Source organism: Genypterus blacodes, unplaced genomic scaffold (assembly GCF_046128005.1).
Source record: "Genypterus blacodes isolate CSIRO-AG114 ecotype Tasmania unplaced genomic scaffold, CSIRO-AGI_Gbla_v1 ptg000067l_1, whole genome shotgun sequence".
Taxonomy (NCBI): Eukaryota; Metazoa; Chordata; class Actinopteri; order Ophidiiformes; family Ophidiidae; genus Genypterus; species Genypterus blacodes.
The window spans coordinates 12,610,794-12,671,741 of record NW_027466879.1 but is presented as its reverse complement, the minus strand read 5'-3'; the positions used below and the strand labels follow the sequence as shown (position 1 = coordinate 12,671,741).

General features: G+C 42.8%; 1 protein-coding gene across 1 annotated transcript; it reads right to left on the bottom strand.

Moving 5' to 3' along the window:
* Positions 1–4,098: 4,098 nt before the first annotated feature.
* nkd1 (NKD inhibitor of WNT signaling pathway 1) lies at positions 4,099–31,462 on the bottom strand. Its single transcript, XM_076156354.1, has 10 exons — positions 31,308–31,462; positions 31,174–31,206; positions 30,881–31,008; positions 14,603–14,660; positions 11,466–11,569; positions 11,239–11,334; positions 10,090–10,237; positions 9,119–9,200; positions 8,585–8,712; positions 4,099–7,990 (listed from the first exon to the last, which is right to left on the bottom strand). Exons 1-10 carry the CDS (start codon positions 31,330–31,332, stop codon positions 7,458–7,460), a joined length of 1,335 nt encoding a protein of 444 aa, XP_076012469.1. The 5' UTR covers positions 31,333–31,462; the 3' UTR covers positions 4,099–7,457.
* Between the last annotated feature and the right edge of the window lie 29,486 nt (positions 31,463–60,948).

Below are 60,948 nucleotides of genomic sequence, written 5' to 3'. Positions count from 1 at the left end.
GATCCACTTATCCTGCATGAAAAAATGTTCAAAGCTCATAAATTCACTGGAACAGCTGTACATTATCATTGGATTTGCTTTTTTTCTCCCTCTCTCTCTTTGCCCCTGTATTGATAATAGACTACCTCATGTCCTTCTCATCCTAAGCATTTAGCATCTTGCATGTTCAGAAGCTTGCACCCTGCTGTGCCAATCCACACTTCAAAGCTCTCTGTCTATCTACGGGAAACAAAGCACAGAGGACATATTATGGCAGCTTCTCATTTTCTCATATTTAAGTCATATCATTGCTTATTTTGCCAGTGGCAACAGAGACTCAGGTTTATTTCTACCCAACCAAACCATTCTCTGTAACCCTTGTCTGCCAACAACACCACTGCAACACGATACACCAGCAGGGCAAAGGTTCACTCGCTTACAGTCCCTGTTTTATGTTAAATTTTTTCCAAAACTGTTACCAGGGAGTTGTTGTTTTTCCATGGGACGTTGAATTAAGGCAGCTAAAATATCTTCTTTGAGAGTTCTGCTCATTATCTCTGCCAAAGAGGTTTTGTTTTTAGTCGTGTTTAGCAGGAAACTGTAAGTCGTAGACGCAAAGTTATTTTTCTTGAGCCTTTGTGACTAACTATATTTTCTGCCATTCAAATTTCTTTCCAGAACTGTTTTTTTATATCTTGTCCTACAATCTTCAGTCAATTATCATCAGATTTCACGTCTAAAATATCTGGATAGGGCCAAACTAAAGTTAAGTCTTTATTTTTACTGTCTCTTAACGTTTTGCTACAATTGGTTGCAGAAGTTGAGTGGGCATGGCTCATTCTTCAATTTAACTGTAACCAAACTTGGTTGAAGTGTGCACTTATTATTTCACACACATCAATTGACCTGATGGTGGCGCTAAAACTGAAACACTTTGACAACTTTGGAACTTGACATGGTAGAATCAAAAGATTGTTGATTTGTCAGTTGGGGGTGTGACCTAATTAATAATGTGTTAAATTGTATCACTGATCATAATTGCAGGAGTACTCTTCCTTGGCAGGGGTATGTGCTCTCTGATTGCCTTCTAGTTTTATGTTTAGAAGATGTTCAGCAACATCTGGTAATCTTGGATGTACTGTGTTTGTACTCCCATTTCTGTTCATATGCTGATTAATTTCATTTGTAAGACACGTATAATTAGAGCCCTTATTTCTGCCTAGCAAACACTCATAATAAAGGAATATCCCCTCGGGCACTGGTAGCGGTATTAGAGTAAGTGTATGAAAATGTTCCGATTGTAGCCTCAAACACTTCTGTGCAGTACGCAGAGAGAAGCTGTCTGGCTGGGGGTCTCTGGTGGACGATTCAGAGTAATTGCTCCCCATCATTTTGTGGAAAGTGCTCATCTATAAATGATCAAATGATGATGAATTAATAGATGAGTTCAGGTTGGTACCCGCTGACCAGAAGTGAAGACGGCACACAGCTAATAATGAAGGAATCTATATCATGTCTAGATTCCTTGTCTTTTATCCTCTTTTATATTGAGAGGTGTGGGTATTTCACATCAGTAGGTATTTAAGCTGCACGGTTTAACACAGAGAGGGAGAGTGGAACCTCAGAGACAAGACTCTGACTTGATGGGAACTGATCAAGTGATACATATTGCAATGCAATGTTTGCAAGCAAGAAATTACCAGTGGTGTTGGTTGCATTCAAGCGCTTATTGGTGCCTGAATACAAATTGCCAAGTTTGGATTTCAGTTCAGCACTCATTGGAAATTACTGGATACATTATGATAGCAAATATCCTGAAATGATGCTAGTAATTCTTTTAATGATTTAGCAGATGTTTTCTCGGTTCATTTTCAATCTGTTTTTCAAACAGGATCAATACTAATTTGTCTTAAATGAGTAGAGTAATAGTGGAGAAGTAGAAGTTTGAGTAATGTTACCTGTAGTAAAGAAGTGCAGGTGATGCTTTTTTTTTTAGCAGCAAAGAGAACTTTTGCTTTGCTGTGCCAATTCTGACAGTTGAATAAAGATTAAAGTGAAGGCAGAGGGAGCAGAGTGGACTGCTTATTCCTTCACCTGACACACTTTTCAAAAGTCCCGAGCCTGAGAAATTGTGGAGCTGAAGCAGGTTTTACGGATAACAGGGAGGACACTATTCCCAATGCTGTCATTTCAAAAGGTGCCAATGCATTATCCAAGCATTACTTTGCATGGGAGAAGGAATTCACCATGAACATCGAGGCTCTTACCGACATAAATGAAGAGCTGAAAGGAGTGCAGATCAAAGTCAAAGTAAAGAAAAGTCTCACGCCGGGCGACAGAGACGTGAGGATGCAGGATGACACAGCAGGAAATGGACCCTTCACCTATGAGGCATACAAACTTTAAAAGGGAGTGAGGAGAGAAGTTTTGACTTTTTTGGGAACATAATTGTAAAGAATAGAGGAAAACCTGGGTTGCAGGTGGATTTAGTGGTCTACATTTTACGTGACTGCAAAAAGAAGTGTTGAAGTTTTCAGACCGTTTTGGCTGAGTCACTATATCCCTAAACTAATCACCACCAACCATTATAGTCATGATGTTATTTTACACCTGATGACTTCAAAAGCTTAATATGAATAAGGCTAAATAATGGCCAAACGTGTTGTTGTAGGATAGAAAACATTTGGGATGATGATACAAGTAGAGAGGCCGCATTGCCTGGCTTACACAAATAGCCGTATTGGTGACAGGAAGGCGTATCACATTGCCAAGAGGGCTGACGCTCTGCGGTCGCCCCTGAACCAGAGATAAGCTGTAAAGCTACAGATGAAAGTGTGTGTGCGTGTAGAGAGCATGTCATGGAGAGCAGCTGCGGTCAGCCACATTTGGGATCTCTTGTGACTTCATGCGGAAGATACAGCGGAAGGCATAACACACAAACACCTATCACCATGTTCACTTACATCCATCCAGATCACTGTTTTAAAGTTTAGAAGTAACCAAATGTAACATGTGAAAAGCATTAAGTACGCTATGAAATAGTGGAAAAGGTGTGAGGAACTTAATCTTGTTTCAAACTTAAGGCCTCACATCAGCATTTATAATCAGTGACTATACATAATATACCACATCTGTGCATAAATGTGAATTTTGGGGGAGAATCCATGAGCCAATAACGTGTACAGACTGTGCTGTTTCCTTACGGCTCATTAATTAAGATTACAGAAAGAATTTATTACCAACAACGAACATGTAGTGCTTCTAATGCTGTGATTTAGCATAATAACGTTCCAATGCTGGGCTTTTCTGAAACAGATCATCAAACTATAACAGTCTTATGCCAGTCTATACCTTCTGCCCTGCATATAGAAATACTTATCAAGCCAAATATTACATTTCAATATTCATAAACAATGTGCAACATAAAGAGTCCAGAAGCCAGTCTGTTTATAAGGAACAGGTTCATACTTTAATAAAGGGTATTTTCCCTTGGCACAGTTCTGCTATCAAATAAATAAAGCAATTAATCAAATACAATCTATATAAACTAAACAAAGTCATGGAAAACATTAGGAAGGAGGGGAGAAGGGGTCAAACAGCTAGTGCTACACTTTTTTCCTTTACAACACCACATGAAAGTGTCTGTGTGAGTGAGGAGGAACAACTTCTCGGCTGGCACAGCTGACAGTAGGCAAGTGTATTACGTCATCATAAATAAGCCTTATATTCTTTCTACACGATACTGGTATATTCTTTGTGCAGTCCACTATGTACATCAGATTTAGAAATGTTGATAAATGGATCTTACAAAGCAATTTAGTGGTACATTACATATTCAAATGGAGCAGTGGCTCTGAACACTGAAAGTCCTATATAACAGGAAAGAAGACAGTGAATCTAGAGAGAATTATATTACATGAAAGAATTGAAAACATTCACAATTTGAAATAAAATGTTACGCCCACTCTTACATCATAACCGGCAGGACAAAAGGATAGCAGATGAGTGAATTTTGTTTATTTTAGAAACGTAAGCCAATTTCATATATTGTTTAGCAAATTAATGCGTGTACATTTCCCCGGATTTTTCTCAACCGCAGCCATGTTTTGACAGCGCAAATCCTTAACATTTGATGTGGTGACACATGAAATGATGATGAAACAAAGGAGGGATTGTGGAGACAGTGGTAGACTAAATGTTAGAGGAAAATCATTTTGTGAACACAAAGACTCAAAAGAGAACAGTTTCACTTCCAGGAAAATCTGAGGAGACTAAATCCCAAAACAACTACTGCCGAGCTGCCCCTGAGCAAGGCAAATCAAACTCAGTTGCTCCACTGATGCGTGAATGTGTTTGTTTTGAGCAGCTTTCTGCTTTGAGCTTATGCATTTAATGAATGTAAAGCAGAATATTTAAGGAAAATAAATGGGAGACCAAAATCTGGAAACACCGATTCCTTCACCGAGTTTACACACACACACACGCCCACACACACACAGACACATGCTCACACACACTGTGTCGAATTGGACCACCCTGCAGGATGAACATTCACCTGCCTGTTGTCTTTTAAAACAACCAGAGGACCGTGTCCACACTGCTTATATCTGGAGTCATAAACTGGAACATCCTCACTGAGGGCGAGTAAAAAGACTGACAAATGAGTTACAGTTGTTGGTGGGGGGGCAGCAGAATGGACTTGTTGTCCCAGAAAAGCAGTGTGAGGTGAGGAAACTGAGGTATGGAGTGCAGCTGTGATCCCCCTGGGGAATGACGCCGTTCCACCGTGTCCCATGAGACGGCCCGTCTGACTGGTGCCTTTCCTAATGGACAGCCTGCAGCTGTGGGAGGACACCGCCAGGCTGAGGACAGGACTGGCACACAGCATTCTTGCTCATCCAAAACATACACACACCCACACTTCTGGCAGCCTAACATAACTTAACACAGGGGATAGCTGAAACACTTGTGAGGCCAGAGGCCTCCGAATGCTAATCCGTGTTAATAACTGTCATCCTCTCCGCATAAACAAGGCACTAAACCCTCACTGATCTTAAGGACATGGACAGGCTTGGTTACCCGTTGTATCAGACTGTCCCCTGTGTCGGTAAATGTGAAGAAGGGCAGTATGTTTTCTAAAATGTGAGCAACAAACTCTGGGAACTTTCATTTTGGCACTTGTAACTTTCACAGATTTTGATTTCCTCTGTAAAACCACAGGAGCCACAGGAACGGATTGAAAAGACAACAGAAAAGTCTTCCACATCTGTATCTTATGCCTACTGGGTAGAGAATTGTGGGGACAAATTACATCTGGCCATTGCAAAACCCCTTATTTTAAAAGATTTGTTAACATGATTGTTAACTGCTTATATTGATAAGCAGGAGAGTTTCATGTGCATACAAATCTTTGAAGTACTTAAACTTCCTGAGCCCTGGTTGCCTAAAATATTCCCTTCCACTGGGGTCCTCTGTACAGCTTCATGGGCAGACAGGTTTGTGTGGTGCTGGCAGGAGGGCAGCAGTAGTGAGTTATGGGTCTAGTGGAGCCTGCAAGCCGGGCCCAGTGTTATCCAGCACCAGAGGAATGAGACAGCTGAAAGAGCCCTCACCCCACCGTGCCACAAACAGAGCCTTGTTGGCTGAGCACTGAGGACACATGGCGGCACGGTGAAAGACCTGCTGACAGCTGAGGGACAGGAAGATGCCAAGGAAACAGAGGGGGCGATCATGTGACTCCGGCCAGGCCAAGGGCTGGACAACAGAGCGGCTAGTCGCTAGAAAAAGCAGCCAGAAAGTCAGAGGAAGTGTCTCATCCTCTACCAAACAACAGCCTGCATGCCTCTTACCAAGACGCCTGCTCAGTGGAAACACAAAGTCATTCTGTGGGGGAACCTTCTAGGTGTGCTCTAAAGAAAAGTGATCCATGCTGACAAACACATTCACCAGCTTCTGCCTAAAGTCCAGGACTCTTCATTTGGTTTCAATCTCAAACACTATCTAATGTTGTTTGGATGCGGGCATTAGACATTCAAATGACAGGGCTGATCTCTTCACACAAGTTCACAAAAGTTCAGAGCTTTACAAGCGCTTGTATATGTCTTACACAGTGTTAGAGTGTCTGCACAAAGCACAGGCATTGTAACACTGGGATATATGGACTGGCACTTTAAATATGTGGGGAGTTTTAAAGCTCAAGTCTTTTTGCTTAATAGACTAATTAAAAAATCTATGCCAATGAAAAGGATGAAGATATTAATGTTTAATAAATACCCACGTAACACTACATAAGAGTTAAATTACAGCCAAGTGTACCTGAAGTTGATCTCAACAAACGTGCAGTGGTCAAATATCAGCTGAGACAGTGAATGAGTGTGTGAGAACATACTGTATACTGTACTGTTGTACATGTTGTAGTCAAAATGAGGCTCCTAGTGGTCTTGAAAAGTGTGACGTCACAAACAAAAGCTTGAAATTGGGAATACAAAGATATCACATTATCAATAAAGCTTATAAAAAAAAGGATAATAATATATACCTTATGTACAGTAAATGTTAGTTATTAAAAGGAACTTTTCAACACTCAGTACTGCAAAGTGTGATTTGATTTCTTCAAAAACTTTAAGCAATTTGAGACTGAATTTTTTTTAGCTAAAGTCACCATTATATTAACAATTCAGATAAAACTGGAGGTAGCAGCAAATTAAGGATTTCTGTTCTTTTACCTTAACATTTCAACATTTTTATTTCCTGTGTTTGCCTCAGGGGTAACGCGTGCTTAAATCAGAATCTTCATTTTCTTCTTCAAAACCTGCCTGACAGCCTGCTTTAAAAACTCACATACCCACGAGTGCGCTTCAAGTGGTTTTCAATGACACCCGTGCTGAAACATTCACACACACACACACACACACAAAGACTCACGCACACACTCACACACACACACACACACACACACACACACACACACACACACACTTGACTTTGCCCTGCTCCCTATTCTCCTATCACCTACAGCATAATCCTTCATATATTCTCATCTATACATCACAGTCTTTCTGCCTCTAGTCCCACCTCTTGCCTTAGTGGTCTCAATCAGGGCTTGCTGTGCTGGTTTGGAGCCACAAAGTTCATCAGCTAGTGGGATTCAGGAGCAGACGACAGGAACTTTTGTATTGTCTGCGGCTTCCTTTCCTTAATCCATCCGTCTGTGCTTCCTGGCCATGCTGTAGCCCTGATTCATGATCCTGTTACCTACCAAGGTTTCTATATTTCTGAAGCACCTCTTCATAATACTGGTTAATAACATATCTACACTTCATCTGCACCTCCCATGATCCTCCTCTGTCGTCCCTGTGTCCTCTGTCCAATACAAACAGCCGCTGCAGTCCGTGTCTGCTGGCCTCGGAGGGCAGGGAGGGGGGCGGTGGGTGGTTGGGGGGGGGGAAATGGCGGGAGTACTGAGCTGTGCCAGGAGTTCAAGACTGGTAAAAGTGGTGGTAGTGGTGGTGGTGTTCATGGTGGTGGTGATGCTCATGCCGCTGCACCATCTGTGCCAGCCCCCCCTCGTAGAGCAGCACGCTGGGCAGGTCCCTCACCTGCTCCTTCTCCATCACCGGCCCTGCAGCTGCCAGAGAGCCCAACGCTCTGTAGCCCTGGCTTTCCTTGGACCGTTGCTTGTGCTTGCGGTAGGGGGCCGTGGACTGGTGAGGGGGAGTCTGAGTCGGTACGGCCGGGGGAGGAGGAGCCCCTCTGCTCCTCATCACCCTGCCACTGATCTGTGTGGGAGGTATGCGGTTGTGGGTCTTAGGAGAGCGGAGGGCATGTTTCCCTGAGTCTTGGCCACGCGGCCGGGCGGGACAGAGGCTGTCTGGAGCAACAGCATCCACCAAAGTGTGAAGGCGGCGGTGGTGGGGATAGGAGTGGCCATTTTCTGGCTCGTGGGAACGAGAACGAGTCTGGTTGGATGGCCGGGTCTGAGGCTCGGCCTTCGTTGGCTCTGCTGTGGCGGCTGTGATAGAGACAGAAAACGATTCATGTTTAACTGAGAGGGTCAGGGTCAAGCATTTAGAAGATACAGACAAACACAATAACACTGATGTGAATAATGATTTTTGAGGACTCTCAAATGTAGAACAATAGCAGGGGAGTAAACATCCTGAAAATATCAATTGGGTGCAAATTACTGCCAAAATGTGAGGAATAAAGCTTCACTCAAATGTTATATGATTGTGTTGCCAGCGTCACGTCAGGTTCCCTCTTTATGCAGATAACCCTGACACAATGTGACAGAGAGTACATCCCTGTAAGCACTGCACTTTTCCAACATTTAAATAATCACATGTCATCACTGGCTGTCAGATCAAGGGTGCAGCTTATTAGACCAAATTTCTCACTTCACAACAGGCCCTGCTGTTGATGGATTTCAGCCTCGAACACTTGATGTATTGTGTTTGCCTGAGCCCAGATGTTTATACTGGCGAGCGCTGCAGTGGGCTGGTAGATCAACCTACTGGTTTCAAGCAGGTGCCACAGTAATGAGGGCCCCTGGATGCAGCTTCAAAGCCCCCCCTCCCCGCTACACCCCTGGCCACGCTCCACTCACCAGCTCCAAAGCGGGACGTGTAGTTCTCAATCCCTGCCAGGTCCAAATAGTGGTTCCTGCGTTCCAGGTTCTCATCCACACAGTGGCGCTGGCAGCCCGGCTGGGTGTGGTGGTCACTGTGGTGGCGCCTGCGGACACAAGCGGCACCTTTCATTAGTGAGCAGTTCTCAGCGCGGTTCCGTATAATAGTGGTTTGAAAAAGTAAATCAAGTCCTCCGGATGACAGAGCTGAGGACTCTTTACAGGGCCGGAGCTGGGACCAGGTTTAAGTCTCAAAACATTACGTGAACGGGGCGGGAATGAGGTAACCTCTCTGCCAAGTGTGCATGAGGCACGTACGGGTGAGCCAAACCAAGCAGTAGATCCCTGCACAGGGTCCTAAGCTCCTAAGCACAAATGTGTGTGACCCTTGTGACTCATACGATTACCACAATCCTTTCTCAATGAAAATCTTTCAGCTGTACGTAGCAAGGATTGTGACACATCATTGGCTTTAACAACAGACACTTAAATGTAGGATGGATGTGGGCATACCTAAGGAGTGCTCTGCTCTTCTTTTCTGCAGTCTTGTGGTCTTCTATGCACTTGTCATTTTTCTCCTTGGAGTGGGACATGTCTGTGTGCGAGGGAAAAACAGGAGGGCATTATCAAAGAGCAGCCACACACACAAACACACACACACAGACACAGACACAAACAGGCGTTACAGTCACACAAGCCTCAGAAGAAAGCAACCTTTGTTTTGGGGAAATTACTTTGAAGATCTATAGAAGAGGAAAGACAACAACACTTTGTTTATTCTATTTTCAACTCCGCGAATCTATAAAGCACGGAGTGAAATGAAAAAAGCGCGCAGACATCACAAACGGTTTATTAAGGGCGCGAGATCTGATACGGATTGAAATTAGCATGAAGGCAACCAAGCAGTACTTTCAAAGCTCGCTCTGTTTGAATCTCATGAAGGATATTTATAGCCAGCAACAACAGGACGTGAACACACAGGAATCTATATTTTCCCTGACTACTTGTTTACCGAATCGTCACTAAGAAAAGTTAAGTTGAATGTAGCTATATTTTCCCGACAGCTCTGAGCGGAGGGTGGAGGGGCAAAGGGCGGAGAAGATGGAAGGAACAGGGAAATTTGGAGAAGAGAAAATTGCTTTGGTTATCAAAAGGACTAAATCTCTTAAGGTTAGGAGTATTTGAAGGTGTGTGTGTGTGTGTGTGTGTGTGTGTGTGTGTGTGTGTGTGTGTGTGGGGGGGGGGGGGGTCCTCTCTTGGCTCTCCCCCCATCATTAAAAATGAACCCCATTGAGTGAGAGAGATAGAGCTACAACAGAGGCGAAGAGGTACAAAGCTGTGACAGGCCTGAAGCAGCCACCTTTCTGCATGAAACACACACACACACACACACACACGCAGTCTCACACAAACACACACGCAGTCTCACACACATATCTCTGGGTGATTTGACTCCTCATCCAACCACAACCCTCCGTGACTACCTGCTGCCCCCTGCGTACAGCTCCTCCACCGCTGGCTGGAGTCGGGAGCCACTGAGAGCTTGACCCGTAGTGTCTTGCTGCTGCTGGGCGAGTGGTTGACGGAGGCGTCGACTACTTCATAGATGGTGTGGAGCAAACTGGTGATATCCTGCAGGAAGAGAAGAATACAGAGCGTCACCACCAAAGATCGAAGCTTTTCCTGAGCTCATCTCACATTTCATCCCTTGACCACCAAGTACAGAATTGTACAAGTAACATGACCTCGCCATTATCTTAACAGAGACATAGTAAATAATAATAATAATAACTTATTGCGTGATGTGTGAATATGTTGCGAGTGTTTTCCCTCAGAAAGCAAAATAAGCACATGAGCTCTACATGAACTGTTCAGGATTTAGCCTGTGCAAACAAAACTCTGAATAGTATTATTTTTGCTCACCACTACACTTTTCCAACACATAACATAAAAGACTATTATGAATCCTTCAGGGACTGGTTCCACATACTGCTTTCGCACACAGACATAATGTAAAAAAAAAAAATAATGAAATAAAAGTTTCCTGTCATTTTTGGTTTCCTTCTCTCTCTCTTTTTTTATTCTCGTGAAGGGGTAGAAAAAAAAAAGTTGGAGAAGAAAGCGTTTCGTTCCCCCTCCAAGTTGCCGCCTGCCGCCTCATGAGCCGCACAGCCGCAGGCAGAGCCAAAAATCTGCACAGCCAACCACACAGAGGACAGCTCCGCTCTCTTTGTGCCGTTTCAAGTTGTTCTCAGAAAATGCAGGTCTTTCTGGATGTTCCCTCAGATCTATACCAGTACTAGGCACCTTGTCGGAGAGGAACCACACAAGCCTGGATTAAATATGGTTTCTCAGAGTGAGATTGAGGAACGTTACGCTAACTTCCACAGCGTGAAAAGGTTCAAATGCAAGTTGATGATTTTATTTCACAGCTGGCGAAAGTAGCGAAAAGAATGTTATGCTTTCAATGGATTCAATATTGAAAGAAATATAGAAGTTTAATTTTTGTGCAAATAAAATCCACTGCCACTGTTTGTAGCCTTTAAACAGAAGGATATTGTATTTTTATGATATAAACATTGGCCTGGTGTGATGCGGAACAGGAGTTATTGGTCAACTAAAAGGATGCTTACCTCTCTGGTGACTTTGCCATTGTTATCAAAGTCATACAAGGTGAAGGTCCACTCCTGCCTGTTATCCTCCTCCACAGACACGGCACACTCCAACTCCTGAAATAGCACAGCATGGAACTATCAATAACATACTGTATGTGTGTGTCTGCATGTGTATGTGTGTTGCCATTGGCCTAGTTTCATCCTGAGGGGAAGTAATAAACGTCCTGGTCGATGTTGACGCTCACTTCAAACTGGAGCTGTTTCTGTGGCCCTGCGGGGGACTGGCTGTCCCTCTCCTGCATCTTCTCCTCCACACAGCAGCTGTCTGTCTTCTCCGGGGGTAAAGCCACTGCACACACACACACGCACACACAGATACACACACACACACACACAAAGATAAAAGAGGGAGCCTGAGGATGGAAATGCTGGGTGCAGTCATAACCTCAGGATATGTTGCCTTCAAGTGTTCTTTGTAAGCTCCTACTTCCAAGTCTGGCAGTCGCAATTAAGATGTGTCACACACTCAAGGGATGTTGGTTGGAAATAAAAGCAAAACGGATGCCACAGCAAAATTCCTCATAGTTTTCTCTGTGGGTGTATTCATTCATATTTATTAGTAATGTATGACTACTGAACACAGCGCTGATGTGTTTTTATTAAGCGAAGTAGCAGAATAATGAGTAGAATCACAAGTTAGCTTTGCAATTTGCAATCTAAATGAACATTTTGCTGATGTCCTGCCTTTGTGACATAATCCACAGAAGAAGTAGTTTGGCTCAGTCGTCCGAAACATGGAGGAATTTGAGGAAAACAAATGAATGAAACAAATCTGTGTGTTACCGCTACAGAGAGAGTGTGTATTTTGTGGTGTTTCATCTCAGGTATTACATTTCTGTACTGTGACATTTGAGAAATCACTGATGCAAATCCAAACTGTCAACCCGATCCAAAAGGCAAAAAGTTCGAAGCACAACAAAGCTTATTCTCAAATGGGCTGCCATCATTATTTCAAACTTTTAACTAGTGTGTTTGTTCCAGTGGGGGAGCTGGGTGTCAAACATGAAAGTGAATAACGTTCCGTGATTCAAACACGATTGAATATTAGCGGCGTTCAAACGTGGATACTGCAATGGGAGCAACACATGAACATCAAACGGTCTATAGGGGGCAGAGTCCAAGGCCCACTGCAGCAGTGCTTATCAACATATGGAATGACATTCACCCTGTGTTACCTTTCAGACATACAGTACAAATCCGTGGTGATCATGTGTACCTACACGTTTACAGTCAGAACCATATTGGATGCTGCTGAGCTGCCCAGAAGTTCATGAATGTTTCTCTGTACTTCTCCAAATACCCAAACAGGATTCATCAGGGTTTTCCATTTGGTGTGAATGTGTCACCGTGTTTTCACACTGCTTGACTTTGATATGAAAGGATGAATACAGGTTTTTCTGCATGGCCCTCATAGGTTACAATTGCAGGCATGTTACAGTCCTGTGATGTCTTTCTCCTCGATATCTGATCATTTAGCTTTGCTGGTGCATGAGCCCACCCCCCAAATGCAGTCCTGCCGTCCCCGCCCATACACACACACACACATGTACCCGCACACACAAACAGACAACACCCTCCCTCGTCGCCCAGCCCCCATTCCTCTCCCCTTTTGCGTCACACTTTGAAGTTCCATTCTCAAACCCTTTGGAAGAGGATCAGACCGGCTGTAAAACAGAATCACTAATTAATTAAGCCAAGTCAAATCTGAAACACTGTTTGTTGTGCTCGCCAACAGGGCAGACACAACAGCCCAATTTCTTTCCTCCTGATCCAAAGCAGATCAAAGCAGACCTGCCCCATCCCTGGGTAGGGGGAAAATGCCAAAAATGAAAGGCATCATCCCAGGGAGCATTTACTAACTTTTTGGAAAGCAGCAGCATTTGGGTTCTTGCTGTTTGATCATCTGAGGTGCTCAAAGGAAACATTGTGTGCAAGGGCAAATCTGTTCCATGGCAGGCTCAATATGGTGGTGAGATTCTTATCTTGGAGCTAATGAAATGCCGGGAGGAGTAACAGTAATCTGCTATCTCCCCCTCAGAACCCCCCTATCACAGACATAAGCCTTCTTTTTATGAGGGAAGCTGCTGCCAGGGGATTGGCTGCACCTCAGGGGCACCGCGAGGGCAGTCACTGTTGGCACACTCAGCGACTGTTCCAACTTTCCAACTTCCCCCCGTGACACACATGTATGTACACCCTTACACAAGCGTACACACAAGTAAAGGCAAGTAAGGAAAACTGCCACACACTCCTAGCACTCATTTGAGCTTGGACACTGTACGTACTGTATTGTAAACGTATGCAGCCCCTTTTCTGTATGAATAGTTAAAGTTAGCCTGTTGTGGGAAGGTAGAAATACCAATGAAGAGTAAATCCCGCTATAACTGTTTCCTGCATGTCCATCTTACAAAAATATATGATCAACATATGGTCACTGATGATTGAGAAACTATGAAATCTCCACCAGTAATGTTTAGGTTCTTTCATCCCCGTCTCCACTCACCCTCATGGAGATTTGCACAGACGCTCCTAGATCCTTCTGTGATATTGTTATGGTACCTTTTTGTTGTTGAGTGTCAGCAGCAACACTTCAGGATGACAGGCTGGTGAATACTTTGAATATGAACTACATCTTTTAGAATATAGCTGGATAAAGAGTGTTGGTGGTTGCAGTGGCAGTGTGTTAAGTCACCACATAACACACTGCCACTGCAACCACCAACACTCTTTATCAACAGGATTTCAACGCGGTAAGACAATTGAACCAAACCGCTTAGACCGACAAGGATAATTGACTTAACAGTTTCGAATTTCATTTATCTACGCACAATCCATTTTCTCTCTTTTGTAGAACTCGCAGAACTGAAATTAGGGAATTCGCAGTGATACAACTAAAGACAACCTCTCACGATCAGTCCTGTTTTAATGGTAGGGGTAGACTTTTTCCCTCAAAGAGCCCATAATCCAGGATCACACAACACCGGGAAAAACACGTGAGAAGGAGGCACTATGCAGAGCGAAGGGCGGATGAAAGAGAGGGGACGTGGAGCAGAGGGAGGGAAGGTAGGGGGACCACATCAGCACATTGTTGGGGCTTAGAGAAAGGGTGCGGAGCAGGGGGGGATGAGATGAGCAACGACTTGCAGTGCCAGCATGTCTCTGGTGGGCCAGTTTGTATTTACTGCAGCGCTTTGACCCAACAGCGTGCACGTTTTCATCTAGAATGCTGAACGGCTAATTTAACTGATAAGCGCCATCAACCAGAGGCAGGAAATGATATCTGTGAGAAGTTAAACGGTACGTGACAGAGAACAGAGCCTACCTTCTAAACGGTAGTGTTCATCACCAACCCCTTTGGCACATGCTTCATTCATGGAGCCCTGGAAAGAGAAAGAGACATGAACAATGTGTCAGTGTTTCAAGCCAAACAGAGAGGAAGTATTTTTATCACACAAAAACAAAAAACGTTTGAGTTGACAGCACAGATCCACAGCATAGTTTTCCAATACAAAGTGACGTGCCTGGATCAAAATTACAGCGTTTATATCTATATATGAACAAAGTTTGACAACTGCGCACTGAGCTTAAACAGAAGTGGAAAGTTTCAAGAGGATGGTAATTGTAGGACTGGAAGCAAGCTGAGCATAAGACTGGCAGTCACAACGGAGAGTAAGTGAAAGAAATATTGAAGTTGCTGCCGGGCTTGCAGAGGATTCTGAGGAATATGGCTGGTAGTGGGGCTATTTTGGTGGCGGGTTATCATCACTGAGGGCAAACGATATGTTCAGAGGCTGGCTTTTATCCTGGGACATTTTCATGCAAGCCCCCCCAAAGCAGCTCTGTCTGTTACTGCATACCACAGTGACTGGAGGGACATGTGAGCCTTAGGCTTTACTGTGGAAAAAAGCCTGGCTCAGGTATCCATGTGGCATTTACAGTCATCTGGCCGAAAAACCATTACTCATAGGCCCACAAACGTGCGTACATCCGTGGACACTCACACGCATACATATACAGACTTAATGACCGCACCCCTGCTCTCATGGCAAGCTTTTAAGTACAAAAGAATCCTTTGGAAGCATGTGGGCACAGTATGTACACAAATGCATGTGTGTGTGTGTGTGTGTGAGCAGTATGTGTCTATGAGTAACAGTGGTGAAGATAAGACAGCATGAGAGGGGGGTTTTCTCTATAATCCTCAGAGGTGGAGGGTCAGCTGGTGTGACCCTCAGACTAGTGCCAGCCAGGCTCCAGCTATGTGGGTGGCCTCTGAAGAGAAAGCACTAAACCACACAACTGACTGACTGACTGACTGACTGGCTGACTCTCTACATTTACATGCAAATGTAGTGTGTAATGCAATTAAGGCAAAAAGGCAGCGTTAGCGATGCAGAGATGGATGGACGTACTGGGATTCCATCGTTCCATGATTTACTCATTACTCATTAATTGCTGTATGAGGGGAAGTGCACCGGCTGAAATGCGGTACAGTCGCCTCTTCTCGTGAGGTAGTCAGTCAATCCAATGTGTTGCTTGTGTGGTTTTATGTAGGTGTATGTACAGACACCTGAAGTTGAATCTGGTCATATGTGTTTGTATTTGATTGAGTGCTATTGTAATACCAAGTTCTGACCACATAACTAATGCTGTGAGTGCTGCTGGGAGAAACACGCAGGTTTCCTTCGGAGATTATTAATGTCTTGCACCTTCAACTTGTCCTGAAAAGCACTAATGTAAGAGTACAGGCACCGGAAAACGCAATGATTTACATACAGAGTCACATGAGTGCACATTGACATTTGCAATGCACGCACATTCTGCATCTTGAGTGCATGTCTGTTTTCTGATGAATGAAGCAAAATTATTCGAGGTTAGCCAAGAACATGAGAAAAGGGAGAAGAGGAATGTGTTAATTGGCTGTTGTCTGTAATGATGGATGGTCGCCATATTATTAGCATACTGTGGCTCTGGGATTTGTTCTGGTTAATGATAAGGAAAGAAAATACATGCTTTATTTCGAAACACACACACACATACACCATTACCCTGATGACAGTTCCTCCACACAAACGCAGAATGAGCCCTCAAAGTTGTAATGAGATCAGATAAAGTCTTGATGTGCTTCATACATAATAAATGAGACACTGACACAAATCTTTTTTTTGTTTTGTTTTACCCTTGACACAGTCATTGATATCAGATATAGGAATGCATCCAGATTGGCAGGAAATCCTCCTGATTCAAACTGTCCGTACAGTCTGACACAGTCCATCCTTTATCCATCCACATCTATGTAATCAAATCTACTATGGAGCACCTCGTGCTGAAGGGTCTAAACACGCTGTGCTCGTTTCGCACCACCAGTGTCTGCAAAACGTTAAGGTTTTAAATCTGTCTTTGCCTTTAAGTTCTAAGTTCAGTCAGTCTTTTTCCGGGCTGCAGAGGAACAATAAGGCAGTGGTCTTTATGCAGTTCCAAGGGTCTGTTGGTATCCAGAAAAGTAAGGTTGTAGTGGCAGCAACACTTCAAGCTGGACCCAACTCCAGCACTGATCTATTCAGACCCATGAAAAAGAGCTTAATCCCCACAACCTCACCATTTACTCAAATGACACACTGAAACCTTTTGCCACTCTTTCTTTGCAGATCATTTGACAGCAGTGTCAGGGGACTGCTCTTTTACATTTCAGACATTTAGCTGCTATTGTTATGTCAAACAGGTAGGGGGGGGGGGGCTTCCAGGGCTTGCTTTCATCAGAGACATGTTGGTCAATGGTGACACCGATTGAAGAAGGATCAAAGCTGTGACCTTATCGACTATGGGACGACCTCTGCAACTAGTAGGATGGCCTGGCTCTGTGTGTGTATTGAATAGTGTTTTTCCAAACTCTTAACATCCCTTAAAAATGGAGGGGGGGGGGGGGGGGTATGTACCAATACTACAGATCTTTATAATTTCTAGCTGTTTTGACTACAGAAGCACATACAGCCATCACAATAAATCCTGTCAAAGTGGTTTCATGGTTGTAGTCAGTGAGACGCTGTCCCCAAGTGTCTGGTGAAACATTAGAAAGGTTAAAACAACAGACTGCAGACTCCAAGGTCGGTGCCTCAAAGTTAATGGAACTGTGGCGGCGCCTTAACAAGTGGCTGTATAGATTTATAAGATTTACAAGTTCTTAACTGTAACTACGCAGCTAAAGAGGGTTTATCAAGCTGTTAACACAGCCATACCATGGCTTACTACAAATCTCCTGATCAGCCATGATAATCTTAGTTTCTGATATTGCTTATGTTGCATATTACATTTTGGAGCAATATTCAGTACTGACTGGCAGTAGCTATCCAAGAGAGTTATGCCCCATTAGTATTCTTGTACACAATGACCATAATAATCTATTGATAAAAAAGGGGACCACAAAAGAGCCATCAATCTTGACCCATTTTGTCTGACAATGAAGGGCTTTGCTAGGGAGCCAAGAGTCAGAGGCCACTGTGGGAGAACCTTTTAGGCCAAAGTGAGCAACAAGCATAGGCCTGCTGACCTCCCAGAGCCCAATGGCCACATCAAAGCACAACCACAGAAATGATGACATTTTAACTGTCCACAGAGACAGTAGTGATTCCGCACCATTACCATATTTGTGCAACAGCACAAGCAGAACTTTGATACATTGTACAGTGTGTCCAGTTGTTTGGACATTTTGTCCCTGCTCATGTTAATGGCTTTTGTTCCAAACTGTTTGATACACGAGGTGTCACTTGGCCGGGATTTGACAGTGTCATAAGCACACATCATTCAGCAGCGCTGCAGACCAGCTAAACATCTTCCAGACATGATGTTTAATGTTATGTGGAAACCAGAATAAAAAGGATTTTGCTTTTAACAGCAACTGGGTCCTTCAAAGCTTCTTCAAGGTCTTCAAGGCACAGACTTGTGTGGCTCCTGTGTGTTTTAAAGTTGTTCAAGCCCCTTCAGAGAAAGTGATTTATTGCTAACTATACACAGAACACAGTGTCTGCCCCATTACTACATCCCATCCACATTACTCACAGGGCTGAAGGTCTGTTTGGTTTGGCAACTGATCCTACGTAACAAAACAAAACCATAAATACTTCACATTAAGAACAAGGATTGGGATATACCAAAGACACATCCATATTAAAAATGATTCATATTTACTGAACAAACATTAATTAGGATATCTTTATTTCCAAAGAAGGATCGAACCTCCACTCCTCTCACGCTCCTTTCATTACAGGAGATGCATGTATGATCCAGGCCGGTGTAATATACATTCAGCCCATGTGTGACCCCTTCAACACTGTCACGGGTTAATCTCCAGTAACTATTCTTCACAGAGACCCCACAACTATAGCTCCATACAAATTACAAAGCATTTACTTACAGAAAAGGCAATTACTCATTTTCTAGTACCAAAGAGGAGAATGGCAAAATCCAAAGTCCATCCATGTACTATATGGCTTCCCCACATAAGCTTAAGCACTGATGGGCCTACAATAAATATGATCGCTTTAAACAACTAAGAAAGGATGAAAGCAAGCGAGCCTGTGTGGAGAAAGCCCGGGAGATGCTGCCAGGATGTGCTCAGTAGAACAAGAAATATGCAGACAGTGTGAAAGTAATATTTCTTCCTTCGGGGCTAAAGTGTTAATCACATTCTTTGCTTTGGGCACAGCACAGACCCACACAGTACTGAGTTAATGTAAATATAGTCAGTGTGTGTTTAAGTATAGACACACAGTTAAATTGCATAGAACAAGCAAAAAAATCTAAGTTGTGTACAAGTCTTAGTTTTGCTGCATTGTTACAAAGTCTCTCTTGCTCGTGTGTTTTTTAGAGATATTTCTAGTTAAATCTTTTGAAATCAATGTCAATAACACAATGTCCCTAAATGCCTGTTCAGCAAAGTGGAGCAATGACTCAACCTGCATTGAATACAGGTCAGTGTTTTCAGTTAGACTGATTAGAGCAGGTCTCTACACCTGTGTGGGTGTTCTATAAAGGTGCAAGTACAGCTCAGGGCCCAATAAAGTCGTCCAGAAAGCATCGCATTTACCCTGGCAGAGTAGACAGGGAACCACAAAACCACTGGGGCCAGATTTTTTTATTGTGTGTCTGAGATTGAAAGGAAAAGGGCACATTAAAGTGCAAGTAATATGTACTTGTATGTGATTGTGGGAAAATCCCACAAGGCCTCTCGGTCTCTATGCTGTCTGCCTCCACGACATGCCACACAGGCTGACAATTTATGCAGCAGACGACAGCTCCCCCTGATCGTGCGCCAGGGCTCAGTGGATGCAGACCTCTGGTGTACTGGCAGCGTTGTTGGCACTCCATCAAAACCCAGGAAAAATCTCATTAGGGCTGCGGCTGGATGCCTCCTGTTCCGTACCCCACCCCATGCTGGAACACACCTTCAGGTCGGTGACGTTCAGAGCAGTGCCGCTGACATAAAGCGAAACACACATGAAGGGCAATTTAGCCAAGAGGACGAGAGTTGGAGTGAGAGTGACAAGGGAAAATGTGGAGGAATGGTGACTAGTGCCTGTGCTGCTCCGTGTCCATGTCTGCTTCCCCTGAACCGTTTTAGCAAGAGGTGACTGAGGTCGCTGACACTTTCATAAAAGCCACCCAACACTTAAAGAAGTTAAAATAGAGCATTGCAGAAGGTGAGCAAGAGGAGAAGTGATCACGCTCACTTGAGGCAGCTGCACAGATTGATATGTACTGTTTAGTATAGATAACAGGCAATATAATACGAACCAAAAAAAGGTGCTGGACATGCAACGTGTTCTTTCCTTGTACCAGGTGTGTCAAGATCAACTGTAAAGATTTTAAGTTGCCTACAGCTCTTTGTGCGTGAAGTTATCTCGACACATTCTGCAACATGGATAGCGGCTACAAAGCTTAGTTTATGAATTAATAAGGGAGGAAACAGGCACCTAGAATGGGGAATTTCAAAACTCCACGTGCAGACACAAGGAGTGTCTAAAAGCACAAAGTAAAACAACAAAAAACGTCTTATTAGCTTTAGACTGGCAAATTAGCTTATAGGTGTAGTGTTACTTCAAGAGAGGAAATACCCATCCCCCCCTCCACCCTCCAGGAGAGTAAACGGAGATACACAGGAGGCTGTTTCAAAGGAGCAGCACAACTCAGGAATCTGGAGCGGTGCCTATCCAGGAATATCTCAGGAGTTACCAAGATGTGGTAAGTGTGCGGTGCAGCTGGAAAGAAAAGCAAAGCGAACCAAGCCACCAGTCACCCTCATGAAAACATGGGTGCTGCTGTCTTTTCCAGTTCCTTACAATGGAATGTTCTTCACCATCCACTAACATTTAACAGCCCCCCATTCAAAGCAACGCATAGTGGTAAAACACGATGCCTCGAGATGGAGCCAAGATAGAAGGTGTTGATGTGGGGCAGTGGAGAAAAGCACTCAAGAGCGCAGCTTCAAAGAGGATCAGCTTTCACACGCGAAATTAAGATCTCAGATAATCATATAGCGTAGCGATGCGGCCAGTTTTCATACAGACTGACAAGCGTCATCGAATTAATGCAAGTCTTTGTATTCCTATTCAACATAAAACATTATTAGGAGCTATCACACTCACCAGACAATGCAATGAGGTGTTTCTTATGAGGATCCAGTGCTTCGGTCCTCTTAATGTTAGCAAGAGGCCAGGACCAAAGCATAAAATTAAGATAATCGGTGCTATAGGAAGCCATATCTGCTGTGATTTACAACGCAGTTTTAAACCGTTGATAAGAAACTGAATCCAGAGGTCAGACTGTAAATCGTTTGATGTTGAGGCCTGCACGTGGAAAATAAGAGGACATACTTGGTATAAATATTAAAGCCACTACACACTAAAAAAGATCACTCAGGAGACCATTAAGCTGCTAAAACACCCATCAAAAAGATATATGTGTCAAACATATGTGCCGTGTTTAAAACATTCTGTCCGCTTTACTTTCCCAACACTAAATATAGAAAGAATAATACTAAAGCTGACTGGACAACAAGCCACAAAGTTTATGTAAATAACCGAACAAGTCAGACCTTAACTTGACACGGTAAAGAGGCCCAATGTCAAACTTGAGGTTTCAGAGGGAGCATCTGAGACAGACACCTTCTCCACAGACTGCTGTGGGATGCGGTAAAGGGGAGCAGACTTTGTGGCCCCGTGCCTGACACCCCTCAGTCACAGCACGCCCTCTTCTCTTCCTGCACCCCAGGAAGGAAATGATATCCACAGATTTGGGATCCATCAGCAGGCAGGTTGGAGGGAAAGCTACCCTATGGTTAAAGCGTGCACGGTCAGCAACACTGAGGCTGGAAGGGTTTAAGGAGAACGCACATGCCAGAGGGCTTACCCTCTTAACTCCAGTTCACTGGGCAGGTCATGCACATACACACAACCACAAACACGCCAACAAAATACAAAGCTGGTGAGACACGCGTCTGTGTGGTGTGGGTGTGTACACACAAAGGTTTGTAAGTGCACGTGGTGGCCTCAAACACACTTGTTTTGAACAGTACAGGCGCTGTGATTAGATGCCTTCCTTTTGTGGAGCGATAGTGCACAGCCACCAGTCATTTCTCCAAGTCAGATTAACATTGCAAACACTGCCGGTCACATTACCTCACCCACATCAAAGGCTGCCTCCTGAAAGGCTCCAGTGGAATATTAGCAGAGATTAACAGCCCTCATCTCTTTGCTTCAGAAACATGCTGATTTGAAGTAATCTCACTCCTCCTCTGCCTTTTTTCTGCTTCATGTGTGAAGTTGGCCAACACTTTAATAACCCATTTACAAAACTTTTACACCTGCAAAGATAAGCTTTTACAACTCAGCCAGCCCCTCAGGCACTAAATCATACCTGTTACCCAAGGTACACGCTTTTATTAGCTTTGAAAAATGTGTAACCAGAGCAATTAACATTTATCTGACTGTTTATCAAAGCCATATCAGAGTAGAGAGGATGAGTGTGGGGGTATACAAGGTGGCGAGATCAAGAGTCGAACAGCGTGTTCAAGCCTCGAGCAATTTGGAGAAACCAATTGTGAGACTGAATTCATTTACAATGAGAGAAGGACTGAACCTCAGATTAACAGATGTTAACGTTCTAATGTTTACATCATTTGTTAAGAGTTAGATTACAATTTCTCAGACTTCAGAGACAATACAAGTATTCTTTGTTTCTTTCTGTTGCATGAATCCCAACACAAACATTTTGGTGAATCAAACTTAATCCTCAATTTGATCAATATTAACATACAGTAAGTGATACTGATACTACTAATGATACATCGTGGAGAGTAATGGGGAGAGTTAAACTACAAACCATCTGTTGGCTGTCAGTTGTTGTATTAAGCCAACCGATGCATTCCAAGTCAGTATGCAGGCAACTGAGTTGAATGAGCACAAATCCCAAAATTTTGCTGCAAGGTGGTCTGAATTGTCAGTGGCCACAGAGCTGCTTGCTCGTACTAAAAACATCCCACAGGTAAATATCAGACTTCAAGGTCATGAATGTCAATCCCAATTTGTGCCAATTCCATTTGGGATTTGTTGGACAGCAGTTTACTGAGGTGGGACACAAAGGGTTAGGCATTTGCTCTATTACATGACCCACCTATTATCAAGAAGAGAATCATTGGGCTATGTTGCAATAGCACTTAAGCATACTCAGAATTAATTATAATAACAGGCTTCTTTGTTTTGTATTTTTCCAATGCCTACTCCAACTATTTTAATTTCATTTGTATACTTCATGACTAGAATGTTGTGTATATCAGTTTACAAGCGTTCTGGCCTTCACTTACTTTATCAAACAGCACAGGAGGTGTCTGTCTGACATAATACGCAATTGCTGTGCATGCACTTGTCAATCATTATTATAAAAATAGCACAGATAATATACTGAGACTCCCAAGGCAACATGCCTTCTTCCATGCATAAGTGTCTGTGTTCCATTTAACTCTGAGTGTGTCACACTGTGTCTGGAGGGTCTTAGCAATTAGTTAAAGCATTCTTTGAGTAGAGACAGTCCTTTAGAGATCTAGGTGGCTGCAGACGCCAGTCTCAAGTGTTGCAAAGTGTGGGAGGAACACGGTTTAAGTCAGAAAGTCTACCCTGAGGGCAGCCAGAAAGTGACAGGCACTTCAGCCTTTCACCACAGAGCAATGAGAAGAAGCACTGCTGAAAGTTTTCATGTCCATGACGAGACCTTTAACACTTTCACTCATATAACATATCCAGACTAAAACAAACCACATAAAGCATTATATCACCTAAAAATGTTGGCGGTTTGAGTTTTTAGAAAGAAATATCATTTTATAGAGGATATATCACGTTAAAATCTCATAATACATTCCATTCTATAATGAGATTTTTATCATCTAATCCAACCAGGACATGTTAAAACAGGAATTCAAAACAAAACCAAATCTGGAAATTGTCAGGAGTCTCCTGGATGGAGTTCTTCATAGCCCACAAAACACATGGTGAAATTGAAGAGAGAGGTGAAAGGAAAGAAGAGTGGGATAATATAATTCAATAATAATAAGGGGAGAAGGTGGCTGCTCTTCATTTCTGCTCATAGTCACACTCGTTCACCTGTGCATATACTTACACACATCAGCATGTTTTGGCGCAGACATCCTGCCATTTGACTAAACATCCCTCACATATGACCTTTTATTGTAACTGTGGACCTAAAATCTCTGTAATTACAGACAATGTTTAATCTTAGCAAGTAAACATGGCAGCAGAAATAGACACTTCAACTACTATATACAAGTGCACTGGTGCCAGACGCACGTTTCTATTCATAGCTGGCTGGAATTAGTGGCTTGTGTCATTGCTCACCATAATGAACTTGCAGTTGAGAGGGATACTCACTACCCGTGCTCCCTGACACACACTGACCAATATGCACACAGAAAAAAGAACATTCCAAATGGAACACATTCAAGCAAAGGTACATATGCCGTTGTGCAGCAACGGGCTTGAGGATTTGAGGATATAATTATTATTACTTCCCGGAGCTACTAGATTGTGGAAAACCTGCTCCACTTTGGCCTCTGATCTTAATATTGTGGGATGAGAAAAGCAAGCCTTATTCACATCAACCAATTTAATGGAAACACGAAAAAAAATACATCGACTGGATTTATTCTCCACCAAATTCCATTCTGCTCATCTGCTGTGAGGTTTTTCAGTGAAACATAATGTAACGTGTCCGCTTGTATTCAAACTTGAATTTCACCTCATGTTTTGCACTAAACTGGAATGGAAACATGGCTGCTGTCAAAGATAAAGAACAAGACAATCAACATCTTCTCTTTTCCATTTTTTTATAGATATTGTTAAACGCGTAACACTTGGATATCCACAAAACAATGTAAATCTTTAGAATATTTCATCGTCAGCTTATAAAGAATACGTGACCACTTACACAATAGTGTGTAAGAAAACATACTCAAACAACAGGAAGTTGGTGATTAGCTACAGGACTGGTGAACCACTCTGCAATGCTGCTGTATGGGTCAAATGACCCTTGGGTGAGAACGAGGTTGGCCTGCTTCCCTGAAAGGCTACAGGGTGAGGTCCTCTTAGCGCTGTGGCACCTGTAGAGCATAAACACACCAGGGGAGTACGGTCTCCCTTTCAGCAGGGCCGCTCTTCTGTTTAGGTTTCCTTCTACCAAAAACATCCCCTTACAGACAATCCAGGCCTGGCGCCATGGGAAGAGCTGAAGAGCCCTAAAACCTCTGTCTGTGGGAGGCACAATGCTCTCCCAGCTCTGTTTACATAAATCCCTTTCCTTCGTTCCCTCTACCTCAGGTGGCCTAAGGGCCCTGGTCACCAAAGCTCTCAAACACAGGGAGGATAAATATAACAGCAGGCCTTATGGAAGCTGTGGGGTCCATCACTGATGGACAAAGAAAAACAAACACATATGGGGGGATCCATGCAGGAACTCTGTGTTTGTTGGCAGTGATAACAGATTCACATCTAAGGTTAAATGAATGGATAGCGCATGTACTTGTGTTTCTCAGTTGTTGTGTGTCGAGTATGCATGCACACGTTTGTGTGCATTCTCAGAGCGTGATAGCAGTTTTATTCAGATGTTGAGCAGATCCTATTTGAGAGCCACTTGGAGCACTCAGTCAAATTATTCAGCACTTACTGCACAGGCCAGAACGCAACCCACAAGGGAACCTGATAAACAAACAAGAGAGAATTATTCAGGGTTTAAACACTTAAACACCCACTTCAGCAAAGCCTTTTAAGTGAGTGATTAAGCTGGGTACTGAGCTCCCAGAGCGAGCTCGGAGGAGCTCAGTGCCACCACAGTCCCAGAGTGTTCCCCTAACCTCCCCACACATAATCAATCGCTAACCTGTATCAACTGCAAGTGAAAACTGGATAAAGAGTATTTTATTTACAGGTTTCCAACAACTGTCAGGTAATTGATCTGAGTGTCGTTAGCCTACAGAACTAAGGTGCAGTCGTGTTTTGGAAAAAATTACTTCACTGCATAGAATTGAAGTCAATGCTGTTTTTCATTTTCCACAGGCCGACCACCACGGATACAATTTCATCCAGTGGGAAAGAGCATATCAGTTACAAATGTCACAATCTATCTATTAAACAAAAGATCTGCATCATCTTTGTCATCAGCGCAGACTGGAAGTGGTATTGTCTTAAACCAACCACTGCTATTTTGCAACAATTAATTGTAGAACAAACACTTCAGCCTAAATGCAATCATGACACGGGAAGGAGACACTTAGGAACAATCAATGCCATTGGTCCACACTGAACATACATTTGGGGAAACAAAGCGCAAATCTCAGCTGCTAATCCTCAGAGATTCCGAGCGCATTCCCACAAACGCCTTTGATCTCTGAAGTGCATACGGGCAGCTGATTCCAGACATGCTGCACCCTTACACACCCATGCATGAGCAGAGCATGAACACATTTAGACATACGTGAGCACTATTTCCGTACAGCTGTACAATATGTACATTGTTTCAGAATGACAGCTACAAAAAGGGGCAATTACTTCAACGGAAACCTTGCCAGTACGCGTGTTACATAACCTTAAGTGTTTTATACACTTCTAGCCACTAAATCCTAAGCTTGTTATTTCAGTATCCATAATTAATGTTATGTTTGTAATGAAAATCAGCAAAGGGTGAAATAGACTACATATACAGAAAGTGATGTGATCATATTGAAGAGAAAGTTAAAAACAGGAAAAGCCAAAATGTCTGCAGGCCATTACAACTCTCCCTTAATCTACACTGCCAAGTTTTTAAGAGGTCCCATTCATAACACCTGAGAGTTATCCGCTCTGCTTTGTCACATCGGAGGAACTATGTAATCTATGTGACATACGATGCTGGCTGAGACAATGAAACCACCTGCACCTCCTCGAACCTCCCAGTCCCCGAGCTATGTTGATGTCAGCCCGAGATTTCCTCCCCATCTTCTCATGGGAAAAACAGTCCACAGTGCTCCTCTATGGCCAGGTGCTCCCCCTCCACCCCTAAGGCAAAGGCTTTTCTTTTCTATTGAGTGTGTCTCCAAAACTTTTCTCCCAGCCTCTTCAAACGGCAACAACAGGGCCCTCCGTCCCTTGGGAGCACAGAAGGGGTAGAGCCCAGTGGGAGAGGGGCATACGTCATGCAGCACGCACAAGAGGCCAGCCGATGGGAAAAGAGAATGCACAGGGGGAAGACAGAAAGGAGAGAAGAGAGGAAGAGGAGTCTGCATTTGAAAGGTGCTTTCAGCTTCTAGACAAGGGCCTTTGCTTTGTGGAAACAAGGAGAGAAAAAGCACAACGGTAGAGGCAGAAAGGAAAGGGGGCGCAAAAACCTGCCATGTCTTTTATCAGACTCGGAGGCTGAGGGAATGTGTTTAAAAGCTTTAGGCCTGCTCCAAAAAAATCATTGTACTTTGTAAAAAAATATATATTTTAAGAGCTGGCAGCAAACCGTGAATCAGAAAGGTTGGGGGCAGAAGTTCCGCTGTGATGTGCGTCTGAGTTGAGCATTCTGTCGTCAGATGTACCTCAGCTTTTTGTCTAAGAATTTATACAAGTCGACGGGGGAACGCGCTTGAAAAAAACATAAACTTTGGAATAGTGAGAGTAGACCTTTGGGAAACGGGAGGTGGAGGGGCTCCTTTTACTGAACAGAGTAGAGGCTTCACAGCGGAGGAGGAGCCATCAGTGTCACTACAAACACCTCCCTGCATGGCCCACTTCAAATGCAGTCTCATTTCATCAGCCACAACTAACACAGGGCCACTGGGTAAACGCAAGAAACAGATGGAGACTAGAAGGGGAGAAGGGAGGAGAAGGGGCTAGAACCAGGGGAGGGGGAGGGGAGGGGATGGGGGAACTTTTCTATGAAGAAACTGAATACTAAACATCAATATAAAACATTCTGAGGTTACTCTTGATCCTCCACAAACATAGCTGAGAACCTGATTAAGAAGAAATCCATAGCGCTTAAGTCTGAAAACGCTGCGTCCTAGCCAGTGGTGGCCCCGAGAGCCGATGGGAAAAGCCATAAGAAAATACCCGAGAGGAACTTCCACGTCACGAATTGAGAAAGCCTTCAACGGTATCAATATCTTTGCCGACATAACTCTACAGGGTGCACATGACATATCACATTTATAGGGTAGGTGTAGACACCGTGCTGTTACACAGGAAAAAGCGTGCCAAGGCTCACATGCTCACATACTGAGAACCGCAGATCCACCTGCCCACACCACTCACACACTACATTTACGTGCACTCAGTGCGCCAATTATTCGACTGTAATGTGATTAAGATGAAAATGTGAGTAAAATCCATTCAGACTTATTTAATGCAATTCAGCTCTCTGTGGAATATGTGGCAGGTGAGGAGATTCAGAGTTGGTTTACATGCAAATACAATCACATCATGGTGTGTACAATCAATTTAGTGCCTTAATGGGATTTTGATCTGATTCTTTGCCTCAGTGGACACAAACTGACCGTCTTCCTCTCTCGAACAAAGCTGCATCCCCGACTACAGAGCTGATGAATAGATACGGACTCAGCATGGAGATGTCATTAAGCTTTCAAGTGCATGTTTGTGTCTTTAATGAAGACAAATGGCCAATGTGACCAGCTCCACAAAAACAATACGCTTTATAACACAGACATTGTTCTTAGGGGGGGAAGATGGCTTGGAAAAGATGAGATCAAAAGAATTCCAAGGGTGGACTTCCTACTGTTGACACCCGACCCACATTCTCCTGGACACTTTTTCAGCCGGGAGGGGGGCTAAGAGAACTATGGTTATAAATAACTGTCTCACCAGGTATTCTATACAATTCAGACAGCCATTAAGCCAGCAGAGTCCACTTGCATTCTCTCCACAAAGGGGTTTGCCTCTGTTTTTTTCTTTTTTTGCCACTGACTTTTGAATGACTTTTCAATCCGCATTAAGATTTTTTAATACCACACAGTGTTTCCTTTCAGAGGCCAATATCTTTATCTTGAAAATTACTGAAAAAACTGGCAAATATGTTGAAATCACAAATAAGTGCTTCTAATATTAAAAACTAACTCCGGTTTGTTCAGAAACATCCAACACAAAGTGGTTTTAAAGACATCAAGGAACCAAAGCTAAGAGGTTTTACTGAAGACATAAACAACCTTGTAAATGGGATGTATTCTCTTAAGCACTGACATATTCCAGGAAACAAACATATCACTTCTTTCTCATGATGCCCCGTGAACCTTGGCCAGAATGACCTGTGTCCAAATCTCATGCCCACCCTGCTCCATGTTATGTTCAGTTTGCAAGCTCTCCCATTGTCTGCCGGGGTTTTTACCCCTACCATCAAAGAGTTAATTTTCCTGCCATTGCCCTTGACCACAGCACTAGATGTACAATGTGAAATGTGGGTACCCACTTCTCCAAATTGTTACGATAGGTTAAATGGGAATTGTTTTCATCGCTGACCCACCACATGACACACTAAAGCTCCATTCATGCAAGGAAAAGCACCTTGCAGCTAGAGACAACACAATGGTGGACTTTAGCCCTTACCTGGGCTCTGATCAAGAGATATTTCAGCTACCTTGGACTGATAATGGCTCTTCAATTTGCGTGCTTACTCCACACCAGCATGCCTTTGATTCCCCATACCAAAGGCTTGCTTTTTCCGAGAAACCAACCTGGCATGTGAAGTTGTGACTCACTTCCAAGATAATCAGTTTAAATGGAAGGCATTGACATGAGCCTTACACAAGAATGACTGCATGTCATAAAGGCAAGAGCTCTGTGATCACAAAAAAAGCAAATGAGAGGGCAAGAGAAAGGAAAATAAGCCTGACTGTTGATAACACGTTGAGCAATAACAGGCATAAATAAAATTCAGGCCTGTGTGTGAAGTAAAGTTGCTTATACTGCATATTGCAGAATGTGCTCTAATGCTCTTCAAAGTGTCTTGGTCGTGGGTGGAGGAACTGAGCTTCCTGGTGGATTTGTTTTGATGGGCTCCAATTCCTCAAACATGTTGCCTTTGAGGATGGCATCACTAACCAAAGAGGCTTAAGACTCCTCTGAAGCAATTCCAAAGGATTTCCCTACTTGACAACAACAACAGTGTTTACAGCAATGCCAAAAGACAACACAAGCACGACCCAACACTCTTCTTCGCAGCCTTTACTATGTATATGTATTTGAATGTATTTCACTCTTGGGGACCGATCTATTGTTACCAAAGAAACCCTTAGATCTGCGAAAATAGGTAGATACTGAAATGTTTGCCAGCATGAGCAAATGGAACAATGTTGGAGTGTTGAAAGATGGTTTGAGAATAGAATAGTACAGAATAGAATAGAATGTATCCAGTCATTGTAAGAGTGTGGTTCCCTGACTGGTGATAAAGAATAATTTGAATATTGAGAATAAATCAGAACAAATGTCAAAAATACCAAATTAACACATACATCTATACATTCCTATGCACGCATATAAATGACGCACACATACACAGGCATGAACACCAACACACACGTGTCTTGAGACAGATGCAAATATGCAAAAACCATCCTCCACTGAGGGTCACCATCATCATTGCAGGAGAATTCATTGTGTTGATATGAAATGGATTTTAGTTCACAGCAGAAAAGAGGCAAAGATGCAGATTACTCCATCCATTGACAAAAACAATGATAATGAATTGAACTTACAACCTCTCACCCCAACAGCGAAAAGTGTTAGCGTACTAACTTTGGGGAAAGTTAGTCATGGCAACAGATGAGAGAAATGAGAGTAGAGAACCAGTGTGTGTAGTTACGTGCTTGCTTCTCAGAGTGGACAGAGGGACTAAACTCTAAATCGCGTCCCTTATTTATATAGTGGCGGTGGGCTCGTGCCGCGCGTGAACAATAAACGGGATGTGAGCAGAGAGAGCGTCGTGACAGCGCGCGCCGACACGCTGCTTGCTTGCTTGCTTGCCTGCCTGCCTGCCTGCCTGCTTGGCTGGCCGCGGTTCGCGCTGTACTCACCCTTGCAGTAAGCCCGCAGCTGCTCCGGTGGTGACAGTCCTGCTGCTCGGGACGGTAATACTTCTGCTTAACCAGCCAGTCGTCGATGCCTTTCCTCGCCAAACAGGCATTAACTACAAAACTGTCGCCTGGAAACAAAGAAGCAGCCCCTCATTTACAACTCGCCTCAACCCCCCCACTCCGACTCCACAACAGCAAGTCCCATCTTTTCACAGAGTCCGAGTGTAAATAGTTAAAAACAAAAACACACAAACTGTACTGAAACATGTGCGGTGATAAATCAGTGCGCTTACCTTCTGGACTCTCCCTTGGTTTACAAATAGCAGCTTTGGGAAGAGAGAGGATACAATGTTACTCCCAAAGTATCAGACGCTCAGACGCTACAACTACTCCATCTGTAATTGCTCGCGAGGAGTAACAAACTTACCATGTTTGGAGTGCAGTTTACCCATTTCTATGCATCGGGTTGGAAATAAAAACCATCAGATGAATGTAATCCAAGAAAAAAGGCAAGAAAAGCGAACGATATCCACACTGGAGGCTGTCCGTGGAGAATAGGAGCAGACTGAGCTCCAATGCGCTCGTACGACAGGAGAGCCAGACCAGCGTCTGCTCCAGAGGCAAGACAGCGACAATAAAGCGCATGACTTCCTGTTATTGCCTCCAAAATAAGACGAAGGCGAGTTTAGTTTATTGAGAGTAAAACAAACTGGTCGAATTAGTTGTGAAACGAAAATAAAGAAGGAAAAAGGAAAGGAAAATAAAAGCACACGTTTTTCTTCACATACACAGTATCACAACATACTGCTAAACCATCTCTGAAAATGTTCATTGAAACCTACAATGATACCGGCCAAGCAAAACGATTCTTCAAACCCTTGTAGGATTTCTGGTGGGTTATATTTAGTTTTTAAAACCACACAAGTGGCTGTAGTGTGATAATAGTAGTCGAAGTAGCAGTAGAATTGTAAAATGATTCCAAGATTTTCTGAATTTGAGATGGATTTGGTACATTTCTGCATGTCGAAACGTAAATCTACAGGCTAAATATCCTATTGGTATTTAATTTGACTTGTGTTAAATTCATTTATGCAACTTGTATACACTCCCTGTTGTACAGATTCGATTATTCTTTGCGAATAAACTCAAAATAGAGCGATTGCCAGTTTGTTGGTCTCGTTGATAAAATAGTTAATATCGTTTCCGGTGGTGTTGTGATTTTCTCGCTAGCTTTACACATCCCTCAGCTTTCTCTTGTTTCTCTCTTCAAAGCGCTGAGAACAAGGAGGAGGAGGAGGAAGAGGAGGAGGGGGGAGGGAGGAGGCGTCACAAAAAGCTTTACTTTAACCGCTGAAAGATGGGGACTGACACCTCACTAAAAGCTGGACGGGCTGCAGCCAGTGTCAGAGTATTACTGCCGGTAGTTCCCAGAATGAGGATCTGGGGACCTCCGGGGGTTCCTGCTCTGGTCCCTCAGCAGTAACTTTGCCTAAGCGGGTCCAACCATGTTGTCTTTAACATTTCAATGAAAATTATGTATACTTTTTTCTGTGACTCATTTGACAAAAAAATTGTTCAATTGTTCAGCTTCAATAATAAAACATAGCAAAAATAAACAATAGATTGAGTTTGGTTCCTTGCAAAATCACTATATATTTTAGTAGTAATGTGCGTAAAATAAGATTATTTCCACTACTAATTTTGAAAAAAAATCACATTGTCAAACAAAAGCTATTTAACTATTATCCTTATCGCACATGTGGCAAACATACGTGTCCCTGACTGGATTTTGGAAATGCTGGAGGTCTCACTTCAGTGCAACACTCTTCTTCTCTTGAGATTTTTGTGTCACTGTGAATTTGTCTCAGTAAGTCTCAGTAAATTAAAATCTTAGTGGGGCTTTGTTCAATTGAGGATATGATCTTAACAGTAAATGGCTACGAAGGCAAATGTACCGGTACTGCTTAAGTGCTGCTTAACCGACAAAATATATCACACTCTCAGTAGATGGTTCCCACATGGTCAGATGGTAATGGGGCCTAAATTACTGTGGGCCTCCACAGTCAAGGTTGTGTTTAAGTTTACAGGCCTGGTTTGCACCCATATGCCTCCAACATGCCAACCACACACACCACCGTCTCTGAGCTGTAGGACTTAAACACACTTTAATTAGTGTATCCTACATTTTTACATTGTATGGCATTCTCACATGCCTCTTAAGCAGTTTTCCATGTTGGCATCACGTGTGATCAGACTCTAATGTTGATTTCCGATACAAGTTGCTGCAGCAATGGCCAGTCCAGGGCCTAATACCATTTTTAGAAATGTGCCTCTGTAGCTATGACAAAAAAACAACATTCCCAGACTCACAAAACGTTACATGTTTTTTTGTATGTCAGTCTGACCACCAGGGTAACTGTTCCTCTGGAGATAGGAACACCTGTTAAATACCTGAGGGGAAATAAGCCAGAAATCACAAAACACAGTTCACTCAATATAAAGGAATTTATGGTTATATAATTGCAAATGACTTTCACATCATGCACCCTGTGAAAGAATACAGGATGTTCTCCTTGTTCTTCGACCATAAAATTAAGTGCTGAATAAGTCCCTATTCCAATAATAAGTACACAATCCACATTGATTCCAAACACGTTTCAATAAGGAAGGAGGTTAGAGTGAAGTGAATGTACACACAATTACTTCAGGTAAATATAACACATAAACACTGCTTGAAAATGTAAGCTATATATATGTAGAGTCCAAAGTGAGGAGGTATAATACTGTGATTAAGACACGTAAATTCTAGAATGAATTGATTCATAATTGGATAGTCTAAGCCTGCTACTCAGGAAAAGACTGCTTAGATTAGTGTGGGTTCCTGTCACAACAAGGTGAAGATGACAAGACATCTGAGAAAGACGAGGAAGAGGTCTAATCAATTTTAAACTAAGCCAAAGTTTGTGAATAGGTTTTAATGATTTCGGAAGAAATTAAGATCAAAAATCTCATCTGGCTCCACTTTTCAGGGAAGCATCTCCGCATCTTTGGGACATGACGAAGGGCAGCATGCTCGTCTCTGATGCCATCCAAATGCATATCAGCTAAACAGTGGTTTCCGCATCCTGACTCTATCATCACATGTTTTACAAGGAGGAATCAGGCTAACCCTTTGAACTAGTCTGCCACAGACACACAGATGAGCTTGTTATTATAGCAACTCGCTTGAATTTGCTGGGAAAGAAGGCCTGTCCCTGTGACACACTTCCTGTCCTTTGAAGAGGCCAACGGAGAGATGGCTTTGCGGGCCCTATTTCCAAGCGTTGCCTTTGATGCCTGTGAGAGAGGAGGCGACGGGGGTTTAAAGCCAGAGATCTATCTCATTGACATGAACCCCTAAATCTCATATTAATCCCCATCATCACGGAATCCAGTTATTATAAATTGATCCATCACAAAGAAATGTTGTTCCTCTTACTTATTTACTCAAACATAAGCCATTAGTCAGACAACTGAAAGGTATTAAAGAGGAGAATTCTGTCTCCATGTTTTCATCTCTTTTGTCTAAGTGAAAAATGGATCTTAATGGAATCAAAGCGGAATTCTTTGGACACCTGCCTGATTGATGTTGGTATTTATTGACCCCAGGAGCTCCTACCTTGGTGGCCAAATCTCACTCATTCCACCATAAAACTAAGCGTTCTCCCTGGAAACAGCCATAATGACGGGCATTCAGCCTGCCAGAATCAGGGGGATCTAATGGTTCGTCTGTGTTTATGTCCTTGTAACAATGTTAGGGGCCTGATGCCTGGAGAGCCCACTGGAGGGAAATGCTGCGTGGTGATGAAGAGGGGGATGTGAGGCATATATAGGCAGAGAAGAGCAGCTGCTGGGCGCGTAAAGCTCAAACATGTGACTGTTGCCTTTATCTTGAGGAACAAAAGGGCATGGATGTTGTAAAGGGCAGAAGACAATCGTGACTGAAGTACAGTGTTGATTCCTGCTGCGGTGGTGAGTCAGCCCATTGTGGCGGCCCAGCGTGTGATGTGTCAGGCGAAGGGTCTACTGGGAGGCAGAGGCAGGCTGGCATGCGCTGGCCTGTCTGCCTGTGGGAAAGATCCTCAAATAACAATTACATACACACTTTTTGCTTTTAATTTTGTTTCATTTCCATACCGTTTGTTGTTCATTTGAGTGAATTTTAGTGTGAAATAAATGCAGCACACATGAAAAACACATTTGATGTATTTATATTATGAAGGAGCGTCTGCATTACCCTCAGTGACAAGCAAAAGCCCACACTTACACAAACATTTTCATTCGTGGTTTCATCTACGAAATCTGCAGTTTAGTTTGAACATATTCAGTAAAAAGACATTAAATAGAATATTCAAGAGTTGTCCCATCAAGCCTGCGTTGCCATATCACCAAAAACTTTTATAATTTATACAAAATAACATTGAAGGTGTTGAAAATGCATGCAAATTGGATGTGACTTAGCTTAATTAGACTGCTGATCCCTTTTTTTTATATTGGCTTGTAGTGTAAAACACGTAAAAAGTCCCTCAGCGTCCCATTTAAAAGAGCTTTTTTTTATCTGAACTGGAGCATATACAGTGAAACGCTTCACAGGGCCTCCAACTGACTTTCCCTTTTTTGTAAAATGTTTCACCATTAAAACCAAAAGTATGAAATAATGTGCTGTATAAACACACCGCTGAAGGACTTGTAATTTCCTCAAGGTCAAACACTTTCCAAATGTAGGCCTGTATAATCAATACTTTTAGCTTCTGTACTTCTATTTATTATCTGCACTCAGCACTTGCAGCTTTTTTGAGGCAGTGGGGGTGCAGCCCCATCCAGAACGAGGACACAATTAGTGTATTCAGCCGAAAACAGTGGGGTTCCCCCTTTGATGTGGGGATCAAATGAAGGAGCTGTGTGTTTTTGTCCAAAATGACAGGCTTGCCAGGTTTACTAATGGGCAGCTAATAGAAAGAGAGGTTTATGATGCTCATTAATTACACAGTCTGTCATGTGCTGGATGGAGAGAATAGTGCAGAAAGGGGAAAAAGAAAGGAGTGGGGAGCAACGGGGAAAACTGGGCTGGGTGTACTCGGAATGGGGGAGATTGGAATAGAGTGAAACAGCGAGGGCAAGAAGATGATCTCAGGGATCCAAACAAGGGCAGAACCCTGAATTGATAGAAAGCAAGAGGGAGAAAGAGAAGAGAAGGAGATAAAATAATCCTTTCCTGAGATAAGAGCAGCCACCAAGACAGGAGCTTCAAAGCGTGGAAGACGCTCTCATGGGAGCGTGTCATAAACCTTTTCCTCATCTTCAGAGGAAAATTCAGTCCCTGATCCAAACACACCCAAGCTCTCAGCACCTAGCGCTCTGCGGGTTGTCCCGGGCCCGGCGACTCCCGGGGTGGCTCGCTCACTTCCAAGCAACGCTGCCTTTGAACTGCTGGGCCTCATGTCGAGTGGCGATGGCGATCTGCACGTAAGGTGCGAATGTGAATGGTTAATGATGAGAGAAGAGGGGGGGGAAAAAAATCAAAGACTGTCACTCCCACCACAGGGAAGATGAGTGATCTATCCTATCAGCACAACTTCCATTAAACCCTTCTGTAGATGCAGTTTGTCGTTTCAAGCTGAGCCGGTAACAATGCCCTCGCCAACAGTAGCCTAACCATTGTGACGGAGTGAAGGTGTGACTTGTGGGATGCTGCTAGTGGATGTCACGGTGTGTTTAGGGTAAATGAGGCTGTCATTAACACTGAGCCCGTCCAGTGACCTGTGAGAGACCGGGCTGCTCTCATCCCCACAGGGCCAGGCACCAGTGGGGCCACTCAGCCAGACGAGGTTTATTTAGCTAAGCTCGGCGTCTCCCACACATAGAGCCCAGGACTGCCATGGAATTCATTATCCCGGACTGTTAACGGGCCACTGGTGTTTGGAATAGTTTCAGCAGGCTTTTGAAATTGCACTCTTTGCTTAGGTTCAGTCACTGAGGACACGATCGAGTTGCATCGGGTGTTATATCATCTTCGGGGGATTCGTCCTGAGATGCGATGGTTGAAGCCCTCACAGGAAAACAACGGCAGACTAATACCCAAATATTTAGCAGCGCTTTCCATGGCGACGAGGCCTGTGCAGAATAACATGGCTGTGATTCAGTGCAGTGGACTCCACCGACCTTTGACCTTTCACATACAGACATGTGGGAAGCCAGAACAAAATACTGGGCTCAGGCTGATCCTGATGGAAACCAGCAGGCAATTCAACAACACAAACCAATAATAATTTTTTCAAACCAATTTACAGCATACTTGGTTCCCCATTTTTTATAAACAGCTTAACGTGGGTAATAACCTTCAGCAAGTTGTTCCACATATTGTAGATCTGTCCCACAATGGATCAAGCAGATTGACGATGGGTCCTGGATGTAACCCCCCTTTGTCTTTCACATTCACAGCTTTGCTTTCCTTTCTCAGTAACATACATACTGGGAAAATTCCCATCCAATAGTATTTGGTTGTTGTTGTGGAAGGCTGTGTTTTGGACGGCAGGAATAATGGACTGAGATCCTTTGCGAGCCCCTGATGCATCCTATTGCTTCCAGTTGTTTGGACTGTATTTTGTAGCCTACAGCACGCTATGTTGATGTTCTATGTCTTGAAAAAAATGCTCATTCAGTCTTAGTATACTTTAAAAACGTTACCCTTACATCTACAGTGTGGTCGCAGAAGACCCACAAGCCTTTATTGTGCCACTTTCAGCTCGCTGCAGGCAAGCGGAACGCAAAGAACAGACTCCTCCCCCAAATGTAAAATGCATGGCACTCACGCTCACTCGTCCCGCCGCGCCGTGCCGCCTCCACATGGGCACCAGACTGAAAAACCAGACGTCCTGTGCTACTTCAGCACCACATAGACAGGAAGTGGAAACGGGCCAAAGGGGAGTCGAAGCAGAAATCATACTTAATGAAGATGGAGGAGCACAGTTACAGAAATCAGTAACCTGAGCTGCCACCAAACCTACCCGTACACAGCTGATTCCTACTAGGCAAAGACCTGTAGATGAGGAAATGAACACAGTTAGCTTAAAATGAATGCTCCAGTCAGATTTACAATCACAGAATCCAAGTCTGTTATGAGTACAACATTGATTTGTTATGGTTTCTAGGTGACATTTGAAAGAAATAAAATCATTGTCCCATCATTGAGTACAATTGAAGTGTTTGACCTTTACTTATTGAGTGTTGTGCTGGTTTAGATGCATAGAAAGACATTCACTGATCTTGCTTAACAGACAAATGCGACATTATGTGGAGATCACTGAGAGCAGAACTGTTCCAAAGAGCGTTTCACAACACAGTGTTTTGACATTGTTCTTTTTTATGTGTTTACTTTAAAAAAAAATGTTGTAAAGCATATCATTTAACAAGACAAACGCTGCACAGTGCTGTCAGCAGAAACAGGCATGCCCCAAGCAGCACTGTAAAGCACGTACTTAAAACACAAATACACAAACACAACAATAAAATATTTCTGACTTGGCTCATAGCCACTCCACACAGTATTCTGCTTGTGGTTGTTTGGCAAGAAAACAGTGAGGACATTTCAGAAGAAAGGCAATAAAAGCAACACAAATTCTTTATTGCGTGCTTTCTACTCCTATAAAACTCCTCGACAAGTGTGCTTCACAATGAACAAATAATAAAGCATATTGATTCCTTTTATGATACGACCTTTGGCCCAAACTACATGCCAGCTTCAACGTTTGATATGCGTCCAACTGTAATTACAGAACAAAGTCCGATAGCTCATTCAACCCAGTCATCATCTGTAATTTGACATCTTTTTGACAAAGTACCTGGCAAAGTTTTCAATCACATATTGAAACATATAAAGAACGGAGCAAAAACAGCAGTAATTACTACATAGATTATTAAAGAATTGTTGTACCAAACTAAATTAAACAGCACTCAAAAGAAAGATGGTTTTAAAATGATCCAGAACTTACAATTCACAAATTATTATCTACGACCTGGCAAAAATGAGTTACATGTGGCTTAAAGCATCAATCTTCAATAGTAATATCTCACTATGACAACTCCATCTGTGAGCAAACCAGCTGTGGTTTGTGATGCAGCAACACTCAATTGGTCACAGAGAACATTTGCACGGACAAGGATGTTTTTACTTGTGGGTTCTGTCTTCACCAAGATGTGCTACATTTCATTACATGAGATTTAAACTAAATGGGGCCTTGTGGATCTGATGGTGCAATGCCCCCCTTTTAGAATGGGGCCTGCATGGGACAACAAACTCCAGCTAGATGGAATTTGTCATTGGACAGTATGAATAAAACAGTGATCAACCAAATCCTTACACAGTATAGAGTTTCCAGAAACGTAAAATTATCATGGGAAATGAGGATAACAACTACTTGTGCATAACTGTGTTCTTTTGCACAGTGGATTTGTGCACTCTATGCATACAGTATATTGTATTCTTCTAGTCTATGTTATTACATTTTCACATAATACTTATACAGGGTGTTATGCACACTGTAATACAAAACAATAATCTGCTCATTTAAGGAAAGATTTTGAGGTATTTTGAAACGTTTTGTGTATTCTTGTGTATGTATTCATGTATTCTTACTGTACAACTGTTCTTCTACATCTTCTATACTCGCCCAAATTCTGTACTTGGTTTTTGCTAACTCTTCGATGTGACCTGTTAGTGCCATTTGAGATCAGAACCCACAGCTGCAGTGTGCCAGCTCTCAAGTAAACAGAAACAAATACCAACATATCCAGTTTTTTGTCATTTTGTCTCACTTCTGCAGGGAGGACGTTCCAATGAAAACTTTCCAAACCAAACAAGATGTTGTAAATGTGAGTATTATCTTAACTGGATTCATTTTTCAGATTTTATCACAAACTGTGCAGTCATTAAGTGTCACACAATGATCTTCAGTGCACTGATCCTTGATGTGGTTGTGTGAGGGCCCTTGCTTGCTCTGAGGGGGCAACGGTCCAGTGACGCGTTACGTGAGATGCTTTTCAAACAGTGGGGGAATTGACCCCTGAAGCCGGGTCATTGCATGATTCCCCAATGTCCAGCAAGGCTCCGCCCTCTCTTGCAAGAGGGGGCAGCTGCGTCTCCACAATAACACAATTCATCTCCATAATGAAGCTGTGCTCCCAGAGAGAGAAAGGCAAGCTGAATGGCTGCTGGCAGTCCAACGCACGGGGTCGGGAGGTGGGGGGTGGGGGTGAGGTAGGAGAACAGGATCTTTATAGGCCAGTGACATCATCCTGCAGGGTGTTTTCAGCGCCTACTTGCCAAATATTGGAACGGAATAGGGAGTGAAAATTGTCATCGTCATTTTGATGAACAAGAGGCCGGCACCTACTAATTACATCCAAACTAGGTCACTGACTTTGTTTGTTTTGGGGTTTTATGGCACGTTTGAGCATTATTGTTGATATTTGGAGTTAATTCACCAGGTCTGTAAGCATTTGAACCATTATGGGACCCTCATGGAACCTTGTGCCAATTCTCCAACAGAGTGATTATGTGCCAGTCGACAAGAAACCTTCTAATGTGTTATTTTTCTTTCCAGCATGAATTGAAGTGAATGAAATCAGCTACTGGGTCAATCTGTGTTTTTCCCCCCACAGTTGGACAGAGTGTCATATTGGTGGAGGGCTTGGGGTTAGCGTTGTCTCCCTTCGCATGTTGGGAAACATCTGGAGAGAGTGTGGATCACAGCAAAATTCTCAATGGGAGGTTCTCAGTCTCGCTGACCTTCACAGTCACATTGTGTGTGTGCCAGCTGTTTGATACATAATCTTTGTCACTGGCACTTTTCAGGCGTAGGGTCTATTCACCACACACCTGAAACACTTCTTCTACTTCCACAGAAATGATAGAATCCCCTTGTCTAGCAGGATATCTTAGATAATGGTTAGAAATACACAAGGAGAGAGAAATGGAAACAATAGATACATGCCAAGTGGGGCAGCTGCAAATAATCTACATGCAGTTAACAAAAATCCGCAAAGTTTAAGCAGTTGTGTTATCCTTGTTGGGTTTTTCACATTTGGTTATATCTAAGTGTAAAATAAGAAGATCTGGAAACAGGAACAATAACAACCTCTCTATATTCAGACATCAGGTGCGTTACTCGCACTGGGTGACATTTTCCCAAATAGATGCGGTCTGCAGACATCTGTAGCTCAGACATGGAACCTAAAGGCCAGTTTATTTTTCCATGACCACAAAGGCAGGAGGGTCCACATGACGTCAATTTTACCATCTGCTCACGTCCTCTGCATGTACATCCCCACACACGTCCTCTGCAGTCCACGTCCATTTGGAACTGCAGTGCAATGGGATCCTGCACCAGACCTTTTTAAAAATTCATGAACGCCAGTAAATAATGATTGTTCTGTACAAATGTTAAATATTTTATCAACCAATCATTTATATTATAGTTTTGAAAGCTGCTGCTGGAGCTCATTTCATGGTATCTGTGTTGCTTCTAATCTATTGTATCTGACTTTGATGCATAACTGCTCAGAGACCTCTGACTGTTAAGTGGTTGTGCTATTTCCTCCGACATTAGGAATGTTTTCTCTGTGCTAAGAGCACATTTCCCTCCATCTATAAAAGTTGAAATGCCTTTGAAAAACTGAGAAATGGCTCAAGATAAATCTGTGATAAAAATATGAAAAAGTTGCTTGTGCTGTTTCATTTTTGACTTTTTTATAGTCTCCTGTGTACTTGAAACAGGACAGTCCCATCATATGAGGGTTCAAACACAAGTCATTTAGACGTTTTTGCTTATTCTCACGTAAATTCAGAGGAAATCAGAAGACTAATAACGTCATATAGCATCAATTCTTCTTTACTGAACTGCTGCTCATTCAAACCTTGCATGCTGTTTCCCATCCAATCATTTTCCCAAACACTGCCTCTGATAATTTCCTCTTAGCCCTGCTGATGCCTGAATTTGAAGCGGAGTCTCGTTGGATGACCTGAAAAGCGCACACCTTGCCAGACGCACTGGCTGGTGCCTCACCATTGGTTTGTTTTCACGAGGTCTCAGGTTGTTCCTCTCGGTTTCATAACAGTTTGAAGTCTTTTCCGTGGAGCAGTTTGCGTGGCTGTAATTGGGAGCAGATGAGGAGGCCCCTGCGTGCCTCCATGGTGATGTCAACACTGGCGGAGGGGAAAGCATTGAGGAACGGGGGTTGGTGGGAGAGGGGGGGCGTGGGGGGGTATCGGGGGGTGGACAGAATGTCTGAGAGCCGGCTGAATCACTGCAGGTCTGCAGGTGGGTAGACTGGCAGCAACACCACCGCAAAAACAGCACCCAAGTAACCTGTGTGTGCTTCAGATATCACAAGACTACTGGAGATGTTTCCCATAAAGCATTAAAATGGAAATTCAAATGATTTCAATGATGACTGCCAAGGTTTACCTCTATTAAGAAAAGGATTCTTCAGAACAAAGGATTTCACGATGCTGGACACAATTTCAACCTCCATTACCTAATCAAATCGAGACCTGTGAAGCTGATTTTAATTTTAAGCATTAGTGTGGCTGCCTCGCTTGTGATCTAAAATGTAAATTCGTTAAGCACTTTGCTGTTATCCGGGTACACACAAACTGTGCCCACCTAGTGCTGCCCTGACCCATTTCACCGCATGCAGGACATTTGCATGAAAGGAATGAAACTGGATGCCAAAATAAACATCAATTAAAGCTGTCAAACACCAGCAAAAACAGCTGCAGCTTTGAACGGCTGGACCAGCAGGCTTCAAAAGCAGACCGTCTTTAAAGGACTGCCTCACATATACCAAAGGCCAGGCTGGAATTAGCTCAGCCGCAGTTAAAACAAAAATCACCTCTGCTAATGAAGCCTGCCGAGATGCTTTACAGCCTTCATGACCGCAAAGCATTTTCCCCTCCATCGTTTACAGTGTATTAAAAAAGTATAGATAAACAAACCAAGCCGAAATGATTCTAAAAACAAATGCAATTACATTAAAAGCATTTAGCTGAAGCTCTTATGTAGCTATACTGTACATACGGTGTTTACAAGCACACAGCAGCCTGGCTATGGTTGAAGACACTAGACTGAACCATGTTTACATGAGCTGCGTTCATAAGTCGTCCTTTAATAATCCTGTTTACATGAGTCAACTTAGCCCCAGCTCATGCTTGTAGGCAACACCTGAATGAGTCAGACATTAACATAATTTTCTGAAAGGTGAACATGACGGTCAAATTTAGAAACCGCAAAGTTAAAACAGATGAACCTGTTCCACATGAGCTCAAGTGCTACCTTCGCTAAAGCTAAGTGCTAGCTGACGTAAATATGCAAAAAATCATTCAGAACATGTCCCGTAAAGAACAATGAATGCATTTACATGATCACATCTTTGTCTGACTAATGGTTTGTCGGACAAATATTGGACCGTTGTTGTGCGTGTAATTAGCTAATGAGCGCAATTATCTAGGGGGTCAGCCCTATGTTCCCTCAGCCCAATGGTCCCACAGCCCTATGTTCCCTCATTTCTAAGATTTTTTTCAAAATTAGGCCCTATGTTCCCTCAGCCCTATGTTCCCTCATTTCTACGATTTTTTTCAAAATTAGGCCCCATGTTCCCTCATTTCTAAGGGTTAGGGTTAGGGTTAGAGTTAGGGTTAGGGTTAGGGAACATAGGGCTGAGGGAACATAGGGCCTAATTTTGAAAAAAATCTTAGAAATGAGGGAACATAGGGCTGTGGGACCATTGGGCTGAGGGAACATAGGGCTGTGGGAACATAGGGCTGAGGGAACATAGGGCTGAGGGAACATAGGCATGCTCCCTTATCTAGGAGGGCAAGGAAAGGGTTTGGGCACATTTTGTGCAGAATATAGTTCCTGTATATCCAGCTAGAGGTTTGATAAACAGAGCCGACAGGTCCTCAGGAGGAGGGCGAAGCAAACAGGTATCTGTTCCCTCCTGGTGTTTTCACTGAAAGCACAGGAAGAGCTCCAGTGATTTGTCAATACAGGTTTTTGTCTGATTCTAATCTGTTATGGCTCCTCTTCCACTTGTCCATTTGCTCATACAGCGCTCCCATTGAGTAACTGCCACGGCTCATTATGGCTTCACTACTAAACTAATTTTTGCCTGTCCAGGGCGGATTTGGTTTTGTCTGACTTCTTTGTGTCTCGTCCGCAAAGCTCACACGGGTGTTCAGAGAGGAGACAGCTGCTATTAACGTTTATGTAAACTAAGAAAGGATGTAAAATCTATTGAATTACGTTTGAGAGTATGAGATCAGACAAAAATAAGCAAGAAAAGCAATACAGGGCAGGATTTTAACTTTATACAAGACATGCAAAATTCAAAATGGAGGGTTTTCACTGTAAAAATGAAGGCCCTTTACTGTAAGTGGGATTGAATCAGTATCTTTACAAATGTAAACAGCGTGTATGCATAGTTTTATTCACAGAGTAGTGTACGATAGAACAGATCTTACTACCACAAGTTTACATGCACTCTATACTCCATGAGACCCAAACGAACATTAGTTTTTGTTGTATTTTCAGATATTTCAATATTCAATTCAACTAGCGCCAAATCCCAACAAAACTTATCTCAAGGTCCTTTTTGCACAGAGACCCCACATTCCCTCATGAACAAGCACTTGGCAGAACCAGGCTCCAGGTGGCAGCTTTCCTATATGAAAAAGAAAGCAAAGTTTGTCCCTGGATAGTGCTCCAAACATTTAAAGATAAATATAAATACATTTTCACCTCGCTTGGGAAAGTACCAGCCAAATCACCAAATTAGCAGAGTCGGTCGAACATCTGAAGAGAAGAAATAAAAGCTTCATTTTGCTTTGATCTGACGTCTTTGGGTAGGATCTTCTTTGCAAAATGTTAATCAACCCTCCACTCTGCAGATTATCCCCTCCCCACACACACACCCCTCTGCAAAATGTGACTGTTCTCAGATGGTCAAGGTAATTTTGACCCACTTAGGCTGCTTTGATCCGAAACCCCTTTTAACAGATCTACCACGCAAGAGTTCAAACTGATTTTGTCACTGCGTCTCTGCTAAGATTCTGAGTCGAGGCTAAAGCTCCTCCAAGCTGCCAGACTTGCTGACAGCCAGCAGAGTTGAAAGCACTTTCTAATGCTGATGATCAGTGCGGATGACTTGCTGCTAATGGGTTGCACTCCCACTTTTTTTTTTGAGTTGTTCTTCTTCACAGGGAAAGATTCTTTATTTCTTTTCAATGAAATTAGAATGTTCGCAATTTATCGTGTTTGCTCTTGTTATTCTCCAGGTTTTGCTGCGACAGAATGACAGCCCGCTGCTTGTGGCTCACCTTTTTAAGCCTTTCTTACTCTGATTCTGGATGCTGTGTTCTGAGGCAGCGAATCGGAGAGGATTTGCCACGGTACCTCACAGCTACAGTTTGGCGTAGCTGTGCGGCGACAGAGGCACAGCACTGTCAAACCAGCCAGATAAAAAAGATTAAAGAAGCAGATAACGAGACAGAAACAACAAAAGGATTTTTCAGAGACGTATTCACAGACTTCTCAGAAGCGATTTCAAAGCCTCTTTAGTTAGAGACCTGTTCCCTGTCAGCGCTGCTCACTTCCCTGGTTTTTTTTCAGGAATGTGCAAGTTCTCCATCTGAATTTAGTTGCCTCAGAAAGCGACAGTTGCTCCATCTGGGAACAGGCGTCACAGTCACTGTATGTTCTCACTCCCTCGGTCTAAAATGTGACCCAGTATTCCTGCGTTCACCCTGGATGGATTGTCCTTCTGTCACAAGGCAAATGTACAGGGAGCGTTCATACCTATATGGCTTAATGTGGTTCCATTGGATAATGGTTCATTATTTGCCATTAGTGTGGACAGGACACACAAAACATAAACAGGATAAGTACAAAAACAACTACACCAACACCTCTTGAGGAGAATCTGAGTCTGAGTCTGGACACTAGTTCTGAACCAAGTATAATGTGATGTAGCGATCTACAGTTTGATCTAGAACCAGGGGTGTGCCATACTGAACAAAAATATAAACACATCTCAAGTCAATTTCGAAGATGTTAACAGTTCAAAAGGAACTGAAATAGATTAATTTGGTACTTATCTGTTGATTTCATGTGAAGTTGTTGGATATTGATATGAGGCTTAAATGGATCCCCCTTCTATATTCAGTAAATTGTCCATTATCAGACAACAAGACTTATGCTGCACTGCTTGCCTGTGATTCGAGTGGATGTCAAAAAAAGGAATATGCTTTGGAAAGGAATATGGGAAACACAGAGAGGAGAAACAAGCAGGTTTGATCAGCGGTGAGTAAAATGTTCAGGAAGGAACGAGCAAATGAGCATCAGCTGTGCAGGCAGGTGGCTGTCAGAGCCACACAGGCAGTGGACAGGTGTGATACAAGTGTGTGTGCAAACGCAGACAGGAGATGGTTTGTACACACTTATATTCCATCTGCTGAAGTGTGTTTAGTACAGCAAGTTGTATTTCTGAATCACTCCACACCATAAATGTAAATTGTACGGATAGAGAATTGTAAGGGTTGATGGGGTAAGATTGGCTGCGCAGTTCATATTAATGCATAACATATATTGATATATTTTCATGTTCATTTAAAAATGCCTTGATAGATTAGTTTTATGCAGATTATTTGTGTTTCCTGTATGTAAGTACATCAGTATATAATTGTGTATGAATTCTTTATTTGTCTAATGCTTTGTTGTTTGTTTACAGTAACAAATCGCACATTTTTCTTAATTTAATTCTTGAAAACTATTTATGGTTTGGTTTAAACCGTAACCAATTCCGCTTTAAATCCCACAGATTTCTGGGTTTATCCAAATGTAGCTATGAATACAAACCACTGGGTTCAATGAATAAGTATAGAAAATGCAAATTTGCTCGGTGGCTTATTCAGCTCAAATACACCAACAGCTGGAAAATGCAGTCTAGCTAAGTGCCCGATCGTTTTCACACTGGGACAGACTTGTTGTATGAAGCTATTGATCTTAATTTAGATTAACCGCAAAGCATCGGTGGTCTCGGCTCTGACAAACAAGAACCCAATAAGAACAGCTTGTGTTTCCTCACAGTGGGACCTGCACCTGCACAACCATAACAGATTCCACGCAAAAATCTACCAAGAATTTATGTTTCTCCTCTGGGTCATATTTGTGGTTAATGAAAAACCATTTGCTGTGAGTTTCAAAGTGCTTTAGAGTGAAGCTGTAATGGCAATTAATTGATTCCTAACACTGCAGCAATTACAACTTGGGAGAAATGAAGGAGACTGCCAACATGTTCTGCATTAATAGCATAACCTTCATTTGGACACAAAGGAGAATGTGTAATGTTGTACCACAGGGAATGTTAATTCACTCAAGAAAAAGATGCATTGAGCTTCTATTAGGGGAATTTCTGGCCTTGGTTTTCTGTTTTGCTAATGTGAAAACAATAGAAACAAAGACCAGGGAGCTTTATTTTTCTGAGGTTCCTCAATGTTGAAACTCCAAAGACATGCTATTGGAGTGTAAATAAGTGTCCATTTAACGTCTTTCTTTGATTCAAAAGGGGGAAAAAACTAAAAGCTGTTTTATGCTAATGTCAAGCTTAATTGGCATTACAAAAAAATTGTTCTTGCATACTGAGGGGTTCCAAGATTAGCCAGAAGAGAAAGAATAAGATAAAGCCTTCAAAAGGCCTATTTCAGAGGAATTATAGCTTCCTTTGAACATCGTCCAAGTTTAAAGACATTAAAAGCCTGTTGGCATACATGTAAATTAAGCGGTACCAAAGCGTTCCAAGGAATTCATGGTGAATCAGACCAAGGGTGCGAGGATAAAATGCAGGAGAAACATGTCCCAGAGGGAGGCGGGGAGGAATCCGGCCATCTCCCACAAGCCTCTCTGCCCGTGTATTCTTCTCTCTGTCCATTCTGCTCGAATCTGTGGGCCAAGTGGCTTAGCTTAGATGAAAAGAACAACAGCTTGGAGCTCCCTTGGCAGCAGAGCCCTCACTCTGTCTAAAGTGCCAGTGATGGAGCTTTGTGTGTAACCCATACAAAAGGCTGTTTAGCAGCACAGAGCACCTTATTCCTCAAGACAGCTGGCCAACGCTGGTAGGGCTCAGGCAGCAGAGGCCTCGGTGCAGGAATGTGTATTGCTCACCGTGGTCAGGAGACAGGAAGGTGGTCTCTGTATACATTTATGGCCCCTCTGCTGACCATGTGTGCAGGTGCACGTGCACTGCTGTGGTCCTCTTTACTTCATCTGGGGAGAGGAGGACGTGGCAGGTTATGCCAGGGAGAAACAGGCCATATGTGAACTCTTGTGTATGTACAGCTTCTGTTCACACTGTACATACACAGTCCCTCTGTCCTTAAATCTGTATATGAATGGTATATCTGGCGAAATTGGAGAGGAAGATATTGTGATCGTGCCTGCCACCAGAGACGCTTCATCTTCAAGATATTGGCTATTTGGATTGGCTAATATTTAAAGGAATACCTATCTGGACATGTTGGTGCTCCATGTTTTTCATACATTTACATGCATGGTGAAACTTTGATTATAGTCTGATTAAAGCCCTGAATGACCTCCTACCTGATGCACCCCAGTCCTGCCTCCACAACTCCTCACACCTGAGAAATGGGACATGACGGACAAATAATCTAGTTCTGATATTACCTACCAGACACACACACACACACAAATTGCCTCGTGTGTATCCGGAGAAGGGCAAAATCCTGTTAATTCCATCCATTAATACATCTTGCTCACTTTTTTGTCTTGATTGCAGTACAGGCAAATATCAGTTTAGAGAGCATGTTAACCATCGTTTCACCTCAGGGTTTCAGGGTTTCAGGACCTTGAATATCCATCAGCATCAAGTGTTCCCCTAAGTCTAACACGGTTAGACTGAAATCACACTTTCACATTCTGGCCATGAACTGTGTTGACTCTTCCAGTATGGATCAAATAAAAAAAGTCTCACAAATGTCACATCTGGAGATCAGATTTTCAGCTCGTCTCCCGAGTGGAATTGTATTTTCTTTTTTTGGCACAGATCAATGAGACACAGACTTAATGCTCACGCTCAAGTTTCAAGCGTACACAATCAACGTGGTCAAGTCATCACGTCTCCAAGAGGATTTGCATCTCAAGACCAACTGTGACATGAAAGCTCTGAATCTTCAAGAGGCTGAAGCTCTTCATTTAAAGTTAAGGAGATTTAGATCAAAAGGTTAGAGAAGGGGGAAAAATACACTCAAAGGACAACCCTGTGGAAAAAAAGTGGCCTTCACAGTGTTAAGCTGTACAAGTTCACAGCCATGGCAGGACACAGTCTGTTCCTTCACAGCCTCGCACAGATGAAAGGAAAGATTGTCCGCTCGCTTTGATTCAGACTTGGCCCAACAATGTCTAAAGAATGCCTGGCAAAGTTTGTTTTCTGGAACCTCAAAGTTCCTCAATACCCTTCAGCATCACCACTCCTTCCCCCAGACCCTCATCCTCCTCCTATTAAAGCAAGCGAGCAGGGGAGAATTTGTACAATGTTAATTACTTTGGCTTGCTGGAATTGCATAGCTGTGCTCAGGGATCACATTGTGTTGCTGGACTGCTCGAGACAAGTGGAAAAATGGGGCCGATGACAGAGGAGTCTCGTTTTGTTGGAACGTGTGAGGAGAGAGCAAGGGCGCGCTGCACAGCCTGATGGGATGAAGAGCCAGAAATGAAATGGGAGACCTCATCTGATCTCTGTCACCTCCAGCAACAATGTGATATTGCAGGATTATCTAGAAGGTTGCAGAGCCTAAATCAGAAAGCGAATGGATTTCCTCAAAAATGCTTTCACTCATAAATATATGCTGGTTATAAGTCACTCAAAGAAAGTGCTTGCTCAAGGGCACTTCACCAGAATCAGTAGATACGTTTTGATCAAAATTCACAAAAAAATTTGAAATATCAATTAAGTATTAGACCGTGCTATGTTTGTTGGAGTAATAAGAACACGACACTGAGCGTGATGTAATGCTGCTTCAAACTTCAAACTTTCATTTATTCCTTAAATCAGTCTGCAGTTTGTTGCATCTCTGCTCATATTACAGTTTTTCTTATTAGAGATTCAGTTTTGACTTCACCCTCACTCCACTGATGCCTGTTTTGTGTCTTTCCACATTGCTTGCTACATTCAGAACGGAAAGAGGGCAAATGTGTCCCATCGCATTTCAATTTATTGAAGACAAAAATGTATCCACCTCATGCAAGCGTACAAACTTCTGTATGAGAGACATGTATGTATATGAAACACAGCAACTTGGTGGAGTTGGAGATTGTAATTCTAAAAAAAAAATGCATTTGTTTGACTGAACACGTGTTTTGGAAAGTTTGACTTCAGTCTGGTTTGATGGCGGCTCTGGAGACAATCACACATTTCTGAAATTCCAAAGCTTTAGATCAGCTTGACAAGAGTAACTGCTTGAAATAAATCTCTCAACTTTCCATGCAAGCGCCGAAACCAAAAGGATTTGATTTGGCCTTCTCCTCTCTGAAGTCCATCTCAAAGTGATTCATTGTGAAAGACTTTCTGACAAACTTCAGAGGAATCTGCAAGTAAACAATAATAGGAAACAATTTTTTAATCACATGCTTTTGCTCGTGTTCGTGCCTGCACATCAGAGACGCTGCTGCCTCTGTAGTGCTGGATAATGACTTCAAATGTGGATCACTTTAATTGACACAGTGCTTCATCTTCAAACTTCTGTCAGCAATCCACAATTCATCAGCATAATAATTACATAAACAACACATATGAAAGGTCTGTGTGAGTCCACAGAAGCCCTGAAACTGGGTTATCAGAGAATACAGCTCACTGTGATCACAGTCTGCCCAATACTCAAACCTTTTGATGGCCATGCAGGGGTGGGATGACGGCGTGATACCCACAGCTTTCAAACACACTTTGATATTTGTTGCAACACTAATTAACTGGACAACCATTGAGAAATGCCTTTCACTGCCTCTGCTTTGTAGCTGTATCAGTGCGTTTAAGGGCATTTTAAAACTTCAATCCTGCTCCGATCAGGTTTTATGTCACACCATGTGTGAATCAGAAGCACTTCCTCCTATCAGCCTGTGAAGGAATGAGTCACAAATATAATATTCATCAAACAACAGAATCCTCACACTACCACATTCACTGTGTGTTCACTGTTGCACTGATTCCAGATGTTTTTTTTTCCTTCAAAATAAAATATGACATTGAAAAAGTGAGAGAAACCAGAAGTGGAGAGTTGAAATTGAGCAGTTGCAGAGTTTTCTGCCGCTGGTGTGTGTGTGTGTGTGTGTGTTCGTGTGTATGTGTGTGTGTGTGTGTGTATGTGTGTGCGCGCTCACAGAAGCCTTTCACCCTGTTTTTCTGCCAAAAATGGTTGTGTTGAAAACTTGGGAGTATTTTTAAAAGGCATGTGAGAATTGGGTGTGGCCTGTGGTATTTATAATAGCAGAAAACACCCCTTCACTCTAACTTGGGATCAAATCCTTGCAATTCACGCTGCTGTTATACCCTTTGTAGGCAGGCAGAATGGAACCAAAAAAGGCAAGCAGATGAACAGATGCTGGTTGGGCAGTGACGTCCTGATTACCAGCCAAATACACTTTCCCTGTTAATTCCCTGAAATATGGGCTGACAGCTAAGATCTAACAGAGACATTTGAGCTCCCTAAGCTAAGAAGAAGCTTGACCATCACTTCATGCTCTGGTGTTTCATATTCTATTGAGCAACGGTCTGATTATGTGTCTAAGATGAATGATTTGTCACAAATAGTGGCATTTTCTGTTATTTGGTTCAATGCCTCCAGAATGGAACACACACATACATAGCAGAAATATCTTCTTTTGAAATTCAAACATTTCAAGTGTACTTTACTCATTCTGCATTCTGAGAACAGCAGCCTTCTGCGGTTTTTCGCAAGATGCATACAACAAATAAGGTCACATTATCTTGTCTTTTACAGATAATTTATTCAGTCTGTCACTGTATTTCTGTCAGTCACACAGTGTGATGCTCAGTGCACAGCTCTAACCTGACAGACTTAGTGTGACTCAGTGCCTTGTGTTCATCTCCTCCCTGAACCTTTTTGATTTTACATAGTTCATATCTGATTCACAGCCATACAGTAGCAGACGTAAGCAGCCGTAAGCAGAACACTTTCACAGCAGCAGTTTGAGTGGAATTCTCTGGTACACTTGATGAAAATGGTTCAGGAGATGAACTATCACCATAACTGATATTCACCATCACCAAAGGGTTAATGATGAAACTTGCACATGGATCAAATTGCTCCATGTCATGTAATGTTTCATTAAATTTGAGCCCAGGCTTGGTAACATAGCTACTGCCTGGCAGCCGTTTCATTCTTTGAACAGAGGCGAGATGCTGCAGTTTGTTTTGCTTCATTTGCTGGGGATACTGAGGCACTTTTACTTTGAAGGCTCTTATTTTGTCTTTTTGCCTTCAAATATCTTTGCTTTTACCTGCAGGAACTCCTCTTTAAAGCTTGACTGAGGTTCGGTGCCACTCCACTGTGCCCGCTTCCCCGGAGAGACACTCGTAAATAAAAACACATATTCCCATCATCTGGAAAAGTCAACTTTTGACTTTTTCTTAGGAGGACCATCCTCTCTTGTCTTGTCACTAGTATTGAGGACATGTTTTGTTGGAGACCCCTGCTATCATGCTTCTATTCCACTCAGCCCATGGAGGAGCGTTGTGCATAGCAGGTAAGCAGCAGGACAGAATACAGATGCACTGTTAAATGCACTGACTGTCAAACTGTCAGGCATGCTGCTGCATAACAAATGTTGAGCCAAACTCCAAAATATTTGAGGTATTTTGGGCTTCAGGCTGGCACAGTGTCATGTATAACGCATATCATATCATATCATAGAGCGTGTGCAAGTGGCACTGACATGGCTAAACGGAATGCACCCCTTCACTTTATTAGTTACACCTTTGTTTGGCGAGTCAAATTGTCAAAATGAAGTGAGGTAGCCATTTTAGCAATCCCAACCTGAAGCCTTCCCCATGGATGAGCCTGCAGGATGCTCGGAGCACATGAACCCCTTTTCTAACCCTTCAGAGCTCCTCAGACGAGGTGCAGCAGCCAGTCGCTCGTCTGTTTCTCTGACAGAACAGAACAGACAGCTCCATCTGTGAGTCTCTGTTTTCTGTCGACGGTGAGTAGAGCTGCTCCCTATTTCAGACTGGACCAGGTCTAAAGAACACACTCGCAAAATTCTTCTACCAAAATTGGAGCCTGTGTTTGAGTGACTGGAATCAGTCAGTGTCCACCAGTCAGGGTGGAATGCTGTGGGATCATAGCGTGAAACAGTCTTTTTTTTTTTTCTCTCTTCTCTCCTTCTCTTTACCACAGCCTATGATGCGATTTGTAGTAGCCTACATTGCTGTTTGACATCATCCTGTAAAAACTGTATTTACCCTATGAGGTCATCGCATCAACATCACTGATGCCATCCTGGCCCACACTACTGTGCCATGTTCTCACAACCTGCAGCTGCTGCCGCTTCCTGCTGTTTCTATTTCAATCTACTTGTACTTCATATTGCCTATTTTACCTCAGGGTCTACAAAAAAAGTTAAATAATAATAATAATAATATACAACCCAACTCTTTCTTTCTCTATCTCTTTCTCCTTTCCCCCCTCTTTCTTTGTAAAAATGATCTCCAAAATGTCCTGTAACTGTACGCCCACTGTCGTGTCAAATGTTTGCTTCAATAATAAAACAGTAAAAAGATAAAGAAACAGTCTTGTCAAGATTGAAGGAATGAAATCTGACTCAGGTGCAGAATTTAAGGGGGGAAAAGTCTGAATAGTGCAATAAAATGTGTGATTCCATCTTTGGTCTATGATACTTGTATTATGTATCATAAGGCAAATTCCCTTTCATCTTTGCTTTACATAACTGATGAATACTCACAGTCGTCCCTGGGAGAAGTAAGAGTCTGATCTTTTTCACAATCCTTTTCAAACTGACTTTTGCTGGGCTTAAAGCCTCTCTGTAGGATTTTGCCTTGCAGCACACATACAAGCGTAATCACGTTATGAAATCCCATCATCACAGCCGCCGTCGACTTCTGCCTCTTTCAGCAAAATCTCCTATCAGTCTCCAACATGAAAACACCTGTGCGTGTGTGTTCGGGCCCTTTAATGTGTAAATCAGTGTGGAGGAAAATTAGCTTGGATATGAAATTCCACAATTTGCAGTCTGACAAACGCAAACCCGACCGTTCTATATCCCATTTAGAATGGAATTGTGTTTTTTGTCATTCCATTATGAACTAGCAGTCCAATAAAGGCTTTTCATCTTCCCCTCAGAAGAAATGTCTTAAGGTTTAAGTCTGTTGGACTGCTATAAATATTTCATCTCCTCACCAAACAGCACCTTTGCTTCACTTGTTTGACTTGCCACTGCAGTGCTCTCTTGATATTGTTAAGCATATGCAAGGATTCCGTCCAAGTCTAAGTTGCCTCCTGCTACTGTCCCTCTTATGGCTGCCAAACCCGAAAACGCCACACGAAGCCTTTGAGCAGCAATAAATCAGGATCGTATTCATTTTGAGTTGTTAACATACTGTATAAATGCTTCTGTCAGTGCCTTTGAGATGTCAGAGTGAAGTAGATCTCACAGTTACTGGTGACGACTGCGGGGGTTGAGAAATGTCTTGGAATTGTGAGGAACATGAGCGGTAACAGCATCGATGAATCACCTTTACAACCGGGCTAGCCAAACTGAGGACATCTTCACTGAGACCCATTTCACAAACAGCTTCGTGTCTGATCTTGGAGTGTTGTACGATGAATCAAACAAATATGCGCCGGTCCCTGCGGTAAGCATCCGTGGCATCACATGGCTTTACATTCCTGTTCCACGCGTATCTGCTGAGACTGCTGCCATATTGAACACATCTGGGGGAGCGAGCGTTTGCCAGGTCCAAACGCAGTAATTAGTCTTTGTTTTCGTGTCATTGAAGCCAACAGAAAAGGAAAGAAAGGAGGGAAGAAAGAAAGGAAGAAAGGAAGAAAGCGGGTTTCATAACATCTGATAAATCCTGCTAAATGGTCGACATGTATTTATTTTACCAAAACACAATCCGTCTTCCCTTCTATAGTTGCCGACACATTTCCTACTTTGGCAAAGACTTGGAATTGTAATGACTGTGTGTTCTGCAGCTTTACTGTCCACTGACAGGTCTGCAAATATTCCTTCTCTGTAGCTTTGGCGTCTCCAGACAGAGCAGCGTCTCCTCTTATGGATATAAATGATATTCCAGAAAGCGCTTTACAACACACACTGTTTACAGACGGACACTGTTAATGGGCTGGAGTCTTTAGTATGGGTGAAGTGATTTAAGCCATGGCAGGTGCCTGAGCGCGCAAAGAGTCGCCGCACAAAGAGGGTGGCTGTCCGGGGGCTTTGTGGACAGGATATCCACAGATGTGGAGCCAGACCAGATGGCACGTACATCTGAGACAGAGGGGGAAGCTGGAGACAGAGGGATAAAGACACTCAGAGTTGGAGGGGGACAAGGACAAGGCCCAGACACAGGCCTGCATTAAGCTATGTGAGCGTGGCCATGCGCGCCTGACATTTAGCCGTCCCCCGACTCTCCATTGACTGCCTGCGTGGCTCCAAACATGCCTGCGGGCCACAGAGGACAATGGCTGCCTTCTCCTTTAACCAGCATCAAAAGCAGAGATGAAAACAGCCACACTATAGACGGGCCCTCAGAAGTGTAAAAACGCTAATGTAATATATGAATATAGCTCTGTGGTGCGCTGGGCGATGAGGAGCTGCCTTTAAACAAATTGGCCTTGTTCAACCTCGTCCCACCACTTCAGATTTGGATAGAATGCAAGATTTGAGAGAAGAAGTAATGCATAAAATCAGGGAGGGGAGGATCATATCTTTATACCCTCAGTGTCTCTTCTTGTGAGTCCACGCAGTTGCATAACAATTGGACAAAGAGACTCTGAGATGAAAGTATTATTGTGATTTTAATAACTTTGTCTGCTCGTGTAAGAGAGAGAGAGAGAGAGAAAGCGAGAGCGAGAGAGAGAGAGAGAGAGAGAGAGAGAGAGAGAGAGAGAGAGACCCAATTAAAGGTTGAGCAGAGTCTTTGGGAGAGAGCCAGAGAGAACCTATTACCCAGCTGTACAAAGCCACAGAGGCACACGGGGCTCTAATCTTAAAAAGTGATTAGAATGAAGAAAGGTCCAGACAGATTTCACTACACGCTGCAAAGATTAACAGTAGCAACTATGTGCTGTGTGTTATTCTAAAGGTCAGGGGTGATCGTTTAAAATCAACATGTCAACGCCCATAATGCTGCTAAATGATCTGCACACAACTCTACAGACGGAGAAAGTTGAACTGAGATTCTGATGTCAGACTCGTTTCATGTTACCGAGGGTTTGCTGTTGGGTTCCTTTCTTTCATGTTATCTCGATTGAGCGCTTACTTTGAAGAACCTGTAAATGCCGCTGTGTTAATCTGAAGGATCTTTGCGTAACGTCTCCTTTACTCCACTAACATTCTAACCAAAACACTGCCACTGATCAAACACGTCCCGAGTGCAGCTTGGTGACGCACAAATTTGAACACATCGGCGACCCGACTGATAGATTAGGATCCATCCTGTGTCCGAGCGACGCACTACCGCCCCATTGGTCTCCTCTCTTCACCCAGAGCCATCCACAAGTTTAGGTTCTGGTCCCCATGGCGACCCTGTGAACGCCCTGTAGCGCAATTCTTCCCTGATGTTTTTACTGTCTAGTTATATCAAATAGCTGTGATTAAAATGAGCTTATCACTTTGCATTTAGAGAAATACCACCAAACTCTGACGCAAGCTTAGCTGCAGAGTCAGAGTGAGTGCTCATCAATCACAGATATAAAACTGTATAATAACTGGCTTGTAGAGAAAGTACTGCATCGCGGGACATAAAGATCCAGATATTTGTGCTGGTGGAGACCAAAACACGGCTAAAAGGAAATGAAATCGCATTCATCAGCTGGACAGACACATGACTAATTGAATGTTATAATCCTGCCATGAGTCTGTCTGAAGCGTAAATTGGCAATAACCCAAGGATACATCAGAGCTGTGTGTACTGTGTGTCAGGCTTATTTAGTGTTTTTCCTAAATCAGTTTGATTGATTGACACACTGCGGTTGGTAAAGCTCCTTACAAATTACAAAATATTTGGAGATATTTAGCCGTAGTGTTTTGGGTTTGATTTACTCTAAGAATGACAAAGATCAGAGGAAGCCGAGCAATGTTGGCTGAGGACAAATAGGTGATAAGATCTGTGGATGGGTTAGATCAAAGAACAACAAAGACGATACCACAAAGACAGAGAGACGAGGCGGCTCGGATAGAAATCTGGGAGGTTGGAGGGGAATAAAGCGAGGAATCTGCGCTCTGACTCTGTTTAATGTGACTGGTCATCTCTCCCTTGACATTAAAACAGAATTCTATTGAAAGGAAGATCCATTAAATATGGAATTTCAGTCCAATTTGTCTTCAAAAGGGGTAAAAGAGCTCATTATGTGGGCTCTGCTCCCTCTTGCCTAATAGAAAGAGAAGTTAGTCATGCCTGCTTATCTCACAACCTTATGAGCACAGGATTAAAAGATCAAAGGCTGACTTAGGTTTAATATTATAGAAAATGTAAGCTCCTTTTTTCAGACATGCTTTGGACTTTGCCTTTTATCCACACTGGATGCGTAGATCAAAATGTTGGAAAATCATATTCATTCATTTCATCCACTGGTCAATGTCAAATTTATGTCCACACCTCTCATATGCAGTGGAGAGTGTGGAGGATGAGGAGAAGGAGGAGGAGGAGCAGGAGGAGGAGGAGGGGGAGGGGGGCAGGGGTTGTAAGTTGGTACTGATCTATTTCAAAGTGGACCCTTTAAGACCTTCAAGTCAGTTCCCTGGTGATTAAACGGGCATCAAGACCCGACTGAAATAAACACAGAGCTAAGTTTTCTAGAGAACTTTGAAGTGCGTTAAGCTGAGAGCTGAGGCGCGTTCGCCAGGGCCGGACAGCAGGCACGTAACTTCTGACTTAATGAAAAGATTCACTAAGCACTCAATTACACACTCGGAGGTTTTAGGCTCGGGGAGTGACGCAAACACAATGGAGCTCACAACCCTGAACATTAAGGAACTGTTGTGTTGCCTGTTTGCTGTGGATCAGTCACACACACATCACAGGGGAACAGCAGTTCTGCAGCCGGCTGATGGCCTCACGCCTGTTAGTCTCCACGGAGGGACAAGAAAAGACAACAGCGACTCACAGCAGAATGTGACTTTCACTGCTTATAATAACATTTGTGTCCAGGCAAAACCTTGATTAGATTATAGCAGGATCAATAAACTGTGTAGGCACGTCAATATTTGCACATCACAGACATTTATTTAGTTTTGTTTTGTTCATGCGTGTTAGATATAGAGGGTTTGTTTGATCATTTGTGGGTTCAAATCCCAGTTATGTAGAGGATATACTCTTTGATTAACTGTAAAATATCCACAGCTCCTTTATATAACCACCTTTCCGTTTCTTTATGTTAAGGGTTTATATGAAAAACTAATATCAGGCAATATATCATTATCAGATTTCCCTCTTATGAATATTTAGTTATCTAATATTTCACTTAATTTACATACAGATCTAGCTACCTCAACATCAGGAAAAAGACTTTAAATTATTGTATTTTTTATAGAATAGATCTTCTTATATCTTAAGTTTCCAGCTCTGTGCTACAAACTTATTAGGGTTGATTCTTTAATAGAGAAAGATATTAGCACAGTGACAACCCCAATATTTAATTACGATAGCGATAAACAGACATGATGTCATACACTACAATTACATTCACTCAATAATTATTTGTCTACATTGCGATTAAGTCAGAAATGCAGGATCCCACTGTTCTCAGCATACGTATACATGATGTGTGATGTGATTTGGGGCGAATTCCCTTTACTTATATTAATTACGTAGTGAGATTCCTGCCTCACCATTCAGGAGGTCAACAGTCTCTTCGGTGAGTTTTCAGAATGATTCACAAGATCAGTAGGAGTCAAAAACAGAGCCTAATAGAAAAACACTCTACCTGATCTCCAGCTATTTAGTTCCACATAAAGCTGCCTGAGGCAAACTGTGTAACTCTCCTCATCACAGACTTACATGTGTAGCAAACCCTTCAGCCGGTCAAACTGCTCTGTGATTTATTGTGTTTGTGGATGAAACGCAAAAACTCTCCAGCATTCCCAACATGCTGTCAGTCAATTCTATCAGGATGTTATTACAAACTGTCTCTGCAGTTCAATGCAGCTGTGTCTGGACATTGGAGGGAGATATAAACCAGGATGATGGGATGGACCATGTTCTCAGACAATACATTTACATGCATGTTAAAACTGCAATTAAACTACAATTAAGGCAAAATGATTATTTTTTCACATAGACAACATGCCACAACAATTGAACTTCGCATAAGTGAAGCGATCTCACTCCCTCATTTCCCTCATTTTATTGTCATATAGTTAAATTATAAAGCTTCATTTTTATTATTTTTTATTTTCTTCATCATTTGTCCTTTATATGACATCATGACGTAACAAACCAGGCTTTACCTGTCTCCATAATGTACAAGGAGACAGAGCGAGTGTGGCCAGACGGAGCTGAACAGGTTTTTCAGGGTGTGGAGGGATCGTCTTTGTCATTGAGTTTGCACGCCGGTGCTGCATCGAAGACATATTTTACTTTATTATCATGATGGATTCCTCAAAGAGTAATGACAACAAGCATGACAACAAGCATGAGGACTGCAATGACAGATTAAGAGACGTCACTAAGTATTTAGTATTGATGGTTTAGATTGATGAAATATGATATGTCATTACTGAAGCTGTGGAAATATTGCAGCATTACGGCATTACGTCTGGGATCTGGAAAAATGCATCCAACAATGCAACACATAATGTCAACAACTGTTGTCAACTATGTTAAACTGTTTAACGGCAGGCTTTTCCTATCACAGATGTTTTAGTGGAAAAGACTTTGGGCCAGCAGTGAGAATGAGACACTATTCCTCAGACGCAGATGACATACTTGGTAAATGTCCACATGTCAAAATCAATAGAATCAAAGGGAATGAAAACCCATTTGAAAAGTGGGTCTCTTAAGTATACCAGGTTTTTCCCTTTGAGCTCTCTGGCCTGAATGCTAAACCTGCACAGCACAGTTGGCAACACACCTGAAAGTGAGATTGATCAAAAACAGATAGCAGCTCTGTGATGAGAAATTGAGACATTGAACTTAAGCATTCCAAAGCACGATATAAACAGAATTTTATATGATTGGAAGCCCTTCGCTTCCCTGGGGACTATTGGCCTCTCATTTATTCATTGTGTTTCCATCAACCTTTTGCAAATTACTTCAAGTCAAGCAAGCATATGAACTTTTTGTGATATTTCAAGGTTGTTTAAAGCGGTGCCACCTAGTTGAGTCAGAGCTGTCCCAATCGGATCAATGATGCATAATTACCCGCACTGACAGGGAAAAGACGCTTTCCACGCTATAAACACACGGCACAAGTTTCAATCTTCTACCTGCCAGGGTTCTGTTAAACAGAACCAATAAAGAAAGCACCACTTCTTTCACACGCGATGACAAAACACACAAACGAAATTCCAAACAATGTCTTAACGTTATTTATACATTTTAGTTTTAGCCATTTTACAATTCAGGTTTTTTCGGTCAATGGAAACCCCACAATAGTTAATTCCGAGACCAGCATTGTCTCCTCTTCTTTTGTCTTTTATATTCACTATGTAGTCTGGACGAGATAAAGAACAGACTAAAACACGTTTGTAATTTTCATT

What these genes read in the sequence shown, in the direction of transcription:
- nkd1 (XM_076156354.1), bottom strand. Translation starts at nt 31,332, where the DNA reads ATGGGTAAACTGCACTCCAAACATG. An exon ending in TGAACACTACCGTTTAGAAG is followed by an intron (nt 11,570 to 14,602) that starts GTAGGCTCTGTT and finishes GTGTGTGTGCAG; the next exon opens with TGGCTTTACCCCCGGAGAAG. An exon ending in AAGAGCAGAGCACTCCTTAG is followed by an intron (nt 8,713 to 9,118) that starts GTATGCCCACAT and finishes TTGTGTCCGCAG; the next exon opens with GCGCCACCACAGTGACCACC.